The following is a 66,199-nucleotide window of genomic DNA, read 5'->3' on the forward strand; positions in this document are numbered from 1 at the left end:
GATGGAGAGAGAAGGGGGGAGATGGAGCGGTGGGAGGAGGAGATGGAGCAGTGGGAGGGGAGGGGGAGGTGGAGCGGGGAGGCGGAGATGGAGTGGGGGAGGGGCAGATGGAGCTGGGGGAAGATGGAGCAGTGGAAGGGAGGAAATGGAGAAGGGGAAGAGGGAGATGGAGCAGGAGAAGGGAGAGTTGGAGCAGAGTGAGGGGTGATAGAACGGGGGCGGGGCGAGATGCAGCAGGGGGAGGGGGGAGATGGAGCAGAAGGAGGTGGAGATGGAGCGGGGGGAAGGGTAGATGGAGCGGGGGGAGGGGGAGATGGAGCACACGGATGTGGAGATGGAGCAGGGGGAGGGGGAGATGGAGCAGAGGGAGTGGGGAGATGGAGCAGAAGTAGGTGGAGATGGATCGGGGAGAGGGGGAGATGGAGCAGGGGAGGTGGGAGATGAAGTGGGGACAGGGAGAAGGAGCTGGGGGAGGTGGAGATGGAGTGGGGGGAGGAGGAGGGGAGATTGAGCGGGGGAGGGGGAGATGGAGCGGAGGAGGTGGAAGATGGAGCAGGGGGAGGGGTAGATGGAGCAGAAGGAGGTGGAGATGGAGCAGGGGGTAGGGGAGATGGAACAACGGGAGGGGGAGATGGAGCAGGGGGAGGGGGGAGATGGAGCAGGGGGAGGGGGAGATGGAGCAGGGAAGGGGGGAGATGGAGCAGGGGAAGGGGGGGAATGGAGCGGGGGGAGGGGGAGATGGAGCGGGGGGGAAGATGGAGCGTGGAGAGATAGAGCAGAAGGAGGTGCAGATGGAGTGGGGGGAGGGGGGAGATAGAGCAGAAGGAGGTGGAGGTGGAGGTGGAGCGGTGGGGGAGGTGGAGATGGAACAGGGGAGGGAGGGGAGATGGAGCACATGGAGGTGGAGATGGAGCAGGGGGGTAGGGGGAGATGGACAGGCGGAGGTGGAGATGGAGGTAGGGGGAGGGGGGAGAGATGGAGCAGAAGGAGGTGGAGATGGAGTGGGGGGAGGGGAGAGATGGAGCAGGGGGAGGGGAAGATGGAGCAGGAGGAGGGGGAGTTGGAGCTGGAGGAGGGCCAGTTGGAGCAGGAGGAGGTGGAGATGGAGCGGGGGGGAGGTGGAGATGGGGGAGGGGGAGATGGAGCAGGGGGAGGGGGAGATGGTGCACGGGAGGGGGAGATGGAGCAGGTGGAGGGTGGAGATGGAGCAGGGGAGGGGGGAGATGGAGCAGAAAGAAGTGGAGATGGAGCGGGGGGAGGTGGAGCAGGGGAGGGGGAGATTGAGCGGAATGGGGGAGTTGGAGCAGGAGGTGGAGGAGTTAGAGCATAGGAGGGGAGAGATGGAGCAGGGGAGGGGGAGATGGAGCAGACGGTGGTGGAGATGGAGCAGGGAGGGGGGAGATGGAGCAGGGGGAGGTGGGAGATGGAGCAGAAGGAGGAGTTGGAGCAGGGGGAGTGGTGAGATGGAGCAGGGAAGGGGAGATTGAGCGGGATGGGGGAGTTGGAGCAGGATGTGGAGGAGTTAGAGTAGAGGAGGAGGCGTTGGAGCAGAGGAGGGGAAGATGGAGCATGGGTGGGTGGAAATGGATCAGGGGGAGTGTGGAGATGGGGAGAGGAGGGGGGAGATGAAACGGGGGAGAGGTGATGGAGGTGGGATGGGGAAGATGGTGCTGGGGGGAAGATGGAGCAGTGGGAGGGAGGAAATGGAGCTGGGGAAGAAGGAGATGGAGCAGGAGGAGGGGGAGTTGGAGCAGAGTGAGGGGTGATAGAGTGGGAGCGGGGCGAGATGCAGCAGGGGGAGGGGGGAGATGGAGCGGGGACGGAGATCTGGAACAGGGGAAGGGGGAGTTGGAGCATGGGGAGGGGGGAGACGGAGCAGAAGGAGGTGGAGATGGAACGGGGGGAGGGGGGAGATGGAGCAGAAGGAGATGGAGCGGGGGAGGTGGAGCAGAAGGAGGTGGAGATGGAGCAGGGGGAGGGGGGAGATGGAGCGGGGAGGGGGAGGGAGCAGGGGAGGGGGAAGATGGAACAGAAGGAGGTGGAGATGGAGCGGGGGGAGGGGGAGATGGAGAAGAAGGAGGGGGAGATGGAGCAGGTGGAGTGGGGAGATGGAGCAGAAGGAGGTGGAGATGGAGCGGGGGGAGATGGAGCAGAAGGAGGTGGCGATGGAGCAGAGGGAGGGGGGAGATGGAGCGGGGAGGGGGAGATGTAGCAGGGGAGGGGGAGATGGAGCAGGGGAGGGGGTTGATGGAATAGAAGGAGGTGGAGATGGTGTGGGGGTGGGGGGGAGATGGAACAGGGGGTGGGGGAGATGGAGCGGGGAGGAGGGAGATGGAACAAGGGGAGGGCGAGATGGAGCAGGGGGAGGGGGGAGATGGAGCAGCGGGAGGGGGGTGATGGAGCGGGGAGGGGGAGATGGAGCGGGGAGATGGAGCAAAAGGAGGTGGAGATGGAGCGGGGGGGGAGAGATGGAGTGGGGGGAGGGGGGAGATGGAGCAGAACGAGGTGGAGATGGAGTGGGGGGAGGGGGAGTTGGAACAGGCGGAGGGGGAGATGGAGCGGGGGAGGGGTGAGATGGAGCAGAAGGAGGTGGAGATGGAGCGGGGGGGAGGGGGAGATGGAGCAGAGGGAGGGGGTGATGGAGCGGGGGAGGGGGAGATGGAGCACGGGTCAGGGGAGATGTAGCAGGGGGACGGGGAAGTTGGAGCACGGATTGGGGGAGCTGAAGCGGGGGGAGGCGGGAGATGGGGAGCTGAGGAGTGATATGGAGCAGGGGAGGGGGAGATGTAGCAGGGGAGGGGGAGATGGAGCAGGGGAGGGGGAGATGGAGCAGGGGAGGGGGAGATGGAGGAGGGGGAGGGGGCAGCAGCGGTGTAACGCAGGAAAAGGCACGCTGAATGCATGAAGATTCTAGTTCAGTGATTCCACTGACATGAAACATATTAGGTAGATAAATATAAAAAATCACCTTAAGGTGACAAATTCATTTCAGTGGCTGACGGTTGAATGTCAACTCAAAAATTATAAAAACAGCTGAGAGCCAGCCATCTCTCCACCCAGTGCTTGCGGAGTCCTTCAAAGCCCCAAAGGAATCCCATTTGCAGAAAAATCCACTAACCTTGAGCCTTTTCCCGGCACTGTCAGCATCCGGTGGGGTTGCAGTGGACCCAACCAACAGGCAGACACTACGGCAACCACAGGGCCCAGAGTCCTGACTTACCTCCACAGTTTCATTTGTGTAGAAACATCACAAAGAAGTCAGGGCGACAGTACAACTCTCCCGGTACACACTTCCCTGTTTATGTGTTGCTATCTCAGCAACTTCACATTTTAAACACTTACCGTTTACTAAGTAATTGCATAATTAACAAGTTTGATTGAATTACAATAGCTAAAACATTCAAATCAGCAGGAGTGTCAGCATTTCTTGTATCAATCACAGATCTGTAAGGCCCATGTAGGATCCTAGTGATGAAGAAGTTGAAGTATTCTATGAGGAGCTGCAAAAAGCATTGGAGCATGTGAAATGCGGATTCATCTTGTTCGTCAAATGTAATTTAATGCAAAAGTTGGCAGTGAGAGTTGTGGAAATGTGGTAGGAGTTTATGGACTAGGAACAAAGAACAACCGAGGTAAACGCCTGTTACAGTTCTATGGGGAAAACAACTTGGTCATCTTCAAATAACAGCCAAGAAGACTGTGTACCTGGAGAAGTCCAGGAGATGGTCACAGAAATCAAATTGGTTTTCTGATGATCAATGAGAAGTACAAGGCATCAAAAGTGGCTTCATTTACCCAGATGTAGGCATCAATAAAGATCACTGCCTACTCATAATGAAGATGAAGGTCAAACCGAAAATTCCAAAAAGAAATCCCATGAAAGACCAAGCCAACCCAGACAACTGAGAGAGGAAGGTGTGAGGATGAAGAATGCTGTGAAGGTTATAACAAGCTTTACTTCAGAAAATGACAGATCAAGGTCTTAGTGAGGAAGAAACAACAAAAAGGCATTGAGAAAGGTTGAAACAGAGCATGAGACACAGTTAAGGGGTGCACAGACAGGAGACTATGCCTGAGTGAGGTGTAGACGAAGTATGGATTGGGAATTTGGTTCACATGGGAATTCAGTGCAAGGAGGAAAGAGGTGCTCCACCTTACACCTTTTTTTTTAGCAGTTTCCAGTGGTTGGTGAGTTTTTCTTTCCTTGTCCCTAAGCTAGGAAAGTGCAAGTTTCTACTATATTACCTTAGCTGTGTAAATTATTAACTAATTCACTAAATTAAATAAACAAAGTTAGAAGTGTGTACCGCTACTAGTAGGATGTATTAGTATTGGTAAGGTTTTTTTTTAGCAAGGTTAACTCATAAAGGAATGGCAGGGCTGCTCTAACTTTGAGAATGCACACCCTCTGCAATGTGGGAATGTCAAGACACTTCTCATGTCCTGGATAACCATTGTGCAAGAACTGTCATCAGTTGCGACAGCTTGAGCTCCGGGTTTCAGAACTTGAGCAACAGCTGGTGTCACTGTGGTGCATCCGTGAGGCTGAGAGCTATGTGGATACCACATTTATAGATATGGTCACTCCAGAGATTCAGAGTATGCAGGGACTGAGGGAATGGGTGATCACCAGGCAGTCAAAAAGGACCAGGCAGGTGGTACAGTAGTCCCCTGAGTGCTTCCCGCTCTCCAACCAGTATTCAGTTCTGAATACTGATGACAGTGATGGTTCATCTGGGGAGTGCAGCCAGAGCCTAATCCACAGCACCACGGGTGGTTCAGCTGCACAAGGAGGTACAAGGAAGACTGGAAGAACCATGGTGATATGTGATTTGATAGTTAGGAGAGCAGACAGGCGTTTCTGCAGCCGCAAACATAATTTCAAGATAGCATGTTGCCTCCCTGGTGCCAGGGTCAAGGGTGTCACTCAGCAGCTGTAGAGCAGTCTGAGGGAGGAGGGTGAACAGCCAGCAGTCATGGTCCACAGCACAACCAATGACATAGGTAGAAAGAGGGATGTGGTCCTGCATTCAGAATTTAAGGAGCTAGGTCAAAAATTAGCAAGCAGGACCTCAAAAGTAGTAATCTCCGGATTACTCCGTGCCATGTGCAAATGAATACAGGAATAGGTCCCATCTCGCCCAGAGCCGGGGCGAGATGGGACCTGTACAGGCTGGACAAGCTGCACCTGAACACAGCTGGGATTGAGTTCCTTGTTAGTGTTGTTGGGGAGGGTTTAATCCTGAGGGTAGATTTAGTTGGAAGGCAGAGAATTAGTGGATGAGTCTGGAAGGCAGAGGAAACAAAGGTTAGAAAATAAAAAAATAGAGTTTGGCAGTGCTCAAGGGTATATACTTCAATGCAAGGAGTGTAGCAAATAAAGCAGATGAGCTGAGGGCATAAATAGAAACGTGGCAGTATGATATCATAGCTATTACAGAAACATGGTTGAAAGAGGGACAGGAATAGCAACTCAACATTCCTGGTTACACACGTTTCAGACGACATAGCAAGGCAGTTAAAAAAGGAGGGGTGGCAATTTTGGTCAAAGAAACAATTATAGCTGTGAAGAGGGATGATATGTTAGAAGGATCATCAAATGAGGCCATATGGATTGATCTAAGGAACAAAAGAGGGGAAGTCACATTATTGGGAGTGTACTATAGACCCCCAAACAGTCAGAGAGAGATAGAAGAGCAAATATGTTGGCAAATCTCTCAAAATTACAAAAATAGGGCATAATAATTTTAACTACCCCAATATTAACTGGGATTGTTTTAGTGTGAGAAGAATAAAGAAAGCAGAATTCTTGAGATGCATTCAGTAGAACTTTTTGGCCAGTATGTAGCAAGTCCAACAAGAGAGTGTGTGATTCTGGACTTGGTATTAGGAAATGAAGTTGGGCAGGCGGAAGGAGTGACAGTGGGGGAGCATTTTGGTGGTAGTGATCATAATTCAGTTAGTTTAAGATAATTATTGAAAAGAACAAACATAAAACAGGAGTTAAAGTTCTAAATTGTGGCGAGGCCAATTTTACTAAGCTAAGGAGTAGAAGTGGACGGAAAACAGCTACTTAAAGGTAAAATCAGTGTCAGAGCAGTGGGAGGCTTTCAAAGGGGAGACTCAAGGGTTTCAGAGTAAACATGTCCCCAGAAAGAAAAAGTGTGAGATGGCCACATCAAGTGCCCCAAGGATGTCAAGGAGCCTACAGGGCAAAATGGGGCAGAAAAGGAAAGCTTATGTTAGACATACTACAAAAAGTCAAGCACAGTATAGAAAGAGGAGGGGTGAAATCAAAATGGAAATTAGGAAAGCAAAGAGAAGGCATGAAAGAATATTCACAAGAAAAATCAAGGAGAACCTAAAAATGTTATATCAATACATTAAGAGTAAGAGGGTAACTAAGGAAAAAGTAGGGCCCATAAAAGATCAAAAAGGTATAGAGGCAGAAGATGTGGGTATGGTTCTTAATGAATATTTAGTCATAGAATCATAGAGGTCTACAGCACAGAAAAAGGCCCTTCAGCCCATCGAGTCTGCGCCAGTCAAACAAGTACCTAACTATTCTAATCCTACTTTCCAGCTCTAGGCCCATAGCCATGTATGCCATGGCATCGCAAGTGCACATCCAAATACTTCATAAATGTTATGAGGGTTTCTGCCTTTACCTCTACCACTCTTTCAGGCAGTGAGTTCCAGATTCCCACCACCCTCTGGGTGAAAAAATTCTTCCTCACATCCCCTCTAAACCTCCTGCCCCTTACTTTAAATCTATGCCCCCTGGTTATTGATCCCTCCACCAAGGGGAAAAGTTCCTTCCTGTGTACCCTATCTATGCCCTTCATAATTTTATACACCTTAACCAAGTCCCCCCTCAATCTCCTCTGCTCCAGGGAAAATAACCCCAGTCTATCCAATCTCTCCTCATAACTAAAACTCTCCAGCCCAGGCAACATCCTGGTAAATCTCCTCTGCACTCTCTCTAGCGCAATCACATCCTTCCTATAATGCGGATTCCAGAACTGCACGCAATACTCTAGCTGTGGCCTAACCAGCGTTTTATACAGTTCCAGCATAACCTCCCTGCTCTTATATTCTACGTCTCGGCTAATAAAGGCAAGTATCCCATATGCCTTCTTAACCACCTGACCTGCCACCTTAAGGGACCGGTGGACATGCACACCAAGATCCCTCTGGTCCTAGGTACTTCCCAGGGTCCTCCCACTCATCGTGTATTCCCGTGCCTTGTTTGTCCTGCCCAAGTGCATCACCTCACACTTATTCGGACTAAATTCCATTTGCCACTGATCAGCCCATGCGACCAGCCCGTCTATATCCTCCTGTAATCTAAGGCTATTCTCCTCACTATTCACCACCCCGCCAATTTTCGTGCCATCCGCAATCTTACTGATCAACCCTCCTACATTCAAATCTAAATCGTTTATATATACCACAAACAGCAAGGGACCCAACACCAATCCCTGTGGAACCCCACTGGACACAGGCATCCAGTCATAAAAACACCCCTCGATCAGCATCCCTCAGCCAATTCTGGATCCAATTTGCCAAATTGCCTTGGATCTCATGAGCTCTTACCTTCGTTATCAGTCTCCCATGCGGGACCTTATCAAAAACTTTGCTGAAGTCCAAGTAGACTACGTCAAATGCATTGCCCTCATCTACACACCAAAAACTTCAATCAAATTGGTCAGACATGACCTCCCCTTAACAAAGCCATGCTGACTGTCCTTGATTAATCCCTGCCTCTCCAAGTGTAGATTAATTCTGTCCCTCAGAATTGCTTCCAAAGTTTCCCCACCACTGAAGTTAGACTGACTGGCCTGTAGTTCCCTGGTTTATCCCTTCCTCCCTTCTTGAATAACAGTACCACATTGGCTGTCCTCCAGTCCTCTGGCACCTCTCCTGTGGCCAGAGAGCTATTGAAAATTATTGCCAGCGCCCCTGCTATCTCCTCCCCTTGCCTCACCCAACAGCCTGGGATACATTTCCTCCGGGCCTGGAGATTTAGCTACTTTTAAGCCTGCCAGACCACTTAGAACCTCCTCCCTTTCTATGCTAATTTCTTTAATTATAACACAGTCCTTCTGCCTGATCTCCATACCCACGTCGTCCCTCTCACTTGTGAACACCGACACAAAGTATTCATTTAGAACCCTACCTACGTCTTCCGGTTCCACACACAAATTACCGCTATGGTCCTCAAGCTCTACTCTTTCCTTCGTTATCCTCTTACTCTTAATGTACTTATAAAATAACTTTGGATTTTCCTTTATTTTACCTGACAATGTTTTTTCATGCCCCCTTTTTGCTCTCCTAATTTCCTTTTTAAATTCCCCCCTACACATTCTATACTCTTCCAGGGCTTCCACTGTTTTGAGCCCTCGGTATCTGCCATAAGCCTCCCTTTTTCTCTTTATCCAATCCTGTATATCCCTCGACATCCAGGGTTCCCAGGGATTGTTGGTCCCACCCTTTATCTTTACTGGAATATGTTGGCCCTGTACTCTCCCTATTTCCTTCTTAAATGAGTCCCACTGCTCTGACACAGATTTACCTAAAAGTAGCTACTCCCAGTCCACTCCGGCCAAATCATATCTGATCTTATTAAAATCGGCCTTCCCCCAATTTAGAACTCTGATTTCTGGCCCATCCTTAACCTTTTCCATAACAACCTTGAATCTAATGGAGTTATGATCACTATCTGCAAAATGCTTGCCCACTGATACCTCTACCACTTGCCCAACTTCATTCCTTAAAATTAAGTCCAGGACCTTTCTTGTAGGAACTTCTACGTACTGGCTTAAAAGCTCTCCTGGATGCATTTTAAGAATTCTGTTCCCTCTCAGCCTATCACACTATGACTAACCCAGTTAATGTTGCGGAAGTTGAAATCCCCCACTATTACTACCCTATTATTTTTACACTTCTCTGAAATTTGCCTACATATCTGCTCTTCTATTTCTTTCTATTTGGGAGCCTATAGTACACAACCAGCAATGTGATTGCTCCTTTTTAGTTTTTAAGTTCTACCCACATGGCTTCATTTGAGGAGCCTTCTGAAATGTCATCCCTCCTTACCGTTGTAATTGATTCTTTGATCAATATTGCGATACCCCCTCCTCTTTTACCTCCTTCTCTATCTCGCCTGAACACCCCATATCCTGGAATATTGAGCTGCCAGTCCTGCCCCTCTCTCAACCATGTCTCTGAGACAGCAAGGACATCATACTTCCATGTGTTAATTTGTGCCCTCAACTCATCTGCCTTATTCATCAGACTCCTTGCATTAAAATAAATACCATCCAACCTTGCCAAACTCCCTTGTGCCTTAACCGGCCTATAATTCCTGTACCTTCCAGATTCACTTGCTCTCTCCTCTAATTTTGGCTGTGCATCTCCCCCTGCTGAACCTCCTTTCAATATCCCATTCCCCTGCCAAGTTCATTTAAACCCTCCCCAACAGCACTAGCAAACCTCCCTGCAAGGATGTTGGTCCCATTCCGGTTCAGATGCAACCCGTCCGCCTTGTACAGGTCCCACTGCCCCCAGAAACGGCCCTAATGTTCCAGAAATCTAAAACCGTCCCCACTGCACCACCTCTCCAGCCACGCATTCGTCTGGACTAACCTCCTATTTCTATGCACACTAGCGCGTGGCACCGGAAATAATCTAGATTACTACATTTGAGGTCCTGTTTTTTAATCTGTTTCCTAACTCCCTAAATTCTGCTTGCAGGACCTCATCCCTCTTTCTATCTATGTCGTTGGTACCAATATGTACCACGATCTCAGTCTGTTTGCCCTCCCCCTTTAGAATGCCCTGCAGCCGTTCAGTGAGATCCTTGACCCTGGCACCAGGGAGGCAACATACCATGCTGGAGTCATGTCTACGGCCGCAGAAACGCTTGTCTGTTCCCCTTACTATCGACTCTCCTACCACTATTGCTCTTCCCCTCTTTTTCCTTCCACCCCCTGAGCAGCTGAGCCACTCAGTGTCATGAGCATGGCCGCACTCTCCAGAGGAACCATCACTCTCACCACTTTCCAACACAGAAAAACGGTTCTCGAGCGAGATGCACCCTGGGGATTTCCTGACTACCTGCCTGACACCTTTCTTCTGACTGATGGTCACCCATTCCTTTTCTGTCTACACTTCCATAAGCTGTGGGGTGACCACGTCTAAAAACGTGCTATCCACGAAACTCTCAGCCTCGTGGATGCACGTCAGTCCCTCCAGTTGCCGCTCAAGCTCCAAAACTCAGAGCTCAAGTAGCTGCAGCTGGTGGCACTTTCTGCACATGTGGTTGGTCAAGGGCTTCCCATGTGTTGCAGTCGGTATATAACACGGGACTGAGCTGCCCTGCCATGCCTCTGGTTGAAAAAAAATCCTTACTTTTAAAGTTAAATACAGTAAACAAACATTAAATTATTTATGTACTTTAAATAAAAACAAGAACTCTTACCTTTTCTTAGCTTAATCCATTTTAAACTGGAGAAAAACACTTACCCACTACTCACCAATCAGCTCTCACCTTTGTGCTGACGTCACTTTTTGAAGCTTCCCCGCACTCGTGCTGGTTCTGATCTCTCCTTCGCTCTCTCGCGCTGTCTTATGATGTTACTCTTGTTATTTTCAACAAGAACTGACTGCAGGACACTCTTCCCAGACTGCTTCACCGCGATGCTGACTGCAGGACACTCTTCCCAGCAAATTTTGAGCCTGTCTTCATAAAAGAGGGGGACAGTGCAGATATTGTAGTTGAGGAGGAGGAGTCTGAAGTATTGGATGTGATAAACATAGGGAGAGTGGAAGTATTAATGAGATTAGCATCCTTGAAAGTAGATAAATAACCAGGGTCAGATGAAATGTACCTCAGGCTGTTAAAAGAAGCCAGGAAGGAAATAGTGGGTGGTCTGACCATCATTTTCCAATCTTCACTGGATACAGGTGTGGTGACAAAGGATTGGAGGACTGCTAGTGTTGTACCTTTGTTTAAAAAGGGAGCAAGGAATAGGCCAAATAATTACAGGCCAGACAGTCTGACCTCGGTACTGGGAAAATTATTGGAATCAATTCTGAGGGACAGGATAAACTGTCACTTAGAAAAGCACCGATTAATCAAGGATAGTCAGCATGGATTTGCTAAGGGAAGATTGTGTCCGACTAACTTGATTGAATTTTTTGAGGAAGTAGCAAGGAGGATTGATGGGGGTAGTGCAACTGATGTGGTCTACATGGATTTTAGAAAGGCTTTTGACAAGGTCCCACATGGCAGATTGGTTAAAAAATAAAAACCCATGGGATTCAGGGGAATGTAGTAAGTTGGATACAAATTGGCTCAGTAGCAGGAAACAAAGAGTAATTGCTGACAGGTGTTTCTGTGACTGGAAGGCTGTTTCCAGTGGGGTTCTGCAGGGTTCAGTACTATGTCCCTTGATTTTTGTGGTATATATTAATGATTTGGACGTAAATATAGAGGGAATGGTCAAGAAGTTGGCAGACGAAACAAAAATTGGCCACCTGGTAGATAGCGAGGATGATTGATGTAGACTGCAGGATGATATCAATGGACTGGTCTGATGGGCAGGAAAGTAGCAAATGGAAGTCAACCCAGAAAAGTTTGAGATGATACATTTAGGGAGGCCAAACAAGGCAAAGGAATACACAATAAATGGGAGAATACTGAGAAGTGTAGAGGAAGCAAGGGACCTTGGAATAATTGTCCACACATACTTGAAGGTAACAGGACAGGTTGATAAGGTGGTTAAGGCGGCAAATGGAGTCCTTTCATTTACTGGCCGAGGTATAGAATATAAGAGCAGGGAGATTATAGAGTCTATCAACAGAAAATAATGGAGTGCTTAAAAAAACAAATTGACAGAAAAGATAAAAGGATAATTCAAAATCAATACTGGAATCAATGAGCAGTGGTGAAAATCAAAAACTAGAAACTTGACATAAAATAAAATGAAACTTCACTTGAAAATATATAGAGATATGCTCATTGCTATTTCTAAAAATTTCAAATTTTACAAAGGCCTAAAATGGTTGAATCTATGTGTGTCTGTGACCCCAAACAAGCTATCTGGCAATATCTGGCAAACTCACACATTGTTATTCCTGGAGAGTCACTAACGACCCCTTACGGGCGACACAGATCAAATGCAAAGAGAGCTATACAAAGGCCATCTGCATTTCATAACTCAAGCTGGCCAATAAGAGTCTGCTCATCTGCTAAGACAAAGGGCCCCAGAACCTTCCTTTCAATTCTTAATCGTTGAGACATTTGACAAAATGTTTACAAAGTTTACAAAATTGTGAGGGGTATAGACAGAGTAAATGCGAGTAGGCTCTTTCCACTTAGATTAGGAGAAATAAACACGAGAGGACATGGCTTTAGGGTGAAAGGGGAAAGGTTTAGGGGGAACATTAGGGGGAACTTCTTCACTCAGAGAGTGGTGAGAGTGTGGAACGAGCTACCATCTGACGTGGTAAATGTGGACTCACTCTTAAGTTTTAAGAATAAATTAGATATATACATGGATGGGAAAGGTCTGGAGGGTTATAGACAGGTCAATGGGACTAGCGGAATAATATTTCGGCACAGACTAGAAGGGCCAAATGGCCTGTTTTCTGTGCTGTAGTGTTCTATGGTTCTATGACAATCTTGACAACCCGGATGAGGGATGCACGTACTTTGTCAAAGACGGTGTGGAGAGGTGGGGGTCATGTGACATGGGCCTCTGGCTTGTGGAATCAGCAATATTGTCTTGCTGAACTGCAAAGTCTCAAGCTGCTTTTTTTACCATCTAACTAGCAGCCTCACAGGCAAGGAATTCTGGCCCAGATTGGGCACCTGGCTCCATCTACACTGTTTCTGCTGGAAATTCTGCACCATCGTCTACATGACTGATTCATCTCTGTGTGCCTATCTCATCATGTGATGTTAACACTACTGGAAAAGTGAATTCTACAGCATCAGTTTATCAGCCCACCAACCTCTATGAAAGAATACCTCATTGGACTTTGATTCTGGACTCTTGAACCAATGTGGTCTTTGTACTGTAAATCCTTCTTTTCCCTATCCCTTCCTTTTACTGTATGAATGCAAAGGAGGTAACGTTGCAACCCTCCTCCCGCATTTTAAGTGTGTGCAAATAAACTAACCCTTTGAGTTCATCCCATCTTGAGTTTGCTGAGGGGTTATTAATAGAAAATTGGATCACACCAAAACCGGGTTGGGAATCACACTACCGCTTATAAAGAGGGAAACAAATCAAAACACCTGTTTATAGATAGTGAGAGGAGAAATTACTACTGTTTAAATTAATGCCTCTCCTGTCCATAACACTTAGGAAAAGAATAGTGAAGTGCTATATTTTGTCATCTATGTTATGTCTCAAAGTCAGGGACAAATAACAAAGAAACTATTGATAAGCTGAATGCATTCGAGAAGTGGATATATAGGATGTTCCACATATCCTACACGTACAGAAAGGCTAATGAGGAAGTACTGTGAATGGCTGTAGAAAAGGAAATTAGTGCATAACTTCAAAGAGAGAAAGAAACAACACTTCAATCACATCATTAAAGCAGATGGTACACAGAGACAGTTACTGGAGGGGAAGATCGACAGAAAACATAGGAGAGCGAAGCAAAGGAGAAAATGGATGACAGATGCACCAGGTCCATTTGACCTGTGGGAATTGTGTGAGGGCAGCAAAAGACAGACAGAGATGGAGATTCATGGCAGTCAACCTTCTAGGAAGGAGATGACACCCACGAACGAATAAGGCCAAGGAATCCATGTAGTTCTCTGTCTGTCTTTCTGGGGCCAATGGCACAGCGCAGATATTCTTGTCATCTGAGAGTTGTGCCTTCATTGGTGATGATGTGTCCGTTGCACTGTACTTTTGTCTGGAAAATTTGTCACTTCCCTGGCTTGACTTTCAAGCTGAGATTTGACAAGTGAGATAAGACAGTGCCCAGTCTTCCAAAAGTCTCTTCAAATATCAAATCGGGATGAATATATCGTCCAGATTGGGACTGGAAATTGAGGTTGCCAAAGGTCTTATCCATTGCACACATGAAGGTGGCAGAGACATTATAAAGTCCAAACAGTATTCTCATGTATTCATAAAGTCCTCTGGTTCCTATTCAGAATGCAGTCTTCTCAATGTTTCCCTCAGCAATGAGTAGCTGGTTAAAGCCCTGGACCAAATCAAGCCTGCAGAAATACTTTGCACCTTTGAGGATTTGTAACACCTCCTCAATTCTCGGTGGAAGTTAAGCATCCTCATGCGGTATTCATGCTGAGTGCCCAGTAGTCGACACACAAATCCTCAGCTTCCTATCTTTCTTCCTCACGAGGACTCTCAGCTGATACGTCGTTCCAAGGACTTCGGCAGATACTCCCTGACTTTATCCCAGTGATGTGGTGGGATCCTGCAGTGAGCAATCTTTATTGGGTGGTTATCTTCAGTCACAATCCTGTGGCTCACCAGGTCACAATAACCAATGTCATCATCTCCTTACTCAAAGTTGTTGTGTATTTGGTAAGAGTACAGATAAGTTGCTGCCTTTGCATTTCCTCCAACTTGTTGATGTCCATCTTTAAGATGAGGTTAGAGATGTCTTCTCCAGTAGGTCCATTCTCAACAACAGCTGCAGATTTAAGAATACCTATGAGGGATTTTGGTTGGATGTAAACATTTTTATCACTGAAATTTGTAATTTGCATGGGTATTCCCGCCTTCTCTCCCGCAGTGACTAGAACTGTGGGGAGGACACAGAGAGACTGCAACAAGATATAGACAGGTTAGATGAGCGGACAACAAGGTGACAGATGGAATATAATGTAGGGAAATGTGAAGTTATTCACTTTGTTCATAAGAATAAAAAAGCAAAATATTTTTAACTTAAGTGTTGATGTGCAGAGACTTGTGTGTACTGGCACAAGGAACGCAGAAAGTTAGCTTGCAGGTGCAGTAAACAATTAGGAAGACAAATGGCATGTTGGCCTTTGTTGCAAGGGGATTGGAGTACAAGAATAAAGAAGTCTTGCTACAATTGTACAGAGTTTTGGTGAGACCACACCTGGACATTTTGTGTACAGTTTGGTCTCCACATTTAAGAAAGGATATGCTTACATTGGAGACGGTGCAGTGTAGGTTCACTAAATTGGTCCCTGGGATGAGGGGGTTGTCCTATGATGAAGTTGAATAAGAAACTGAGTAAATTGTGTTTATATTCTCTGGAGTTTAGAAGAATGAGAGGCGATCTCATTGAAACCCACAAAATTCCTAAGGGGTTTGATAGGGTGGACACCAAGAGATTGTTTCCACTGGTCGGGGAGTCTAAAACATAGGGACACAGTCTCAGGATAAGGGGCCGATCATTTAGGACTGAGAAGAAATTTCTTCACTCAAAAGGTTGTGAATCTTTTGAATTCTCTACCCCAGAGGGTTGTGGGTGCTCCATTGTTGAATGTATTTAAGGTTGGGATAGACAAATTTTTGGTCTTCCATGAAATTAAGGGATATGGGGAGCAAGCAGGAAAGTGGAGTTGAAGCCCAAGATCAGCCATGATCTTATTGAATGGTGGAGCAGGCTCGATGGGCCATGTGACCTATTCCTGCTCCTATTTCTTGTGTTCTTAACTGCTCCAAGAATTACACCAGTTGGTAGCTCAGGAGAAGCGTGATGCTCTTACAGAGTATGATGTTAACCAATTAGTGACAGCTGGCACAATCCTTTAAGGATGGTGGTGGTGCAGGCGATTAAGGGAATAGATCAATTCCCTGCTACCCAGATGGTTCTAAGGTCAGGTATAGGCTGATACATCAAGCTCTTAAAATGTTGTACGTACTTGGCAACATGCATGCTTTCCAAGGGTGTCCGGATGTCTCTTAACACATTCAACCTTAATACCAGGAGTTTTCTCAACTTCCTTACTTCTGTTGGACTATCTATTGGGTCACAAACTGTCAGAAATCTAAGGTTGTGGAAGGGGTGATAGATAACAGATATGGAGAGCTCAACATAACCATGATAAGGGATGTCCGATCTTTGCAAAGTGGAGATTCGGATGAGTGAAGAAACATCCTCCAGCTCACATCCTTGAGCTGGGTGCCACCTGAAGAATTGGGTGGTCATGGTTGACAATTCTGCTCCTTATCAATTAGGCACAATGCTTCTACCCCATCAAATCTCACATCAACTGTGTCAATTAGGCATGCATCAACCCCAAATCTTGAACATATCAACCAGGAGCAGGAGTAGGCCACTTGGCCCTTCAAGTCTGCTATGCCATTCAGTTGCCTCTCTGATGGTAGTCTCCCTCCTTGTTTTAGTAATTTTATCTTTTCCCCTGATCTTGATAATGTGATCATGCAGATGATGATGATCATGAAGGACAGCTGGAGCTTGTCACTGATAAGTTTCCTCAGCTCCATCGGGACATTTTCATCCCTTACAGCTCCAGTTGGGCAATTTTTCAACTGGCTTTCCCTTGTTGGTTTGAAGGAGGGATCCAGGGGACAATTTGGTCAAAACGATTTACAAGCTCCAGGGAAACTGAGACTGAAACTACCTCCTTTCTTTCAAACTATTAGAATTTCTGCTACAACCAAACACCCTTGTCAGAACTTCAAAGATCAGTTGAGAGCTTTTTTGGACATCAAAATGTCTCCCTAGTATTTCTCTATAGGCTTTACCAAACAGATCCTCCATCAAGAATGCTGCCTGCTCACTCTCATTAAGCCACTTGGATGCCATGACTATCTACGCATCCTCAATCCAGTCTTCAGCCGAAGGATTACTTGGTGTTTCCAGTCTCCCTTCAAATCTATCCAGCTTCCTTCCAGTTGGTCGATAGAACATGTATGAAGGGACACTCCTTCCTTCCATTGCTGAGTCAAGCGAGGACAGATCGAGAGCCCCTTCTTTGACAATTCTGTGATTAGACACTAATTTCACCCTTCGAAGCCTGCGCCTCCACTAAGCTGAAGCTGCTTCACCCTCCTTCATTGACGTAGCTAGTTTCAGTTCCCTAACCATAGGTTCCATCTCTGCCAAGGGCTTTTCCATCTCTTTAGGCAGGATTAAAAATACTGAGAGTTACACAAGATGTTTAGCTAGGATGACACCACCTGTGATGTTCACTGTATAGAAGCAGCTGACCTGGACCTTGTCAGTGTTGTGGAATCCTGCCAACTATGGGAAGGGGTGAGGGGGAGGCGGATGGGGAAGGGGAGGAGAATAGAAGGTGCATGGCGGATGGGAAGGGGATGGGGTGGTGAAGGTGGATAGGAATAGGGAGGGGAATGAGACAAGAGAGGAGCAGGAGCTGGAGAAGTGGAGAGGAAGGAAAATGGTGTGGGGAGGGGGGGGGGGGGAGGGGGGAAGAAGTCTCTCAGTCTCTGAGGATCATGGGACTGGTCAGTCGTAGCTCCGCCCCTTCCAGCGCAGCCAATCAGAGCCGCGGAGGGTGTGTGTGTGTGTGTGTGTGTGTGTGTGTGTGGGGTCAGGGCGGTGAAGCGTTTCCGGGTTATGGCAGGGACGTTGCGGAGCTGGAGCCTGATGTCTCGGCAATTGCTCAAGGTCAGGGCGGCCGGGGGTAATCGCTGCCCACCCCACCCCACCCCACCCATGGCGAGGCCCGGGCGCCGCTGGGCCTGGCTTCAGGAATCGGCGGCCGGTTCTGCGCTCATTCCCGGCCCCGGAGCCTGCCTCGTTCCCCCCCCCCCACCCCTGGAGCCTGCCTCGTTCCCCCCCCCCACCCCTGGAGCCTGCCTCGTCCCCCCCCCCCCCCCCGGAGCCTGCCTCGTTCCCCCCGGCCCCCGCCTCGCTCCCCCGCCCCCCCCCCCCGGACTCGGAGCCTGCGTCGCCCCCCGGAGCCTGCCTTGTTCCCCCCCCCGGACCCGGAGCCTGCCTCGCCCCCCCGGCCCTAACCCTCGGGACACTCCAACCCCTGTAATGTGTTGATATACTGATTTACTGTGGTCAGTGTATGCAGCTGTAAATACGTTAGGTATTTGTAAAGTTGTGTATAAATTTGAATCATATAATTAAAAATTTTCAGCGTTTATACCTAAACCCACAGACCTAATCAATGCTGATCCTGATTGATGCTGATTTAAAATTCGAGCTGCACCATCTGTAGTAAAAGATTTTTGACAATGAAAATAATTGTGACCTGAGTTTGGCCTCATTTGTTCAAGTGCAGCAGTTGACCAGGTTTATCAACAGTGTCATTAAAAGAGAAATGGAAATCTTAATCTACCAATTGTGTTGAGGGCGAGCTCTGAAAATGGACTGACTTATTCAGTTTGTTTCTAGAGCTGATTCAAACTTTACTAAAATTGAGGTGTTTTTCTTTTCCAGTAATTCTGTTTTTGTTTTTCTTAATGCAGACTGGACATGCTTGTCGCAGACTCCAAGGCCTTACAGCAGTCACACTACGGACCTATGCCGATGTTGCACCAGGTATGGTATGTGCACTCAGACCCTGTTAGGTGTGAATTTCTCACCTTCCAATAATGACTGAGCTGCTGGTGTGTGCTAAATTTCCTGTGTTTTTTAACCTTTGTAACCTCAGGTGTTGATAGTTCACCAAGACTGAATGAAAATTTGACTCAGAAGGAAAATTGATTATGGTTTGCAAAAGTGTGCAGGAAAATAATGTGCACGTTTAAGGGAGGGGGCACATGTACTGGGAATTAACTGCCACCCTACCCCCTCAGCCACGTGCCTGCCACCCTACCCCCTCAGCCATGTGCCTGCCACCTCGCCGTAGATACTCAAAGTAGCTTTGGGACCTTTAAACCCTCTACTTACCAGAATACAGCTAGTGTCATAAAAAGAGGGCGCGGTTTGGCTTCTCCCAAAGGTCCTGCATTACAAAAGAAGTCTCACAGAACACGTACACTCCACATTTCTGAAGAAGCCCAGTGCGGAAATTGGGCCAGAAATGCGGAGCTTTATCTTGGGGTAAAAAAACATAGGAGCGAAGTGGCAAGCCAACGATTGCCACTGCTCGGAAGATTCAGCCCTTTGTTTCTTAAAGATGTTCCTGTGAATCTACTCCTATTTTGCTTAATCCTCAAAATGGCGTTGGGCAGGTAATTGAGTAGCTCAGCTCCCTGCTGCTTGGACAGTTCTAAGGTCAGGTACAAACTGACACATCGAGTGCATGAAGTAAAGTTAAGAGCATGCGTGAAGGGGCCGAGAGCTCTTAACATGTTGCACGTACTTGTCACCACATGCTCAGGGATGAGGCCAGATCTGATTCGGGTCTATAGTTGCTGGAACCAGTTTAATAGAAAAAAATCATAGACTTAAGGCAGATGTGCTTTATGTGCAGTATCCATTTTTACTTCTCTGTCAGGTCACTTGGCTGTCTTTCTACAAGTGTGTATGCCTTTGAAATTAACCTGCTGCCTGTTTGCTGTGCAATCCCTGTGTGAGGATGTGTTTGGAATTGGGTAACATTTGAAGTCTGAGGTGAAGCCCAAAGTTATTTCAAAGCAGTTATTTATTGAATGGTCAGTGCTTGTTTGGGGGGGGCAGCAATCAGTGGGATTTTGTCAATCCCACTATAACAGCCGATTGTTCCATTTTTGGAGAAAAGTGATTTTTATCTTATTAAATTTACATTTTAATACAACAACTTTAAGGTCAGTTTACACTGATTAGCTGTATTTTGTTTGCGTGTAGATTATTAAGCAGATGTTTATTGTACTTAATGCCATGCATTTCTGTAGATTAGTGTTAAATAGCTTTCTGTTCATTTTGCTGTGCTTCAGTTTTCGTCATGTTCCTACTTCCTGAGGACTAGATTCCACCATCCCATACCCCATGGCCTCGTTCTTGCTTTATCTGCTTCCAATATGTCAGACAACCTGTATGAAGATTTATGGTCTCTGTTGCAGTGTATTAGGGTAGTATTGGTGTATTGTTTCGATGATGAAAGCTCATGCTGAAGACATTCTGTTTCTCATTCCAGTTGATGCAGATGTCACAGTGGTGGGCTCAGGGCCAGGAGGATATGTTGCTGCCATTAAGGCTGCACAGTTGGGATTTAAGGTAAGTCAAAGAATAGTTAGCTAAATATGAATTGGCATTATGTTTAGAGGAAAGCCACATATCCAAATTTACCAATGATACAAAGGTGGTTTTACAAGCAGTATAGATGGAAACAAAATTACAAAGAGATATTGATAGATCAAGTGAATGGACAAAACTATGGAAGTGAATTTCAGTGTAAGCAAACATGACGTCATCCACTTTCAACATAAAAAGGATAAATGGTGAAAAGCTAGAAATAGAGGGGCCTGGAAAGATGTGGGGGAGGGTGGGGTCCAACTATACAATCATTAAAACGTCATGAACAGATACAGAAAATAATCAAAAAGGTTAATGGAATGCTGGCCTTGTATCTAGTGGTCTAAAATAAAAGAGGATGAAGTTATGTTTCAGCTATACAAATCCCTGGTTGGACTACACCTGGAGTATTGTGAGCAGCAGTTCTGGGTACCACACATTAGGCCTTGAAGGGAGTGCTGCATAGATTTACCAAACTGATACCTGGACTCCAGGGGCTATACAGGTCTAGTATCCTTTATCTGTAAATTTGAAAGCTGAACACATCCAAAAACCGCACTTTTTTTGAACCTAATCGACCTTTAGCGCGGGAAGTCTAGTTGTTTGCACTGTTTATCTTGAGATTTTTGTGATGAACATGTCAGAAAGAAACTCAGGTACTCTATTATTCAGTGATACATCTTACTTTTCTAGCCATTTTATTTACTTTAGACTATACCGAGCCTAGTTTTAGGCAATTGTAATGTAAGTTTAAGTGCAGTATCCCCAAACTGAAATTATCTGAAATGCAGTCGCCCCGAGTGTTTCGGATAAAAGATTGAGAAGAGTTTACACTAATTACAACTGTATTTCCTGGAATTTAGATTAAAGAATGGCTTGATCAAAGTTTTCAAGATATTATGGGGAACAGATAGAGAAACAATTCCTGCTGGTTGGGGAATTCAGGATAAGGCGACATGGTTTAAACCGAGCCAGGCCTTTGAGGAATGAAGTTAGGAAATAGGTAAAGGCTGATAGAGGTTTAGAGTTCTGTTCTGCAAATGATGACTTATACTAGATGAATTATTGATTTTAAGTTTTTTTTTAATGGGATGGGGCAAAAGCACCCCAATATGAAGTTAGGCCGCAGACCATGATTTCATTGAATGACAGAACTGGCTCACACAGAACCACAGTGCAGAAGAGGCTCTTCAGCCCATCGAGTCTGCACCGACACATGAGAAACACCTGACCTACCTACCTAATCCCATTTACCAGCACTTGGCCCATAGTCTTGAATGTTATGACATGCCAAGTGCTCATCCAGGTACTTTTTAAACGATGTGAGGCAACCCGCCTCCACCACCCTCCCAGGCAGTGCATTCCAGACCGTCACCACCCTCTGGGTAAAAAAGTTTTTCCTCACATCCCCCCGAAACCTCCTGCCCCTCACCTTAAACTTATGCCCCCTTACGACTGACCCTTCAACTAAGGGGAACAGCTGCTGTCCACCCTGTCCATGCCCCTCATAATCTTGTACACCTCGATCAGGTCGCCCTTCAGTCTTCTCTGCTCCAACGAAAACAACCCAAGTCTATCCAACCTCTCTTCATAACTTAAATGTTTCATCCCAGGCAACATCCTGGTGAATCTCCTCTGCACCCCCTCCAGTGCAATCACATCCTACCTATATTATGGTGACCAGAACTGCACACAGTACTCCAGCTGTGACCTCACCAAGGTTCTATACAACTCCAACATGACCTCCCTACTTTTGTAATCTATGCCTCGATTGATAAAGGCAAGTGTCCCATATGCCTTTTTCGCCACCCCACTAACATGCCCATCTGCCTTCAGAGATCTATGGACACACACGCCAAGGTCCCTTTGTTCCTCAGAACTTCCTAGTTCCATGCCGTTCATTGAATACTTCCTTGTCAAATTACTCCTTCCAAAGTGTATCACCTCACACATTTCAAGGTTAAATTCCATCTGCCACTTATCTGCCCATTTGAGCATCCCGTCTATATCTTTCTGTAGCCCAAGACATTCAAACTCACTGTTAACCACCCGGTCAATCTTTGTGTCATCCACAAACTTACTAATCCTACCCCCACATAGTCAACTATGTCATTTATATAGCTCGAAGGGCTAAATGGTCTCTTCCTGTTTCAGTGCACAATAGGAATTAAACGTTCACAGTATTATGGAAACACCAGCTTTTGCTGCTTTTGCCACTCAGCTTAAATCTGTACCCTGTAGAAGCATAGTGATATTGTCACTGGGCTAGTAATCCAGAGACCCAGGGTGATGCTCTGGGTTCGAATCTCATCTCATCAAATTTGAATTCAATAAAAATCTGGAATTAAAAGTCTAGTGATATGAAACCATTGTCGATTGTTGTAAAAATCCATCTGGTTCACTAATGCCCTTTAGGGAAGGAAATCTGCCCAAAAATCCTTACCTGGTATGGCTTACATGTGACTTCAGACCCACAGCAATGTGGTTGGCTCTTAAAAAATGCCCTCTGAAATAGCCTAGCAAGCCACTCAGTTGTCACCACCACCTTTTCGAGGGCAACTAGAGATGGGCAAAAAATGCTGGCCCAGCCAGTGAAGCCCACATCCCGTGAATAAATAATAAAAAAGTTCCCAATCCTTCCAGCAATGGGAACAGTTCCTCCCTAAACACCCTGCTGGGAACCTCATGGTTTTGAACACCTCTATCAAATCTCCTTTTCTCCAAGGAGAGCAACCCCAGCTTCTACAATCTATCCTCCTAACTAAAGTCCCTCATCCACTTTTGCAGTAAGAATAGAATAGTATGTTAAATGGAGAGAGATTGAAGAATTTGGTGGTACAGAGGGATCTGGCTGTCCTGGTACATGAATCACAAAAAGTTAATAAGCAAGTACAGCAGGTGATTAGGAAGGCAAATGGAGTATTGGCATTTTTTTATTCATTCATGGAATGTGGATAATGCTGGTGAGACCAGCATTTATTGCCCTTGAGAAGGGGGTTGTGAGCTGCTTTCTTGAACTTCTGCAGTCCATGTGGTGTAGGTACACCCACAGTGTTGTTAGGGAGGGAGTTCCAGGATTTTGACCCAGTGACAGTGAAGGAACGGTGATATATTTCCAAGTCAAGAAGGTGAGTGGCTTGGAGGGGAACTTCCAGGTGGTGGTATTCCCATTTGGAAGATGTTGTCTAAGGAGCCTTGGTGAGTCCCTGCAGTGCATCTTGTAGATGGTACACATTGTTGCTACTGTTTGTTGGTGGTGAAGAGAGTGAATGTTTGTGGATGGGCTGCTTTGTCCTGGATGGTGTCAAGCTTCGAGTGTTGTTGGAGCTGCACTCATCCAGGCAAGCGGAGAGTAGGCTGAATGGCGTACTCCTGCATTCTATGGTCCCCAAACCATTCATGTAAATGTTTTTTGCACCCTTTTCAGTGCCTTCACATCCTTCCATGGGGCCCAGAATTTGACACAATACTGCATTTGAGCCCAAACCAGTGTTTTATAAAATTTCACCATAACTTCCTTGCTTTTGCACTCTGCCTCTATAAAGGATCCCAGGTGCCTTATTAACAACTCTCTCAACCTGCTCTGCCACATTCAATGAATGCCCATTTACCCCCCAGGTCCCCTTGCTCCTGCATTCCTTTAGCATCATACCCTTTATAGGTGCAATGTTCAAAATGCAGCTATCCAAAAAGTGGGCATTTTTGAAAATGGAAATGAGTGTCTGTGGTTGGACACCACTTTCTCTGGTATTACACATCCGATTAATGCCGGAGATGGCTCGTTCAAAAGGGCCGACCTTCCTGTGTACTCTTAGTGCACTGACCCCGCACAAAGGAAATTTGAGAGACCCCCAACACGCACACGTGGCACCAGGCACCCTTCAGTCACCCATCTGTAACTCCGGGATAGAAGATCAGATCAGTTCATGGTCAATGCCATGTGAAAGCACTCTACAAGCTGCAGAGGGCAATAGCAGTGCTCCCCGGGTAGCCCTGGCCTGGCTGAGAGAGAACTGAAAAACCAAAAACCGACTGGCTTAATTCTGCCGTTCCGTGAGCAATCTGTTCTGTGCAACTGTTGGATGTAGCAGATGTTGAAGGGCATCAGATGGTGCCTGAAGCAACTTGGCCTGACACTGGGGAGCAATTTGGGAGCTGTCTGAATCCACCACATCAAACATGTAAAACCTACAGAAAATAAGATCACATTTTGCTGATACAAATGGTGCCTTGTCTGGTTTTATTGATTACACATATGAAATCGATCATGGTCCTGCCAGTGCTGGATTTTGGACATTGTTTCTGTATTATATATATAGCCTCATTCTTCCTACTAAAATGTGCCACTTGAAACTTCTCTGCTTTAACTTTCATCTGCCATATGTCCTGAGGTAATGGGTCAAAAACCACAGAGCTTAAGATCTACAAGAGGATAGTTGTAACGTTGAAAGGTCATGAAAACTTGATGGTGCCACAAGGCCTGGGATACCCAGGTCCTCAACAGAGCAAATAGGCCAATTGTAGAGGTAGCTATTGTAAAAGGGCTGCATGGTGGCTGGTCACAGGCTCAGCTAAACACTCTTGTGGTGCACGGTTCAAAGAATCTAAGAATTGCCTGAAGACCAATCTAGAAAAATGTAGCATCTCAGCTGACACATGAAAGAGAGCATGATGTTTATGGCAGGTGAAGTGACAAAAGACTATTCCCAATGGCACAACAAAGCCTATCCACCTAGCTGAAGAAAAGAGAACCCAAAGGAAACCGAGGAAAGGTCAACCCTTGGGTCAGCCTGACATCCCATGTGCTGTGTGGAAAAACATTCCTTGCAAAAACTAGGCTTGTACTCCATACATGGCCATGGGTGTGCACATTATTTGCAGAGCGCTCACTCCAACATCCATCAACTCCTATTCATCCAGAACACACTGATTTCCTATCCATCAGAACTTGGATTTCAAGCTCCTCATCTTTGTCGACCTTTCTGTGGTCCCACTCCTATCGACCTTGGTGTCACCCTTCCCAGCCCTGCATTTCTACTATTTTATCCCAGCTCTTCTGTACTGTCCATTCCCCTTGCTCCTGTCCTATCACTGCTATCATCAGCCATCTTTGCCTCATGCTCAACCTATCCTCATCTTTAAAAGCCTCCTTTAAACCCCTCTCCCTGACAGTGCTTTGGCCTGCTTTCCCTAATTCCTCTCCTACTCCTGTTCAGCTCTCAACCCAACTGAGGCATCTTGGGATTTGTCCCTGCTTTAATGTCCCTGCATCAGTGGATATTATTCTTCCTCCTAAATTGTTCAGTTACTATTCATAGTGATAATTTAAGTATGTAATGATGTGTGGGTGATATTGGTAAGATAAATAGTAGTAGTGCGAGACCTGAAGTCACAACTTCCCATCCCAGTCAAAGGAGCTATAGCAAATTAATCTGACAACACTTTTAAATTATAGGACATTTTGGGGAATTGAGTGAAACCATCTTAAAAGCCTAAAATAAAAACAAAAAATGCTGGAACTGAATAAACAGTAAATACACAGCAGGTCTGGTAATATCTGTGGAGAGACACAGTTAACATTTCAGGCCTGTGACCTTTCATCAGAACCTGACCTGAAACATTAATTCTGTTTCTTTCTCCACAGATGCTACCTGACCTGCTGAGTAGTTCCAGCATTTCTGTTTTTATTTCTGATTTCCATCTTTCCAGTATTTTTGCTTTTGTATAGATTTTAAGAGTCTACATATTTCCACAGGTACTGGTACTCCGTCCATAATTAAAACCAAATTCTAATTTAACAAAGGGGAATGGAAGTTGGCATAGGGATAGAAGGAAGGTGAAATGAAGTAGATCAGCCATGAGCTTATTGAATGACATAGCAGGCTTGACGGGCTGTATTGCTAACTCCTGGTCATATTTCTTATGTCCTTATAACACTTTTCACAGGTCAGACTAAGGGCTGTTAATCCAGCTGAGATTTCTAAAATAATTTCATTGTTAACTTTCGTTTTTAAACCTTGTAGACTGTCTGTGTGGAAAAGAACAATACATTGGGTGGGACGTGTTTGAACGTGGGATGTATCCCCTCCAAAGTAAGTACTTGTTCAATGTGTGCTGCACTGCATTTTTAATCAATGCCATTTTACACTGTTGTATAGGTTGCTGTCTTAATGCTTTACATGTCAATTGTAAGATTTAGCTGGTTAATCAAAGTTGTGATTGTTCTAAGGCTTTGCTGAATAACTCCTACCTCTATCACTTGGCCCATGGGAAAGACTTTGCCAGCAGAGGGATTGAAAGTAAGTATATCTTTCATTTATAATAAAAACACAAATGCTGGCAATACTCCATATCTGGCAGTATCTGTGGAGAGAGAAGCAGTGTTAACGTACAGGTCTGTAACCTTTCATTAGAACTGGGAAAAGTTAGAAATATAATAAGCTTTGAGCAAGGGATGGGGGAGGGTGGAAAAAGAACAAAAGGGAAAGATCTGTGATAGGATACAGGGCAGGACAGATCAAATAACAAAAGGTTTCATGCTTCAAGACCAAAGGACATGTTAATGGAAGAAGATTAGAAACAAAAAATGTCTAGAAGAGCTGTGAATGGAAGGATCCTGAATAGCTGCCATCCGAAAGTAAAGAAAATAAAGAAACTAGAGGAAAAAACCAGACCAGCAAAGGAGAAGGAAACAAAATGAGGGCAGAGGTTACGATCTAAAATTGTTGAAATTTGTTACAGGAATACAAGGTCATGAGGGTCTGGACAGAGTGTATAGGGAAAAGCTGTTCCCATTTCTCATTGGTAGAAGGATCGAGAACAAGAGGGGACATATTTAAGTTAATTGGCAAAAGAAGTAATGGAAACGTGAGGGAAAACTTTCACGCAGCAGGTGATTGGGATCTGGAATGCACTGCCGGAGTGTGTAGTGGAGGCAGGTTTAATCAAGGTATTTAAGAGAGGATTGGATTATTATCTGAAAAGGGAGAATGTTCAGGACTACGGGGAGAAGGCCGGGGAGTGGCACTCGGTAAATTGTTCCTTCAGAGAGCCAGCACAGATACGTTCCTGTGAGCTCAGTGCTGAGTTCAAAAAGCTGTTACATGCCTAGTTGACAGGTGAGGTGCTGTTCTTCAGGCTTAAATTGAGCTTAATTGGAATGCTGGCAGGCCGAGGACAGAGTGGGAGCAAGGTGAAGAATTAAAATGCCAGGTGACCAAAAGCTCAGGGTCACATTGGAGAGTGAACGGAGGTGTTTCACAAAGCAGCTATGAGTCTGCATTCGGCCTCCCTGATGTAGAAGAGACTACATTGAGTAGCAAATACAGTATACTAAGTAAAAATACATGTAAATCATTTCACTTGGAAAGGAGTGTTTGGGACCTTGGATGATAAGGGTGGAGATAAAAAGCAGGTGTTGTATCTCCTGTGCTTGCATGGAAAGGTGCTATATGAAGGGGAGGATGTGTTGGGGATGATTGAGGTGTAGACCAAGGTACTGCAAAGGGAACCTTTCCTCTGGCATGGTGAATGGGGAGGGGAAGATGTGTTTGAAGGTGCCGTCACACTGAAGGTGGCCAAAATGGCACAGGATGAACTGTTGAGGCTGGTGGGTTGGAAGGTGGGGAGTCAGGGAAGGGAAGAGTCAGAGATCGATCATGTGAAGATGAGAGAAGGATGGAAATTGGAACTAAATTCAATTACATTTTCAAGTTCAGGTCAAGATCCAATCATTGATGTACTGGAAATAGAGGTGTGGGTGCCCCAAGTGGGACTGGAGCAGAGAAAGACTAGAAGACATAGATTTAAGGTTTTGGGTAAGAAATTCAGGGTGATGTGAGAAAGAACCTTTTTCCTGCAATGAATGGTAATGAGCTTGCTGCCTGAAATCAACAATTTCAGAAGGAAGTTGTTGGGTATTTGAGGGAAGTAAACCTGCAGGACTACGGGAATAGAGAAGGGAATGGGACCGATTGGATTGCTCTTCAGCTGGCATGGACTTGATGGGCCAAAAGGCCTCTTGTGCCAAAATGAGTCAGATATTTTCTACAGAAAGGTACCATAGCAACACCTTTTATTTAGAGGAAGTGAGTGGAATTAAAAGTAGTAAGTGAGAACAAGCTCAGCCAGGCAGAGGAAGGATGGTGGTGGGATGGGGGACTGTTGGGTCCTGTTCAAGGAAGAATTGGAGGGTACGCGGACTGTCCTGATTGGGTTGGAGGTGTTGAGGGTTTGGATGCCCATGGTAGAAATGAGACATTTAGGGCCAGGAAACTGGAAACTGTTTAAGTAACACACAGTGCATCGGAAGGGTCGCAGATGTAGGTAGTAAGAGATTAGACAAGGGGAGTGAGATGGGAAGAAATCTGTTCAGTGAGACAGGAACTGGGGTTGGTCATTGCTTGCACCATCACTTACTGAATTTTTAAAATTATTTTTGCTATGCTACCTCCATGATTTTTAAAATTTAAATAAAAGAAATGAAGCTGGGCATCTAGGTTACGTAATATCGCTATTTCCTGACTTTAGCAGTGGTGAGAGAAAGCTGATTTTACACAGGAGCTGTTTCAGTCACATCTGGTTTATTCTGTTGAGACAGATCTGCTTTGACAATATTGCAGACATTGGGCAAATAATTGCCGTGGAAAATGTATCAAATCCCCTTCAGATACAAACATCCTCCTCCCCTGCAAGTTAGGATCTGTAAGTGGGAGTGCGATATTTTCAATCCTAATGTTTTGTTAATAGTGCAGAACACTTAATTATTTGATTCCTTACAATTTGTTTCATATTTAATATTTGATAATGTAACTTAATGCAGATGTTGAAGGATCAAAAAGTGTTATTTTAATCATTACTTCATTTTGTTCTAAAGTCACAGGAATGAATCTTAACCTGGAGAAGATGATGGAACAAAAGAATAATGCAGTGAGGTCATTGACTGGTGGAATTGCCCATTTATTTAAACAAAATAAGGTTAGTTCCTGATAAATGCAGCATATTGAACTTGAGGCCATTTGCAGATGGTATTGGGATCGCTGCATGCTTTTCCAGCACCAGTCAGATAATACAGAATCCAGGCATTTCCTTCCAAAGAGCTGTGACAGAATATGTCTAAGTTTGATTAACTAGTTTTATATTTTTAATACCGGCTCCCTTGGCCTTTATCACTTGAGCATAGACAGAACTCGAGTTTAGTCTTTGACGTTTTGAGATATATTTTAAAAATTCGTATCCCTACAATTGGAGGAAATTCTGTTTTTAAATTAGGCTATATTTGCAAATTTTACATTTAGCATAAATGTTTTGCAAATTAAATGTCGGGGTTGGGCGTTTTTGTACTAATATTCCCTGATCTGCAGTGTGTCTTTTTTGTTGCGGTGGGGTTGTGTGAGATCTCAAGCAAATCTTATTTTTTCTTTATTGCACAATCAAATTGTTTACTACTCCTCATCTGCATGTTGACCATTCTTTATTCTCCTAATCTAAGTGGAAAGAGCCTACTCGCATTTACTCTGTCTATACCCCTCACAATTTTGTAAACTTCTATCAAATCTCCCCTCATTCTTCTACGCTCCAAGGAATAAAGTCCTGACCTGTTTAATCTTTCCCTGTAACTCAACTCCTTAAGACCCGGCAACATCCTAGTAAATCTTCTCTGCACACACTCAATCTTACTGATATCCTTCCTGTAGTTAGGCGACCAGAACTGCACACAGGCCAGGAACTCCCAGTTTCGAAAGTCAGTCCACTCAGCCTGAATCTCCAAGATCTGACTTCTATCAGCACGGAGTTAACGTTTCGAGTCCATATGACTCTTCTTCAGAGCTAAAGAGAAGTAAAAATGATGAAATTTATACTGTTTAAGGGAGGTGAAGCTGGATAGAAAACCAGTGATAGATAGAGGCAAAGGAGAGATTGCCAAAGATGTCATAAACAAAAGGTCAAAGGGATGTTAATGGTGGTGGTACTGGCTAAATGAGGTGCTGATGGTGGCATTAAGGGTAGAAAGCAGAGTGTAATAATAGCCGGACAAGGATAAGTACTCTGGAAAGAACAACATGAACAAGTGACAGATGGCCCTAGTGGGGGTGGGATGGGGGGAAGGGGTGATAGTGGGAAAAAAGATTGAAAATAGGATAAACGGTGGGGTCAAAACAATAAATAAAAATATGGGTAAAAAATAAAAATGAATATTGAAAAAAGGGGATAAAAAAAGAGGTGAGGATGGAGGAGAGAGTTCATGGTCTGAAGTTGTTGAGGTCAATGTTAAGTCCGGAAGGCTGTAAAGTGCCTGATTGGAAGATGAGGTGTTGTTCCTCTAGCTTGCATTGGGCTTCACTGGAACGTTTCAGCAGGCCAAGGACGGACATGTGGGCATGAGAGCAGGTTGGTGTTGAAATGGCAAGCGACAGGAAGGTCCGGGTCATGTTTGCAGACAGACCGAAGGTGTTCCGCAAAGCGCACACCCAGTTTGCGATTGGCCTCTCCAATGTAGAGGAGACCGCATTTAGAGCAGCTCCTGCAGTGCATCTTGTCGATGGTACACACTGCTGCTAATGTGCATTGAACGTGGAGGGAGTGAATGTTTGTAGATGGGGTGCCAATCAAGTGGACTGCTTTGTCCTGGATGGTGTCAAGCTTCTTGAGTGTTGTTGGAGCTGCACTCATCCAGGCCAGTGGAGAGTATTCCATCACACTCCAGACTTGTGCTTTGTAGATGGTGGAAAGGCTTTGGGGAGTCAGGAGATGAGTTCCTCGCTGCAGGATTCCCAGCTTCTGACCTGCTCTTGTAGCCACAGTATTTACATGGCTAATCAATGGTCAATTTCTGGTCAATGGTAACCCCCAGGATGTTGATAGTGGTGGATTCAGCAGTGGTAATGCCATTGAATGTCAGGGGGCAATGGTTAGATTTTCTCATTGCCTGGCACTTCTGTGGTGCGAATGTTTGTTGCCACTTGTCAGCCCAAGCCTGGATATTGTCCAGGTCTTGCTACATTTGGACATGGATTGCTTCAGTTTCTGAGGAGTTGCAAAAGGTGCTAAACATTGTGCAATCATCAGCAAACATCCCCACTTCTGACGTTATGCTGGAAGGAAGGTCATTGATGAAGCAGCTGAACATGGTTGGGCCTCGGACACTACCCTGAGGAACTCTGCCAACGGCCACAACCATCTTCCTTTGTACCAAGTTTAACTCCAGCCAGCGGAGAGCTTTCTCCCTGATTCCCATTGACTTCAGTTTTGCTAGGACTCCTTGATCCCACACTCAGTCAAAAGCTGCCTTGATGTCAAGGGCAGTCATTCTCACCTCATTGTGTCTTTGTATCTGAAAAGCAGCTGTCCCTCTTCTATGTCACGGTGTAAGGTTCAGTTGTTTAAGTTTCAGTACGAGTATGTTGTCACAAGCTTCACTGAATTTGACAACTCAACCTTCATAATCCTGAACTTAATTCAAATCAATAAAATATCACATGCTTTTAAAAGACAGAAAACAAGGACATAAATTACTTCAGTAGCCTTGATTCTTCTTTCTTCATTTGCCTTTCGAACGACTATAATTAAAAACCAAAGAAGCGAATTCTCACAAAATCTTCAACATTCTTACTCCAAACAAAAATTACGCAGCAGCCTTTCACAGTCACTGCAGGCTCTAAAAGAAACAGTATTGCAATCAAAAAAAACAGAATTCTCCATTCTCCTTCACTTCAACACAACTTATCTTTCTGCTCATTTAAACCAACCTTCAATTCCTTCAGAATGTTGGACTTGAAACATTAACTCCGTTTCTCTCTCCACAGATGCTCCCTGACCTGAGTTTTTCCAGCTTTTTGGTTTTTATTTAAAATCTCCAGCATCTGCAGTTTTTTGCTTTTATTCCATTTCCTGATGTTATCTGCATTACCCATTTTGCACTGATTCAAAATCTCAAACTCATTCTTACTTAAAAACATTAATTCTTGCAAATTTTTCCTTTTTATCACTCTTATCTCAGAGAGATGTTACAACATAAAATCCCAACAATGATTCCACATCCCTTTAGACCATGCTTATAATTCTCACATTTAACACAGTTCCTGCAAGTACACAATTAAACATTACATAATACTAAATTATGTAATTACTAATTACATAATTACTAAATTATTCTTAAATTATAGTGTTATGACCGATACAGTTGGTAAAGCAGAGCTATTTAAAAATCAGAGGCAACTATCATAACCTATAAGTTTAAGTGTTATGTTTGAGATCTAAATTCAGAAATCAGACCACCAGTTCTTGAGGCTTTACATTAAACTAAATGAGACATTTTATTAATTTACACAGGTTAAAATATATATACACATGGCTTCAATTTACTACTATCATAACTGTTAACAAATTCCCAAACTAATCTCCATTAGGGCAACAGCAACCCATAGACTTAACCAAACACCAGGCAAAGCTTTTTCACCTTACAAATTCAAAATTATGTTCTTTTCACTTTGGTTCCTGTGGAGACACTTGGAGGCTTGCAGCTGCCTTTTGATCTTACATTGCCCCTGCTTTACACACCCGAAAAGTGCTAAAGTTATATCTACCACCACTGATACAATGAGAATTTACATTCAATCACCAGCCTCTTTGAACTCCACCTTTTAACAATGAAACCCCTTTCATTGTACCAATATTATTAGTAATATAAACATATTACTTGGTAGCTGCTAGATAGACGTCAGTTTTCACCCCACTTCTTGAGTGCTGTATTCAAAAAATGCAAATGCACGCTATCTCTCTTATATATCAAAACTAGTATACATCAAAGCACCCAGACTAAACCTCTATTTTAAAAGAAAAATATTTTCCAATAATATTATATGCATCGATAGCTTCATGACACATAGGCACACTCACTAATCACATTCATGTTTTAATATTTCAATGCCCCCTAGAAATATAAACTCCTGTAAAGAGTTATAAACTCTGCCAAATTCATCTCCAGATCACGAGCTCTGGGATGGGGGGAAGGGATGAAAAAAAACAAATTAAAGTTTAAACTGGCTTAAAATCTCAACCACAATACAAATGTATACACACCAAACAACCATGAGAAACTGAAAACAATGTGCAAGATCAGACCAAAGAGGGTTAATAACCTTTAGTTCAGTGATACAGACACAGCGCTTACAGATACACGAGGAAATTGCATTCAAACGGAAAAGATTCACGCTACAGTAAAATACACAAACAGAAACGTACTTACTCAAACGCAGGTTTTTTTCTTTCATACAGCATTTTAACCTTGCTGTGAGTCTAACCCCAAATTTTCTTAGATGGCTCGACCTTACTGGACGCTTGGTGGGAGTGAGAGGAACAGGTTTTTCTTCTTTATTCAGACACATGAACAGCTGGAGTGAGGTCTTGCTGAAAGAGGAACATGCCCCCTCTCATCTCGGCAGCAACTTAGTACCTGCTGCCTGCCTAGTCTCCTTTTTAATTCCTGAATTCTCTTGCATATCCTGCATCTTAAATTTTCTGACTCCTGAAAAACCTTGTCACATTTATCAGCACAGTAAAATGCTCTGACCAAAAGGTATCTTACCTTTTCAGCTCCCAAGTTTTTCCTCATCCATCTGTCCTTGGGTGAACGGAACTGCTTCTACATCCCCCCCACCTGCCTCAAAGTCCTGGATCCTTAGCTCAGACTAGCTACAGATGTGCTGGGTATGGGTATGTTGTCACAAGCTTCACAGAATTTATTAACTTAATCACAATAAATACAAAATGCAATGCTTAACAAAGACAGTGGAAGCAGTCAGTCCACTTTGGAACACTGGCTCACAACCTTCCAAATGAGTGTCACTGTCTCTGCTGTTGACCGTAGTCTCATCATCTTGCTCGTCTTCCTTGAGCTGAACACCGTGCTGTTAAAAGCTGGTGCTTATTAACTCGTTCTAGACGCAGCCTCTGTGCATGATCACTGGTGTGCTGACCTTTGGTTCGGGCATTGTGTGATTAGTCTCTGGTTTAGGTGGTGCGTGATCAGTTTCTGACTGGTTTCTTAAGGGTGATAGAACAAAGAACAAAGAAAAGTACAGCACAGGAACAGGCCCTTCGGCCCTCCAAGCCTGCGGCGATCAAATTGCCTGTCAAACTAAACCATTTTGCACTTCCGGGGTCCGTATCCCTCTATTCCCATCCTATCCATGTATTTGTCAAGCTGCCTCTTAAACACCACTATCATACCTGCTTCCACCACCACCTCTGGCAGCGAATTCCAGACACTCACTACCCTCTGCGTAAAAAAACTTGCCCCGCACATCTCCTCTAAAGTTTTCTCCTCTCACCTTAAATCTATGTCCCCTAGTAATTGACTCTTCCACCCTGCGAAAAAGCTTCTGACTATCTACTCTGTCCATGCTACTTATAATTTTGTAAACTTCTGTCAAGTCGCCTCTCAATCTCCGTCGCTCTAGTGAGAACAATCCGAGTTTCTCCAACCTCCTCATAGTTAATAACCTCCAGACCAGGCAGCATCTTGGTAAACCTCCTCTGCACCCTCTCCAACGCCTCCATATCCTTCTGGTAATGTGGCGACCAGAATTTCACAGAATATTCCAAGTGTGGCCTAACCAAGGTTCTATACAGCTGCAGCATGACTTCCCAGCTTTTATACTCAATACCCCTGCTGATGAAGGCAAGCATGTCATATGCCTTCCTGACTACCTTATCCACCTGCGTTGCCACTTTCAGTGACCTGTGGACCTGTACACCCAGATCCCTCCACCCATCGATGCACTTAAGGGTTCTGCCATTTACTGTATAATTCCTACCTGTATTAGACCTTCCAAAATGCATTACCTCGCATTTGTCCAGATTAAACTCTATCTGACATTTCTTCACCCAAGTCTCCAACCGATCTATATCCCATTGTATCCTTTGACAATCCTCTTCTCTATCTGCAACTCCTCCAACCTTAGTGTCGTCTGCAAACTTACTAATTAGCCCAGTTACATTTTCCTCCAAATAGATAGTCATCTATTGATGTCAATTCCTGCTATTTTGTGATTGACCCTCTAATATGTCAGTTACTTGTGGGACTGTCCCCCTCACTATCGCTTTTCCTGTTATTTCATTAAATTTTGTGGCTTTTTACGGAGATAATGGGGTGCCTTAAGATGTTTTCTTTGTCTGCTTATTTGCACGTGATGTCAAGTCCTAATGATTAACATTAGGGCTCATTGTCCCAAATGCTGAATTGATGTACAGATCTCCTGTAGGGTTCTCATTAGAGCAGGCGCCTATCAATATGCTTTGGCAAGCAATTTCTTTAACCAATGTATATTGCCTGCCAGTGCTTGGAACAGAGTTAATTAAGAGTACAAAATGACACATGGCCTTAAACTATTAACAAAAATTACAAGTTACTTAAGATCACCACCTGCAAGCTCCTCTCCAAGTTACTTACCATCCTGACTTTGAAATATATCGCCGTTCCTTCACTGTCACTAGGTCAAAATCCTGGAACTCCCTCCTTAACAGCACTGTGGGTGTACCTACACCACATGGACTGCAGCAGTTCAAGAAGGCAGCTCACCACCACCTCGAGGTTAATTAGGGATGGGCAATAAATGCTCGCTCGCCTAGCCAGCGATGCCCACATCCCATGAAATGAATTAAAACCTAAAATCTAGTGTGTATGAAAAATCAGTGCATAAAGATGATCAGTGTGTAAATGTTGAGGTAGCAGGATACGCTTATAGAATACAGCATGGTACATTCAATCGATACAATAAGTAATAAAAGTCAAAAGACCTACATATCTAAGAAAATTAATTACAGAACTTAATTCTCTAATCTTCCAAAACCAAAGATGGTGTTATATTGTGAAGGAAAGTGACTGCTTTTAAAACATTACCAGTAAAAAGACTAATTCCTAGGACATAAAACCAAAGGTTTTGAAACCTCGCAGCAGTTTTTCTTCATAAAATGGAATTTTGAGTCTTAGGCGAATATGAATTGACAAGTGTTAAGTCCAGATCCCAGAGCTTAGCTCATTCAACTTGACGGGCTTCGCAGCATCTGCTCTGTGATAAAACCAGAAAAGTGTAGTTTTGCATCAGCCTAAGGCCATGTGGTCTATCTCGCTTGTCAAGTAAGGATACAACTACAACAGCCAGTCACGTGATACTAGTGGCCTACATTGATCACATTTAAGCAGAATATCATATTAGGTTATTTGATTAATATGCTTTGATTATTTGATCATTTCACACAACTAAACTACAAACTGATCATTAAACATGACCTTTTGTATAAAGGTATGAAAGCTCTCACTTGATTTGCAATAGGTTTTGGTTTGAGTTTCTTTCTCCATGAAAACCATATTCTGTCTCTGTGCACCGGTTTAGTATAACCACCATCTCCAACCCCCCACCCCACACCCCTCCTTATCCAGAACCTTCTGTTTCACTTTAAGTTAAAGGAGACATTTTAAAACCTAACCATCTTGTAAAGCCCCACATTTGTAACACCCCTGTATTTTCTTTTTAAAATGCCATTTTAAGACTTGCTTATTTGAAAAGTTTTGACATGCATTTGGATAAAAGAATAAAGCTTCATATCTAATTCATATCTTTCCATTTCTCTACCAAGGTGACACATGTTCAAGGACACGGGAAGATTACAGGAAAAAGCCAGGTTACAGCTCACTGCAATGATGGCAGCACACAAATCATCAACTCCAAGAACATCCTTATTGCCACAGGGTCAGAGGTTACACCTTTCCCTGGGATTCAGGTACATCTGCTACTCAAAGTTTTTTTCCTCTTTATTCTTTATGAGATGTGCATCACTGACGAGGCCAGCATTTGTTGCCCATTGCTAATAGCCCTTGAGAAGGTGGTGGTGAGCCATCTTCTTGAATACAGCTGAGTGTCCTGCTAGGCCATTTCAGAGCCAGTTAAGAGTCAACCACATTGCTATGAGTCTGGAGTCACGTGCAGGCCAGACCAGGTAAGGATGGCAGATTTCCTTCCCTAAAGGGCATTAGTGAACCAGATGGATTTTTACAACAATCAATAATAGTTTCATAGTCACCATTACTGAGAGAAGCTGGGATTTGAACCCTTGTCTCCAGAGCATTCGTCTGGACCTCTGGATTGCTAGCACTGTTACGCTACCCCTATGCTACTGTCTCCCCCTATTCTCATTTGCTAAGTAGCCATGTCATTACAATAACTATCTAGTTAACCCATTATCCTGTTTAAAACTGTTTTGTGGAAATTGCAGTACAAAAGATAACATTCAGCCCCTCAATGCTGTGCTGGTGCAGGCTCGAATTGGCATTATCAACATCTATTCCAATTCTCTGTTCATTCTCCATGTTTCCAGCATCCTGGCAATGGTGCTTTGTATGTAAGGAATCTGTTCATGTTCTTTATCTGAAGGTCAGTTTTCTAAGAGTCTACATTAACAATATTAATGTAACATACCCACAGATTGATGAAGAGACAATTGTGTCTTCAACGGGAGCCTTATCATTGAAGCAAGTTCCTGAGAAGTTGGTGGTTATTGGTGCTGGTGTCATTGGTGTCGAATTGGTAAGAAACAAAACTGAATAGAAGATAAGTATTTAATTGCTGTTGGAAAATGCAGAAATGGAACCCCACTTCGATTCATCATAGAATCATCCAGCCCCAAAGGAGAACCATTCAACCCGTCATACCTTTGGTAGAGCTATCCAACTAGTCCCAATCCCCCGATCTTTCCAAATTGACCTGTCATTTCTTTCCCCCTTCAATTATTTATCCAATTTCCTTTTGAGTGTTGCTATTGAATCTGGTTCTACTATCCACAAGTGCATTCCCCAGATCACAGCAACTCGCTGTGTAAAATAAAAAAAATTCTATCCATCTCTGCTCGGTCTTTTTGTCAATTACCTGAAATCTGTCTTCTGGTTACTGACCCTTCTGCCACTAGAAACCGTTTTTCCCTGTCTGCATATCAAAAGCCCTCTAACTTAAATACCTCTTTTAAACCTCCTGTTAGCTTCCTCTGCACCACGGAGAGCAAAACCAGCTTTCCTAAACCATTCTAGTAAATCTCTTTGCAGCCCCTCCAGGGCCTTAACATCATTCCTAAAAGTGTGGTGCCCAGAATTGGAAACTATAAGTCATGCTTTATAAACCATTGGTTAGTCCTCAACCAGATTACTGTTTCGTAATCATTATGGCACAAAAGGAGGCCATTTCAGCTCATCAAATCCATGCTGGAACTTACTTGTTTTTATAATTGTCCATTAACAAAACCATTTATGAATGGAGTTAGTGTGGCAAAATGATAACCAAGATATCAATGTTAAAACTACAGGTTATCACCTGGTCACATTTCAATAACGGTGCATGTCAGCATGTTGTGATTTCCAGCACCTGTCGGAGAATGTAAGTCAAAACAACTTCTGGAATCTCAAATTTGAGTCTGGAATCCCATTCCCCTTGAAACAAATATCAAGGCAAATCATGGATTCCATCTCCAATAAGAGTGGAAGTCATAAGAAAAATGAATCATGAAGTTTATTAAAAACTGTTTAATGTAGTATGTTAGGAAAACACTTCCTTTTAGAGTGAGTTTTGGCAGACTGACTCCAGAGTGTCACAGCCAGCCCTGATCTGATTCCCAGTAAACAAGCAATACTGATGTCCTTTCCAGCCTGGTTGATGAATGTCTCACCAGGAGCTGGACCTGGTTATTTCTTCTCCTACACAGTTGTCTAGCTACGATCCATTGACTATGGAGACTGGAAGCCACATGATGCCTTCTAATCTGTGTGGTGTACTGCCTCTGGCCACCAGGCCATTGAAGGATCAATTCAGTCATGCACTCAGCTGTGCTATGATGATGGGCCATTTGAACTACCAAGATCTTCGTAGTGATCCCAAGCAGAACTCCTATAGATGACCCAATGTGACTGGCCTCTATCTTCCAAATCCTTGGACCTCATACTTCCTATCCCATTTGTTTGCCCTGCCTCTTGAGAGAGAATGATGCCCCAGGCAGTGTTCCCTCTGAGCTGCGTGGGTGTGCAGCCAAGCAGCCATCTAGAATGTACTGTACATGGAGCAAAGAGTGCAGTCTCTTCAGATGCGATATGCACAACTACACAGCAATCTTAAAGTCCAGTGCAACAGATGGGCCACATACACCAAAGGGAAATTGGAAAGAACTTTGGTCCTGAGCTTGTGAGGCAGCCCCACGGGTCAGAAATAGTCTGCAGCATCTGCCCCTCTCCCTGGCAATGCGATTCCTCAAGTGTACATAATGTCTGCAACCACCTGCCTTTTCCAGAGAGGGAGAAATGAAACCAGTGTTCTTTGCTTTACTCAGCCCTGCTGCAGCATTGAATGGGTCAGTGCATGTTTTGCTGCAGTGGGTGTTTGGAAACTGAAATGTTCATCTGTCTCTAGGGCTCCGTGTGGCAGCGCCTTGGCTCTGAAGTGACAGCTATTGAATTCTTGGGACATGTTGGAGGAATTGGCATTGACATGGAGATCGCAAAGAATTTTCAGCGCATTCTTCAGAAGCAGGGTCTGAAGTTTAAACTCAACACAAAAGTTACTTCAGCAACTAAGAGACCTGATGGAAAGATTGATGTTTCGTGAGTATGAAATGAGAATGGATTGATTGGGGTGCATTGCAAGAAGTGCTGTAAACAGCACATATATTTAAGTACAGAAAAGTGTATTGACCTCTACCAGACACACTTTGAAGTGTTTTTCTGCTTTCTGTAGTTTTGAAGCTGCAACTGGTGGAAAGGCAGATGTGATCACTTGTGATGTGTTGCTGGTGAGCATTGGGCGTCGCCCCTTCACTGACAATCTGGGTCTACAGGAGATGGGAATTGAAGTCGACAAAAGGGGTCGAATACCAGTCAACAATCGCTTCCAGACAAAAATTCCAAAGTAAGTGACCCTTTTGCATGGCTATAGAACTATTGAATCTCCTCCCTACTGCATGATTATTCTGGAAATAGTAAGATACCTATGGACCATTCAGTGTGCACGTGTGTGTCAATCTATGGACAGTTAGGAGTCTAGGAACAGGAATTGGTCATTTAACCAATTGTGAGCCTGCTCACCCAATCAATTACTACTTGGCTGACTTGTGACCTAACCCCATATACCCACCAAAGTAAGTAGCATAGTGCCCAACTTGACAGAGTTTTGCTTCGACAAAGTACTTAATGTGAGGAATTTAGTGAGTGAGGGAATTCAGCGCAGTGAGGAGAGAGGTGCTGTTCTGGACTTTTAACAAAACGAGGAGGGGTGTGAGTGATGCAGTGGGAGACAGCAAGACCTGGTGAGTAGCAGGTAAGTGTGTCAAGTTAATAGTCTAGAAAGTAAAGGCATGGCAGGGAACTTTAGCCCTGTGGAATATACATCCTGGATGCTTCTAATGTCCTGGATAACCACATGGACAGGAAGTGTCACCAGCCCGAGCAGCTCAAGCTCTGGGTTTGGAACTTGGGTAGTATCTGGAGTCACTACAGTGAATTCAGAAAATTGAGAGCTTCGTGGATAGCATGTTTCTGGAGGTTGTCACACTGAGACGTAAAAATATATAAGCAGAGGGGAATAGGTGACCATCAGAAGATGAGGACCGCCAAGCAGGCAGGGCAGGGGCCTGAGTGCATCTTGCTCTCCAACTGGGATGGGAACCTGAGCATGGATTCAGAAGGGAGTGGAAAAAAGCTGGAAATGGGAAACAGAAACTTGGTAAGCAAGTATGGAAGGTCAAGGAAACAAAGGCCAGAAAATAAGCAACAGAGGAGTTATTCAGTGATTCATCACATGTACTTCAATGCAAAGAATCTAGTGAATAAGACAGATGAGCTGATGGCATAGACATTTGGAAGTATGAATAGCTACTATTGAAACAAGGGCAGGATTGGCAGTTCAAGGTTTTCAGGGCAGGAATGAAAATGGGGGAGGGGTCACAATATTGGCTAAAGAAACAATTAGAGCTTTGAGGAGGGATGATGATATGCTAGAAGGAAATCAAATGAGGCCATATGAGTTGAAGGCACAGTCAGGCTGCCTGAAGTGTACTGCAGGCCCCCAGAGATAAAGGAACAAATGTGTAGGCAAATTTCTGGAAAGCACAAAAGCAATAGGGTGATGATAGGGGATCCCAGCTAACCGAATACTGACGGATAGAAGCAGTATAAAAAGTGTGGAATACTTTGTGCATTTAGGAGAACTTTTTTAGCTAGTACAAAGCAAACCCAACAGATGTTCTGGGCTTAGTTTTAGGGAATGAGGCTGGGCAGGTGAAATTGATGGGAGAACATTTTAGTAGTAGTGATTATAATTCAGCTGGACTGAGCGCGGATATGGAAAAGGATAAAGTAAAAATTCTCAATTGGCGAAAAGCCAGTTTTACCAAGCTGAGTAGTAATTTAGCAAGAACAGAATGTAAACAGCTACTTGAAGGTGACTCAGTGTTAGATCAGTGGGGGGGAGCATTCAAGAAGGAGATGGTGAGAGTTCAGAACAAATACAAAGAAAATAAGAACTAAGGTAGTAGGAGCCGGAGTGGGCCAGAGTTTTCAAAAAAGGAATGCTCTGTTTAACTGAGTGCTGAAGTCTCAAATTGTTGCAAGTGGAATATCTCTAGTGAGTATTTCTTATGCTGAAATTTGGGTTAACATTTAGAATTTGAATCAGAACTTGTGAAGCAACTGCAGACATAACATAAGAAATAGGAACAGGAGTAGACCGTTCAGCCCTTTGAGTCTGCTCCACCATTCAATAAGATCATGGCTAATCATCTTGTGTTTTGATTTCCACATTCCTGATAACTTTAGACACACAGAAACTAGGAGCAGGAGTAGGCCATTCGGCCCTTCGAACCTGCTCCGCCATTCAGTATGATCATGGCTGATCCTCCATCGCAACGCTATATTCCTGCTTTCTCTCCATACCCCTTGATGCCCCTAATATTCAAAAATTTATCAATTTCTTTCTTGAATATACTCAGTGACTCGGCCTCCACAACCTTCTGTGGTAGAGAATTCCACAGGTTGACCACTCTGAGTGAAGAAATCTTTCCTCACCTCAGTCCTAAATGGCCTGCCCCATATCCTGAGACTGCAGACTCCCCAACCAGGGGAAACATCCTCCCTGCACTCAGTCTGTCTAGCCCTGTTAGAATTTTATACGTTGCAATCAGATCTCCTCTCATTCTTCTAAACTCTAGTGAATACAGGCCCAGTCGAACCAACCTCTCATACGACAGTCTTGCCATCCCCGGTATCAGCCTAGTGAACCTTCGCTGCACTCCCTCTATGACAAGTATATCCTTTCTTAGGTGGGGAGAACAAAACTGCACACAATACTCCAGCTGTGGGCTCACCAAGGCCCTGTATAACTGAAGTAAGACATCCCTACTTCTGAACTCAAATCCTCTTGCACTGAAGGCCATCATACCATTTTTCTTCCTAATTGCTTGTTGCACCTGCCTATTTACTTTCATTGACTGGTGTACAAGGACTCCCAGATCCCTTTGTACATCCGCATTTCCCAATATATCACCATTTAAATAATGCTCTGCCTTTCTGTTTTTAACACCGAAGCTTGTAACTTCACATTTATCCATGTTATACTGCATCTGCCATGTGTTTGCCCACACACATACACACACACACACACAACTTATCTAAATCACCCTGAAGCCTCCTTGCATCCTCCTCACAACCCACAACCCCATCCGGTTTTGTCGTCAGCAAACTTGGAAATATTGCATTTGGTTCCTTCATCCAAATCATTTATATATACCATGAATAGCTGGGGCCCAAGCACTGATCCCTGCGGTGCACCACTAGTCACCGCCTGCCACCTGGAAAAAGACCCATTTATTCCCACTCTGTGCTTCCGGTCTGTCAACCAATTCTCAATCCATGCCAGTATATTACCCCCAATCCCATGTGCTTTAATTTTGCCCACTAGCCTCTTATGGGGGACCTTATCAAAAGCCTTCTTGAAATCCAAATACACCACATCCACTGGTTCTCTCTAATCTATTCTTCTAGTTACATCCTCAAAAGACTCCAGTAGATCAGTTAAGTATGATTTCCCTTTCATAAACCCATGCTGACTTTGTTTAATCCCGTTAATGCTTTCCAAGTGCTCTGTTACCACGTCTTTTATAACAGACTGTAGCATTTTCCCCACTACTGATGTTAGGCTAACTGGTCTGCAATTTTTTTTTTCTCTCTCTCCTTTTTTGAAAAGTGGGGTTACGTTTGTCACCCTCTAACCTGTACGAACTGCTCCAGAGTCTATAGAATTTTTGAAGATGACCACCAATGCATCCAGTATTTCCAGGGCCACTTCCTTTAGTACTCTGGGATGTAGATTATCAAGCCCTGGGGATTTTTCAGCCTTTAACCCCATTAATTTCTCTAGCACCATTTTTTACTAATACTGATTTTCTTCAATTCTTCCCTCTCACTAGACCCTTGATTCCCTAACATTTCTGGGAAATTATTTGTGTCCTCTTTTGTGAAGACTGAACCAAAATATGTGTTCAATTCTTCTGACAATTCAATTCTTCTGCAAATTCTATTTGCACTGTTAATTCCTCTACCTTATTGCGAATGTTCCACACATTAAGATACAATGCCTTTAGACTTGTTAGTCATCTTAGCTTTATTTTGCACTGACCCCATTTGTTTTTTGCCCTTGTCTTTTCTGCCTTCACTTTTGCTTCTTACTTTTCTGTCTTTTGTTTCTATCCTTGTTTTCCTCCTCCTCTGTCTCCCTGCTCAGGTTCCCATCCCCCTGCCATTCTAGTTTAAACCCTCCCTGACTAGCAAACGCCACTCCACTCCACCCCACCCCCCCACCAAGAGGACATTGGTCCCAGCCCTGCCCAGATGCAACCCATCCTGTTTGTACTGGCCCCACCTTCCGCAGAACTGATCCCATTGACCTAGGAATCTGAATCCCTCCCCCCTACACCATTTCTTCAGCCATATATTAGTTTTATATATCCTGTTGTTTCTACTCTCGCTAGCACGTGGCACTGGTAGTAATCCTGAGATTACTATCTTTGAGGTTCTACTTTTTAATTTACGTCCTAACTCCCTATATTCAGCTTGTAGGTCGTCATCCCTTTTTACCTATGTCATTGTAGGACCTTAACCCTTTTTTTGACCTATGTCGTTGGTACCAATATGTACCACGATAATTGGCTGTTCACCTTTCGCCTTCACAGAGCACTCCTGTACTACCTGCCTTCCTCTACTCTGCCTGGTGGCCGCCCATCCCCTTTCTGCCTGTTCAGTCTTTAGCTGCGGAGTGACCACCTCACTGAACGTGCTGTCCACGATAATCTGAGCATCAGAGATGCTCCACAGTGACTCCACCCACAGCTCCAGCTCTGAAATGCAGTTAGCCAGTAGCTGCAGCTGGACACACTTCCTGCACACATGGTCGCCAGGGACACTGGAAGCATCAATGACTTCCCACATAGCGCAGGAGGAGCATATCACGGGTGCAAGCTCTGCTGCCATGACTTCCCTTTAGATTAAACTCGTTAGTTACTCCTTGTTAGGCAAGGGAATCAGTCTGTCCAACCTTTCCTCTTAAGACACCCCACTCATTCCAGGTATCAACCTAGTAAACCTCCTTTGAACCGCCTCCAATACATTTACATCTTTCCTTAAATAAGGAGACCAAAACTGCGCACAGTATTCGAGGTGCGGTCTCACCAATGCTCTGTATAACTGAAACGCGACATCTTTGCTTTTATGTTCAATCCCTCTCGTAATAAAGGATAGAGTTCCATTAGCCGCCTTAATTACTTGCTGTACCTGCATACTAACTTTTTGTGACTCGTATACACCTCGATCCTTCTGCACCTCTGAATTATGCAGCCGTTCTCCATTTAAGTAATACACTGCTTTTTTGTCCTTCCTGCCGAAGTGAACAACTCTGTTTTCCCACATTAAGCTCCATTTGCCAGACCTTTGCCCACTCATTCAACCTATCTATATCCATCTGCAACCTCCTCATGTCCTCTTCACAACACACTTTCCTACTTACCTTGTCGTCTGCAAATTTAGCTACCATGTCTTCATTCTCCTCATCTAAGTCATTGATGTAAATTGTGAAAAGTTGAGGCCCCAATACAGACTCCTGTGGGACTCCACTCGTCACGTCCTGCCAATCCGAGAAAGACCCTTTTACGCATACTCTCTGCTTTCTGCCAGCCAGCCAATCTTCTATCCATACTAATATGTTACTCCAACACCGTGTGCTTTCATTTTCCGTAATGATCTTTGATGTGGCACCTTATCAAATGCCTGCTGAAAGTCCTACAGGCTCCCCTTGATCCGCTGCGCATGTTACTAGACTAGTTAAGATAAGTAGTTTACATAAACTGCCTGTCTGTGGCAGTTAACTGTCAGTCAGCTAAAAGTGGGCTAAAGGAATATGTTCGAAATTTGGTGCCTGTGGGAATTTTTTGCAGAGGGGAGGAAGTGCTTTTTAAAAAAAAATTTACCTCTAGGAGCTGGTGAGCGTTCCTTCCTCAGAGGCTGTAACTAACTTTACTAAATTAGTAATTAATCAAATAAAATAAGGTTGAACAGACACGGCAGGTATAGTGATGTGCCATAACTGCAACATTGCATTGCAGTTCCAGACAACCATATTTATGGTCAGTGTCTGCAGCTTGAGCAACATTAACTTCGCATCTGAGAGCCGGAGTCTGAGTTGCAGACATTGCAGGACAACCAGGCGGAGGAGAGTTACCCAGACATTTTGTTCTAAGGCAGTGACACCCCTCTAGATTAATTAGAACTTTAGATTTGGTCACTGGTCAGGGACAGGAGGGCGTGACGGCGAGTCAGGCAGGTATGGGGATCCACTATGTAGGGATGAAAGAGCCTCAGTCCTTGACTTTGACCAATAGGCATGAGGCACTTGCTATCTGTGTGGATGAGAACAAGGACTGCAGGATGGTTGGGCAAACTGACCATAGTGCAGGATGACATTCAATTGGGGAGTCATGAAAAGGAATGTGGCAGTGATAGGAGAGACAATATAGTTAGGGGGATAGATACTGTTCTTTGCAGCCATGACCGGGAGTTCCGAAAGCTGTCACCTGCCTGGTGCTAGGGTTAAGGACATCTCCTTGCAGCTGAAGAAAAACTTGAAGTGAGGTGAGGGGATCCAGTTGTTGTGCAGAACCAATGTAAGAACCAAAAAAATAGATAGAACTAGGAAAAGTGGTTTGGGAAGAAGTGATTTTGATTCATGGACACTAGTGCCAGAACTGACGAAAGTGGGAGCTGTTCTGTTGGGCTCCACCTAAAGCGGGCTGGATCAGAATCCCAGTGAATTATATAACTGGCGCTGTGGATAGGGCTTTAAATTAAAAGGGGAGGTGGGGTCAGGTAAAAGAAGATTCAGAAATCTAAAGACATACGAACATACCAATTAGGAGCAGGAGTAGGTCACTCAGCCCCTCAAGCCATTCAATGTGGTATCACCAATGCCCTGTACAACTGAAGCATAACCTCCCTACTTGTAACCAATTCCCCTCGCAATAAATGATTACATTCTATTAGCTTTCCTAATTGCCTGCTGTACCTGCATACTAACCTTTTTGTGATTCATGCACTAGGACACCCAGGTCCCTCTGAATCTCAGAGCTCTGCAATCTCTCACCATTTAGATAATCTTCTTTATTCTTCCTGCTAAAATGAACAATTTCACATTTGTCCAAACTATATACTCCATTTGCCAGATCTTTGCCCACTCACTTAACCTATCTATCACTTTGTAGCTTCCTTACATCCTCTTCACAATTTGTTTTCCTACCTATCTTAGTGTCATCAATAAATTTAGCCACCATTCCTTCAGTCCCTTCATCCAAGTCATTTATATAATTTGTAAAAGTTGAGGACCCAGCACTGATCCCTATGGCACACCACTTGTTACATCCTACCAACCAGAAAAAGACCCGTTTATGGCAACTCTGTCTCCTTTTAGCTAGCCAATCTTCTATCCATGGGTTGTGGTAATAGAGCAGTCTAGTGAGTTGGGTAAAGAGTGGAACAGGAAGGGGAAGAGCTTAATTGTGCATCAGTGAATGAGGTTCCTGCAAATAATGGTGCTTTAAAAAAATGAAAAGCTCTTCATGAATGCTTTGTGCATTTAGATAACAAGATAGACAAACTGGCACAGAGATAAACAGGTGTGATCTAATCAACATTAAAGACACAGTTACAAGGTGACCAACATTAGGAAATCAATATTCCGGAGGAGACAACGTTTTGAAAAGACAGACAGATTGGAAAAGGAGGAGGAGTAGCCCTGATAATGGGGCAATCATGATCTTGACACACAAGATTATTATGGGTTGGACAGGCTGGGCCTGTATCCATTGGAGTTTAGAAGGTTGTGAGGTGATCCGATTGAAACATGCAAGACCCTGCGGGGACTTGACAGGGTGGATGCTGACTTTTGGGAGAGACTAGAACTAGGGGACACAGTTTAAAAATAAGGACTCTTCCATTTAATACAGCAGAATAGAAGAAATTATTTCTCAGGATTGAGTGTCTTTGGAACTCTAATCCCCAGAGAGCAGTGGAGTCAGGGCCAATAAATACTTTAAAACACTGGTGGGAGTAGCCTTTCGGCTGCAACAGTAGCTATACTTTGGGCAGAGCATTAAAGAAATTGCTTGTAACAAAGGTAATGTGATAATTGGAGTCTTCAATCTTCATATAGACTGGTCCAATCAAATGGGCAAAGGCATTCTGGGAGATGAGTTTTTGGAATGCTTTTGTGACAGCTTCAACAATAACTTAATTTATGTAGTGCCTTTAACATAATGAAACATTCCAAGGCGCTTCACAGCATTATAAAACAACATGTGACAGCCACAAGGACCAAAAGCTTGGTCAAAGATGTGAATTTTAAGGAGTGTCTTAAAAAAGGAAAACGAGGTAGAGAGACAGATGTATGGAGGTATTCCCAAGCTAAGGTCTTGGTAGCTGAAGGCATGGCCACCAATTGTAGAACAATTAAAATCAGAGATGCTCCTAGAACAAAGGTTGTTAAACCAACTAGGGATAAATCTATTTTGGATCTAGTATTGTGCAATGAGGCAGGATTAATTAGTAATCTCATAGTAAAAGATCCTTGAGGAAAAGGTGATCATAATACAATTGAATTCCATTTAAGTTTGTGTTCAAATCTGAAACATAAATCTTAGATCTAAACAAAGCTAATTACATATGTATGAGGGGAGAGTTGGCTAAGGTTGACTGGGTAAATTAACCAGAAGTATGGTGGTAAGTAAATAGTGAAAACAGTTAAAGAAATTATTCAAAATGTTCAGCTAAATATGTTCCATTTTTAAAAAAAACAAACTCAGCAAGAAAGGGGTTACAGCCAAGGTTCACTAGATTGGTTCCTGGGATGAAAGGGTGCATGATGACAGGTCGAATATATTGAGCCTCTACTCACTACAGTTTAGAAGAATGAGAGGTGATCTCAGTGAAACATATAAGATTGTGAAGGGGCTTAACACCAAGAGGTTGTTTCTCCTGGCTGGGGAATCCAGAACATGGACAGACCCAGGGAAGGAATCCATCGTTTATGACTGAGGGGAGAAATTTCTGCTGTCAGGGGGTTCTGAATCTTTGGAATTCTGTTATCCTAGAAGGGTGCGGATGCACCATTATTGAATATATTTTAAGACTAATTTAGGCTTTTCATCTCTCAGAATCAAGGGGGGGATATGGGGAGTAGGTGGGAAAGTGGAGTTTGGGCAGAAGATCAGCCATAATTGTATTGAATGGTCGAGCAAGCTCAAGGGATCATATGGTCTAGTCCTCCTATTTTCTGTTTTTATTTGGTTCTTTGAGCCTGCTCCACTATTAAACAAAATCATGGTTAATCTCTATCCCAATTTCACCTTCCTGTACAATCTCCTTATCCCTTACACTATTGCCTGCTGCTAACTGGAAAGGCATCTGGAACAGTTGCATGTGCACGTCAGCCACCAACACATGCAACTGATCTGGACGCCTTTTGGGTTGGTGACAGGAGCATCAGTGTTGTGACAAATCACATTTCTTACATAATCTGGTTAGCTCATTTGATAGATGATGGGGCTTTTAATCCCTAAGTCATTTGTCTCGAGCTCCATATTGGGTGAGCGTTATTTAATTTTTTAAAATTCAAAACACTGAACAATTGGGTTGAATGGACCCTTTTCGTTGGTACAGGAATTATCAAGAGTGAACAGGGGCTTCCTGGAAGAGCCCAGCTACCAAAGAATATGCTATATTGTAGAAAATAGCAAAGGTTAATAAATAATGCAGGATTCTTCTCAAAGTCTATTTGATAGCATCTACAAAAATTCTATTGAACAATACCCTGATATATTTCTGATGAGAATTTTAATAATAATGACTGACAAATGAACAGAACATTTTGATTCGGTTTTAACATACTAATAGGTTTCAGTTTGCATTTCCAAACTTAATTGAGGCTTTCTGTCTAGTTGCAGAAGATTAAATGAGTTAAGACACCAGTTGCACTCAAAGCATCTCTCACTCGCTGCCACAGGCACTGCTTCTGTGCATGTGCAGGAAGCGTTCCCCCTAATGTTGAGGCACAAATAGAAACATAGAAAATAGGAGCAGGAGTAGGCCATTTGGCCCTTCGAGACTGCTTCGCCATTCATCATGATCATGGCTGATCATCCAACTCGCTAGCCTGCTCCTGCTTTCTCCCCATATCCTTTGATCCCTTTCGCCCCAAGAGCTATATCTAACTCCTTCTTGAAAACATACAATGTTTTGGCCTCACTACTTTCTGTGGTAGCGAATTCTACAGGCTGACCACTCTCTGGGTGAAGAAATTTCTCCTCACCACACTATAAGTAAACACAGCCTATCCTTTCATTCTCTGCGTACCCAAAATAATCTGTCAACCATTGTTCTAAATATACTCAACATCTGAGCATCACAGCTCTGGGGGGGTAGAGAATTCCAAATATTCACAAACCTTTGAGAAGAAATTTCTTATCTCAGTCTAAATGGCCAACCCCTTATTCTGAGACTGTGACCCTGTGTTCTAGACTCCCCAGCCAGGGGAAACATTGATCTACACGTTAAGCCCCTTAACAATTCTTTGTTTTGATTAGATCACCCCTCTTCTAAGCTCCAGGAAATATCGGCCTATTCTACTCAATCTCTCTTCAGAGGACAATTCCCTTGTCCTGGGGATCAGTCTGGTGAAATAAAAACACAAAATGCTGGAAATACTCAGCAAGTCAGGCAGCATCTGTGGTGAGAAAGAGTTAACCTTTCAGATCGATTACCGAAAACAACACCTTAGCGAGGTCAGTAACTGGAGGTCATAGATTTCATATAATTGGTAGAGGATTGGAAAGAATCTCAGAATTGTTATGGTGCAGAAGGAGGCCATTTGGCCCATCATGTCTGCACTGAATCTTTGAATGAGCAACTCACCCAGTGCCATTCCCCCGCCTTCTCCCTGTAACCCTTGAATTGAACCTGCCTCCTCATTCTCAGACAGTACATTCCAAACCCTAAGCATTTGCGGCATAACATAAATAGAACTTTCCCTTAAGTCTATGCTGGCTTTCCTTAATTAGCCTGCATTTGTGCAGGTGACCATTAATTTTTCCCGAATTATTATTTCTGGATGTTTCCCCACTACCAATGTTAAACTGACTGGCTTGTAGATGCTGGGCTTATTTTCACACCCTTGTTCAAAAAAGGGTGTAAAGTTTGTAATTCTCCAGTTCTCCCGGGATCATCCCTGAACCTGAGGAAACCTCAAAAAATTATTGTTAGTGCCTCTGGCCCCCGCCTTCTCCCTGTAACCCTTGAATTGAACCTGCCTCCTCATTCTCAGACAGTACATTCCAAACCCTAAGCATTTGCGGCATAATATAAATAGAACTTTCCCTTAAGTCTATGCTGGCTTTCCTTAATTAGCCTGCATTTGTGCATGTGACCATTAATTTTTCCCGAATTATTATTTCTGGATGTTTCCCCACTACCAATGTTAAACTGACTGGCTTGTAGATGCTGGGCTTATTTTCACACCCTTGTTCAAAAAAGGGTGTAAAGTTTGTAATTCTCCAGTTCTCCCGGGATCATCCCTGAACCTGAGGAAACCTCAAAAAATTATTGTTAGTGCCTCTGCAATTTCCCTCCACTCATTTCCCTCCATATCCTTGGATGCACCTTATCCGGTCCCGATGCCTTAAGTACAGATAACCTATCCAATGGATGCTTATCCATTTTAAACCCATCTAGTGTCTAAGTTACCTCATCTTTCACCATGGCCTGGGTAGCAGCATCTTCCTTGGTAAAAACAGATGTAAAGTATTAATTTAATACCTCAGCTATGCCCTCTGCGCCCCCCCCCCCTGTGTAAATCCCCTTTTTGGTCCCTGATTGACCCTACTCTGCCACCTTTTTAACTATTTATATGCCTACAGAGACTTTGAGATTCCTTTTTATATTAGCTGCCAGTCTCTCTTCATACTCCCTCTTTGCTTCTCTTATTCCCTCCTTCACTTCCCCTCTGAGCTTGGTATTCAGCTTGGTTTTAAATTGTATTTTCTACCTGATACCTGTCATAAGCACACATTTTCTTCTTTAACTTAATTTCTATCTCCTTTGTCATCCAGGGACCTCTGGATTTGTTTGCCCTACCTTTCCCTTTCGAAGGAATATACCTTTACTGTGCCCGAATTACCACCTCTTTGAAGGCAGCCCATTGTTCAGCTATCGTTTTTCCTGCCAACCTTTAACTCCAAGTTATTTAGCCCAGATCTGTTCTGAAGTTGGGTTTCCCCCAGTTAATTTTTCTTGCTCTCGTCTGTTCTTTGTCCTTTTCCATCGTCAACCTAAAACGTATGATACAATGATCACTGTCCCCTAAATGTTCGACTGACACTTGATCTACTTGGGCCATATCATTCCCCAGAATCAGGTCTAGCTGTGCCTCCTTCCTCGTTAAACTGCAAACATACTGAAGAAAATTGTCCTGTACGCACTCTAGGAACTTTTGCCCCCCCCACCCCCCCCCCCCTCTGCCCTTTACACTACTATCCCAGCCTATATTTGAATAATTAAAGACCCCCATTATACACTAATTTTTGTACCTCTCTGTAATTACTCTGCAAATTTGTCCCTCTATTTCCTTTCCACTAGTTGATGGTCTGTAGACTACAAGCAATGTAATTGCACTTTTTTTGCTCCTGAGCTTGAGCCAAATAGATTCTGTCCTTGATCCCTTTGGGACAAAATCTTTCTCCAGCACTGCAATGTTCTCCTTAATCAATACCACCTCTCCTCCCCCTTTTCTTTCCTATCTTTCCTGAACACTTTGTATCCAGGGATATTTAATACCAATTATTGTTTGAGCCAAACCTCCAGCTGTTTCTCCAACAAGGAAGAGTTAGAAATCATTTCACCCAGAGGATGGTGGAACCCAGTGCCTGACACTAATGGAAGTTGATGTTGTCAGTTCTATTGAGTGGCATTTGCCCAGCAATAACCTCAGCAATAACCTCATGTACTGCTAGGCTCTTAACCAAATCTAGCTCATTAGTAAATTAGTTCTGTTGAAGGGTCGTGAGGACTCGAAACGTCGACTCTTTTCTTCTCCACCAATGCTGCCAGACCTGCTGAGTTTTTCCAGGTAATTCTGTTTTTTTGTTAATAAAGCCCTTGTTGGTTCTAGGACATATCAGTGCAGAAAACACCAGGACACATTCAAGAAATTTGCTACTTTCTGATGTGCTAGCCTACTTGTCCAAATGTATTTGAAAATTAAAATTCCCCATTAAAACCCTTCCTTCCGTCTTTGGGTACACACTTGTATAAACTATGCATTTATGCAATCTATTATGCTCAAATCCTTTAAAAAGTACCTGGATGAGCACTTGGCACATCATAACATTCAAGGCTAATGGCCAAATGCTGGTAAATAGGATTAGGTAGGTAGATCAGGTGTTTCTCATGTGTCGGTGCAGACTCGATGGGCCGAAGGGCCTCTTCTGCACTGAGAGATTCTGTGATTACTTCACAGTTTATACCAAGAACTGATACACAACTTGCATCACAGACTTAAATCCTTTTCTATTTGTTAATTCCAGCCATGAAGTCTCTACTGCTTGTTTACTTCTCATTATACCCTCTCTTAGTAATGAAATAATTTTATCCTTAATTGCTAATGTTACTCCACCCCTTTTACTATTTTCCTATCCTCCCTGTAGGCTTGGTAACCTGTTATATTTAGTTCCCAGTCGTGACCATCGTGCAGCCATGCCTCAGTAATGGCCGCCATGTCATAGCTTCCAAGTTGAATTTCACCTGCAACCCCTTCACTTTGTTCCTTCTATTCTGTGCATATATTACCCAATTTGAACATATCATTGATTGTGAACGAGCTATGAATCGTGGACAGTTCAGTATGTGTAAACAAGTTATGTGAGGGGGCAAATTTATGGATTGGCATGTCCAGAACTCCAATCACATCCCAGAGGAAAGTACAGGCTCAGGAAGGGAGGGGTGTGATTCTGAAGGAGCTGGGTAGCAGGAGCTTAGGAGAAATTGTGAAGGAGATCCCACAGACACTATCTAACAGGATGTACTCACTACCTCGGAGGTCAAGAAGAAAGACTGGAGGGAGGAGAGCCAAAATGCAGATCCAGGCACCGTGGCTTAGAAGGTTGTCAAAAGTAGGAAGAACATCATAAAATGTGAGCATGATGGGGATTCTATTAGTAGGGGGATAGATAGTGTCTCTGGCAGCCACAATCAAAAATCCCGAAAGATGTTTTGACCACAATGCCACAGTAAAGATATATCTCAAGGTGGCGGAGAGGGAATTTAGAAAGGGAGTTGGGAAATCCTGTTTTTGTGGTCCATAGGTACAGGGAGGAGATCCCGCTGATGGAGCATCAGACATTACGAGATAAATTTAAAAAAACAAGACCACTGATAATCTTTTGTTCTATTGGCTAGTCTTAGTCTCTTCCCCATATCCCTGCAGTTTTTCCTTCCAAGTATTTATCCAATCCTCTTTTTGAGGTTGAATCTGTGTCCACCACCGTACCATGAAGTACATTCCAAATCCTAATCTTGTGTAAAAAGATTTTTCCTCATGTTCCCCTTTGGTTCTTTTGCCACTCTTTAAATTTGTGGCCCCTCATTAACAACCCGTCAACTATCGGAAATAGTTTCTCAATATTTGTTCCATCTAACTTCACAATTTTAAGCATCTCAATCATATTTCTGCTCTGCTGTAAGGAGAACAACTGCAACTTCTCTAGTTTTATCCACATTATCATGATCTCTCATCCCTGGATTCTGGTAAATCTCTTCTGTATCCATTCCAAAGTCTTCACATCTTCCTAAAGCGTGATGCCCAGAATTAGACGCAGTACTCGTGTTTTATATGGTTTAGCATAACTTCCTGGCTTTTGTACTCTATATCTGTATTCATAAAACCCAGGATCCCATATGCTTTATTAGCTGCTTTATTATCCTGTGCTACTACCTTTAAAGATTTGTACACAAAACACCTCCAGATCTCTGCTCCTGCACCCCCTTTAATATTGTACCATTTTAGCATGTATGATCTCTCTTCATTCTTCCTACCAAAATGTATTCCCCCCTCACTTTATTGTATTGTATTTTATAATGCTTGGTAGTTAACAGTCAGTCACCATCACTGGTGCATTCTCTATGCAACGCCACTTGCCAACCAATCAGCATTCTCTTCACATACAGTATAAATTGTTGTTTTCCCCTCACATTGATATTCTTGAGTGTCCTGATGAGTGCAAGATGAAAAATTTAGACATGTCACTTTTTTCAGCAATACTGAAGTTTTTGTACTGAACTTTATTTGCCATGTGTCCATCCATTATGCCAATTTATCTATGTCCTCTGGAGGCCTGTTGACATCTTCCTCTTTGTTTTCTATACTTCCAAGTTTCATGTGATCTGCAAAATGGTCCCCTGTTACCCCTTTTCTTTCCCCGCCAGTCCAAAATCAGCAATGTCCCTAGTACTAAACCTTGGGGAACTCACCCGTATACCTCCCTAGCATATGTTAACATTTAATAGCATATAAATGGGCTCTTTATTACATGAAACTGCAATCACATTGAAAATGCCTCTTCGTTTCCACAGTATCTTTGCCATTGGGGATGTGATAGCTGGCCCCATGCTGGCTCACAAGGCTGAAGATGAGGGGATAATCTGTGTGGAGGGAATGGCTGGAGGAGCTGTACACATTGACTATAACTGTATCCCATCTGTTGTATACACTCATCCAGAGGTTGCTTGGGTTGGCAAATCTGAAGAACAGTTGAAGGAAGAGGTAACGTTACCGCTAATTCTAAATATTACCACTTTTGACTTCAGAACAAAGCATTGAACCCTAGCTCACAGTATGTTACCAAAAATGGATATTTTAGAATCTACATTTACCCACTTCCCCAAAACCACTAAAGTGATTGCTGATTAGTTTTTGTAAAAATTGAAGTGTGTGTGAGAGTCAATGATTACTCATACAGATGCCTAAACCCCTGTGAGAGGTGTAGTTAGTAATGCACTTAGAACATGTACATGATGGTTTAAAGTAACCCTTGTCCTTGCATTATCTCTTCCTTTAGGGAAATTGGTTAAGAAAGAGGGAATTTGCATTTATATAGCACCTTTCATGACCTTAGGATGTCCCAAAATGCTTTATGGCAATTTGCAGCACAGAATTAGCCCGTTTGGCCCATCAAGTCCATGCCAACTCTCCACAGAGCAATCACTTAATCCCGTAACCCTGCCAGTTTATTTCTTACAAGTGCCCATCCAATTTTGTTTTAAAATCATTGACTGTTTCCGTTTCCACCACCCTGGTGGGCCGTGAGTTCCAGGTCATTATCACTCACTGTAAAACCATTCTTCCTCACATTCCTCCTGCATCTCTTGCCCAAAACCTTAAATCTGTGTCCCCTAGTCCTTGTCCCATCAACTAATGGGAACCGTTTTTCCTTGTCTACCTTATTCAAACCTGTCATCATCTTGTCCATCTCTATCAAATCTCCCCTCAATCTCCTTTGCTCCAAGTAGAACAATCCCAGCATCTCCAAACTAACCTTGTAGCTGAGATACCTCATCCCCAGAATCATTCTAGTAAATCCACTCTACACTCTCTCAAGGACCCTTGTATCCTTTCTCTAGTATGGTGACCAGAACTGGATGCAATACTCCAAGTTGGGGCCTAACCAGAGTTTTATAGATAAAAGCAAAAAACTGCAGATGCTGGAAATCCAAAACAAAAATACCTAGAAAAACTCAGCAGGTCTGGCAGCATCTGTGGAGAGCAGCACAGTTAATGTTTCGAGTCCGCATGGCTCTTCAACAGAACTAAGGAAAAATAGAAAAGGGGTGAAGTATAAGCTGGTTTGGTGGGGGGGGTGGGACAAGAAGAGCTGGATAGAGAGCCAGTGATAGGTGGAGATAACCAAAAGATGTCACAGACAAAAGGACAAAGGTGTTGAAGGTGGTGATATTATCTAAAGCTTTGTGCTAATTAAGGGTTTTCTACCCTTAATTAGCACATTCCTTTAGATAATATCACCACCTTCAACACCTCTTTGTCCTTTTGTCTGTGACATCTTTTGGTTATCTCCACCTATCACTGGCCCTCTCTCCAGCTCTTCTTGTCCCACCACCCCCCACCCCCGCTTAAACCAGCTTATATTTCACCCCTTTTCTATCTTTCCTTAGTTCTGTTGAAGAGTCATGCAGACTCGAAACGTTAACTGTGCTCCTCTCCACAGATGCTGCCAGACCTGCTGAGTTTTTCCAGAGCTTTATAGATGTTCAGCATAACTTGCCTGCTTTTGTACTCTGTCTCTGTTTATGAAACCCAAGATCCCATGCGCTTTGCTAATCACACACTCAATATATCCTGCCACGATCGAAGATCAATGCACATGAACTCCCAAGCCCCTCTGCCCTGCACATTCTTTAGAGCTCTGCCATTAAGCCTATATTGCCTTCCCAGCCCTACAGCCAAAATGCATCACCTCACACTTTTCTGTATTAAATTCTATTTGCCGCTTGTCTCCATACCGTTAGCCTATCTGTCATGTTGCAGGCGATTTATATCATCCATTTGCCATTCCACCTAGTTTGGAATCATCGGCAAATTTTGAAATTCTTCTCTATATTCCAAGATCCAAGTCATTTATATATAACAAGAGAAGCAATGTAGCTGTAGCACTGACCTTTGGGGAACACCACTGTGTACCACCCTCCAGTCTGAAATATCTTTGAAGGCTGATCACTGTTGCAGCAGCTAATTTGTGCACAGCAAGATCCCACAAATAACAATGAAAGACCATATAATATGTTTGTGATGTTGGTTGAGCAACGATGAGCTGGACGTTGAGGAGAATTCCTCTGCTCTCCTTCAACAATGGCTGTGGGACTTTGTACATACATTCGAGGGGGCAGGTGGATTCTTTTTAATAGCTCATCCAAAGGACAGTGCCTCCCTCAGTACAGTGATGAGAGTATCAGCCTGGAATATGTCCTGAAGATGCTGGAATGCAACCCATTGAGTGCAAATGTTCACTTCCTAAAAACACAGGTCAACCTTACATTTGAAGTGTAAGTGAGCCAGTTGTGATGTGTACTTCATTCATTTTCTCCTCTCTCAGGGTATTCCATACAAAATCGGCAAGTTTCCATTTGCTGCCAACAGCAGAGCTAAGACTAACAATGATACTGACGGTCTGGTAAAGATTCTCAGCCATAAAGAAACAGACAGAATGCTTGGAGCACATATCCTTGGGTCTGTAAGTAGAAAAACCTTTGGTGTATCAAGATAGGATATAATATATGGATCCTATAGTTGATATTGCTTTCTTTATATCAAGGGCGCTGGTGAAATGATCAATGAAGCAACCCTCGCTATGGAGTATGGAGCATCATGTGAAGATGTTGCCCGAGTTTGTCATGCCCATCCAGTAAGTGATAGTGGGAAAGTATGGAGAACTGGACAGTGATTGTAATGTGCAGATCATAGAAAACCTAAATCATTCAAACTCTACAGCGCACAGCCATCATTGCCTGTTCTGGCTCTTGAAAGAGCAGTTGTGCTTAGTTCCCTATCCCGATGGTGACGGGTGGAGCTATTACATGCAGATATCCCAAATTTATTGCCATTGTGCTTATAACAGATTGTGCTTGATATGCCTTCTCGATCCTAACCTTTAAATTCGGGCTCCTGGTATTCACATGCTTCATCATAATCACTTTGTCCCAATGAGTCTCCTCAATCTCCTTCGTAACATGTCTGTCTGTTGAAGAAAAGATCCAAATTTGTTCACCACTTCTCATCACTAAAGATTCCAGATCAGGGAACCATCTTCATTACAAGATCTTGAAAACATTTTCAAACACCATAATGTCCTTCCAAAGATTTATTTACACAGGTCAGAGTAAACTGCACATAGCATTCAGCGTGGATGCTTGAGCATTGGTGGGGCACTGATAACTCTCTGGATTAGTACTGCATCCCTAAATTGTTTTCACTGTTTCATTTAATATACATCCACTTTTAAACAAATTATTTTGCACTTTCTAAACAACTGAAACTACTAACTCCCAAGGTTCCATTCCACTGCTCCCTCCATTATTTCCATGATAATCTGCCAGTGTTAAATTTGAGAAATTCAGAATAGAGAAGCTTGGAAATTGAGAGCAAAGTCCTGATTTTGGTCACGAAAGCAAACAGTGTATAAAGGTTATTCTAACTGCAGACCTTTGCCAGGACTGTGAAGCTAGCTATTAAACTGGTCGATCTGACTCATTGTCTTCCTTTCTCTTACAGACTGTTTCAGAAGCTTTCAGAGAAGCAAACATAGCAGCGTCATTTGGCAAAGCCATTAACTTCTAAAAGATTTGTGATTTGTACATAAACTGTAACTGGGTGTTTGAACTATTGGTAACTTGACATTGTGATGAAGAATGAAGTTAACTGCCTTTAAGCAAAAGTGTAATAAACAATTTGTTCGTCTAATGATGGCACATCACTTGTATTTTAACAGTAATAAAACTGAGGGAATGATGTACAGATTTCTTTGAATTACTGCTAATGTTTCAATAATCCAGAAGTGACTTTTACTCTGTTCAAATTCACCAGTCACAGTGAGAGGGACCGAGACGGAGTGAGGATTGGGAGTGGGGCAGGGGGAAATGGGAGAGGAGGATGGGATGGATGGGGCAGGGGGAATGGGAGAGAAGGGATGGATGGGGTGGGGAAATGGGAGAGGAGGAAGGGATGGATGGGGCAGGGGGAATGGGAGAGGAGGGATGGATGGATGGCACAGGGGGAATGGGAGAGGATGGATGGATGGGGCAGGGGGAATGGGAGGAGGGATGGCTGAGGCAGGGGAGGAATGTAGGATGGGGCAGGGGAGGAATGTAGGATGGGGCAGGGGAGGAATGTAGGATGGGGCAGGGGAGGAATGCAGGAGAGGGGATGGGGCAGGGGAGGGGGTGGGGTGGGGCAAAGGGGGAGGGAGAATGGGGAAGATGGGTGAAGGGAATAGGGGTTGAGGGAGGGGCAAGAGGAAGTGGGAATCTGTTGAGAGTGCAGGGGGTGGGGCAGGAAGTGGAGAAGGGGGATGGGTGCACTGTTGGAATTGGGACCAAGGTTGTAGGAAGAACCAGAATTGGGACCCTAGGAAGGTGAGAGTTGTTTGATTCTCCTGCTGACACACTCTGCCAGGCCTCCCACATTTAGCTTGTATTTGGTGAGTTAGTTTGGGACCTGCTGCAGAAAGAGCTTTTTTATTCATTCATGGGTTGTGGGCTTCGCTGGCTAGGCCAGCATTTATTGCCCGTCCCTCGTTTCACCTGAGAAGGTGGTGGTGAGCTGCCTTCTTGAACCGCTGCGGTCCATGTCGTGTAGGTACACCCACAGTGTTAGGGAGGGAGTCCCAGGATTTTGACCCAGCGACAGTGACAGAACGGTGATATATTTCCAATTCAGGGTGGTGAGTGACTTGGAGGGGAACTTCCAAGTGGTGGTGTTTCCATCTATCTGCTGCCCTTGTCCTAGGTGGTGGTGGTCGTGGGTTTGGAAGGTGTTGTCTAAGGAACCTTGGTGAATTCCTGCAGTCCATCTTGTAGATGGTACACACTGCTGCTACTGTGCATCAGTGGTAGAGGGAGTGAACGTTTGTGGATGTGATGCCAATCAAGCGGGCTGCTTTGTTCTGGATGGTGGTCCAGCTTCAGTGTTGTAGGAGCTGCACTCATCCAGGCAAGTGGGGAGTATTCCATCACACTCCTGACTTGTGCCTTGTAGGTGGTGGGAGTCAGGAGGTGAGTTACTTGTCGCATGATTCCTAGCCTCTGACCTGCTCTTGTAGCCACAGTATTTATACGGCTAGTCCAGTTCAGTTTCTGGTTAATGTTAACCCCCAGGATGTTGATAGTGGGGGATTCAGTGATGGTAATGCCATTGAATATCAAGGGGTGATGGTTAGATTCTCTCTTGTTGGAGATGCTCATTGCCTGACACTTCTGAGGTGCGAATGTTACTTGCCACTTATCAGCCCAAGCCTGGATATTGTCCAGGTCTTGTTACATTTGGACATAGACTGCTTCAGTATCTGAGGAGTTGTGAATGGTGCTGAACATTGTGCAATCATCAGCGAACATCCCCACTTCTGACCTTATGATGGTCATTGTCCTGATTTTTAGAACTGCAGTTTGTAGAAAACTACTGGATGAGCATGTTGAAGTGCCCTGGATGGCTTTTAAGATGCAAACCCTCAGCTGTGAGAAGGTAAGAGACTTCCTTGCAAACACACTGCCCTGGGGGAGTGCAGTGGCTGACATCACAACATTTGGTTGCAACACCACTTGGAACTTAACTACAGAAATATTTACATGCTTACCTTGCTTTAAAAAACAGCAAATAGGGTCAAAGGGGGAAAGATGGTAAAAAGGCAAAATTAATGGCTCTTTACTTAAATGTATGTAGTATTCGGAACAAAATAAATGAATTAACGGCACAAATAGAGGTTAATGACTATGATCTTAAAGCCATTAAGGAGACTTGGTTACAAGGAGATCAAAGCTGGGAACTAAATATTTAAGGGTATGTGACTCTCCAAAAGGACAGGCAGGAAGGAAAGGGTGGTGGGGTAACTTTGTTAGTATGAGATAGAATAAGTACGATAGCAAGAAATGATCTTGGATCGGAATATGTAGAATCCATATGGGTGGAGGTAAGAAACAACAAGGGGAAGAAAACACTGGGAGGAGTAGTCGATAGGCCTACTAATAGTTGCTATACTGTAGGACAGAATAAATCAGGAGATAATGAACGCATGTAAAAAAAAGGCAGTACATTAATCATGGATGACTTTAATCCTCATGTAGATTGGGAAAATCAAATTGGCAGCAAGAATTGGCAGAAGCACGAGCAAGAATTCAGTGTATTCGGGACAGTTTCCTAGAACAATATGTTGAGGATCCAACCAGGGATCAGGCTACTTTGGATCTGGTAATGTGTAATGAGGCAGGTTTAATAGATGATCTCAGAGTAAAAGATCCCCTAGGAATCAATGACCACAACATGGTAGAATTTAGCATTCAGTTTGAGAGTGAGAAACGTGGGTTGGAAAAAACTGCTAAACTTAAATAAGGGTAAATTACAAAGGAATGAGAGCAGAATTAGCTAGAGTGGACTTGGAAAGGAGTTTAGCAGAAAAGATGGTTGATGAACAATGGCAGACATTTAAGAAAATAGTTCATGACTCACAACAAAGATATATCCCAGTGAGAAAGGATTCTAGGAAGGGGATAAACCAACCATGGTTAACCAAGGAAGTTAAGGATAGTGTCAAATTGAAAGAAAAAACATACAATGTGGCAAAGATTAGTGGTAAGTCAGGATTGGGAAAGTTTTAAAAACCAACAAAAGATCACCAAAACATAATGAGGGAGAAAATAAACTTTGGGGGTAAACTAGCAAATAATATAAAAATGGACAGTAAGAGCTTCTTTAAAAAGGAAAAGGGAGGCCAAAGTGAACATAGGCCCCTTAGAGAATGAAGTTGTAGAAATAATGATGGGGAACCAGGAAATGACAGGAGTTGAATAAATACTTTTTTGTCAGTCTTCATGGTGGATCACACTAACAGCATTCCAAAAATACTAAATCAAGAGGCAAAAGGGGAGAGGAAATAAATACAATAACTATCACTAGAGAAAAAGTACTAGGGAAACTAATGGGGCTAAAGGTCAATAAGTCCCCTGGATCTGATGGGTTGTATCCTAGGATATTAAAGGAAGTAGCTATAGAGATAGTGGATTCACTGGTAGTAATCTTCCAAGAATCCTTCAATTCTGGAAAGGTCTCAGAGGATTGGAAAACTGCCAATGTAACACCCTTATTCAAAAAGGGAGGGAGACAAAAAAAAACAGGTAAGTGTAGGCCAGTTACCTTAACATCTATCATTGGGAAAATGTTAGAGCATTATAAAGGATGTAATAGAGCATTTAGAAATACATAATATAATCAAGCAGAGTCAGCATAGCTTCATAAAGGGAAAATCATGCCTGACAAATTTATTAGAATTCTTTGCAGTAACAAGCAGGATAGATAAGGGGAAAACAGATGTAATATATTTGGATTTCCAAAAGGTGTTCGATAAGGTACTGCACATAAGGCTACTTAAGATAAGAGCCCATGGTGTTGGGAGTAGTATATTAGCTTGGATAAAGGATTGGCTAACTAATAGAAGACAGAGAGTTGGGATAAGGGGGGCATTTTCAGGATGGCAACCTTTAACTAGTGGAGGGCTACATGGATTAGTGCTGGGGCCTCAATTATTTACACTATATATTAATGACTTGGATGAGGGAAGTGAATGTACCATCGCAAAGTTTGCGGATGACAAATAGGTGGGAAGACAAGTGATGAGGATGTCACAAAGAGTCTACACAGGGATATAGACAGGTTAAGCGAGTGGGCAAAAATTTGGCAGAAGGAACATGATGTGGGAAAATGTGAGGTTATGCACTTTGGCAGGAAGAATAGAGGAGCTGAATATTATTTAAATGGAGAAAGGCTGCAGTACAGAGAGATTTGGAGGTCCTCTTGCATGAGTCCCAAAAAGCTAGTATACGAGTTCAACAGGTAATAGAGAAGGCAAATGGAATGTTGGCCTTTATTTCAAAGGGAATGGAGTATAAAAATAGGGAAGTCTTATTAAAACTATACAAGGCACTAGTTTGACCATACCTAAAATACTGTGAACAGTTTTGGTCCCCTTAACTAAGGAAATAAATACTAGCATTGGAGTCAGCCCAGAGAAGGTTCATTAAGTTGATCCCAGGTATGGAGGGATTTTCTTATGAGGAGAGGTTGAGTATGATGAGCCTGTACACAGTATGATGGGGGGTATCCTCAATGTGAAGGTGGAAACATAAAAGATTCTTAGGGGGCTTGACAGGGTAGATGCTGAGAGGTTATTTCCCCTTCTGGGAGACTCTAGGACCAGAGGACATAATCTCAGAGTAAGGGATCACCCATTTAAAACAGAGATGAGGAGGAATTTCTTCTCTCAGAGGGTAGTGTATTTTTACCGCAGAGGGCTGTAAAGGCTGGGTCATTAAGTATATTCAAGACAGATTTTTATTCATTAAGGGTTATGGGAAAAGACAGGAAAGTGGAGTTGAGGATTATCAGATCAGCCGTGATCTCATTGAATGGCAGAGCAGACTCGATGGGCCAAGTGGTCTACTTCTGCTCTTGGCAGGTGATGAGGGAACCAACAAGAGGGAAAAACATACTTAACCTCATTCTCACCAACCTCCCTGCCGCAGATTTTTCTGTCCATGACAGTATCGGTAGCAGTGACCATCACACAGCCATTGTGGAGACGAAGTCCTGCATTCACATTGAGGATACCCTCCATCGTATTGTGTGGCACTACCACCGTGCTAAATGGAATAGATTTCAAACAGATCTAGCAACTCGAGACTGGGCATCCATGAGGTACTGTGGGCCATCAGCAGCAGCAGCAGAATTGTACCCAGACGCAATCTGTAACCTCATGGCCCGGCATATCCCCCACTCTAGCATTACCACCAGGCCAGGGGATCAACCCTGGTTCAATGAAGAGTGCAAGAGGGCATGGAAAAAAAAAGAAAAGAAACGAAAAGTACAGCACAGGAACAGGCCCTTCAGCCCTCCAGGCCTGCGCCGATCATATTGCCCGTCAACTAAAACATTTTGCACTTCCGGGGTCCGTATCCCTATATTCCCATCCTATTCATGTATTTGTCAAGCTGCCTCTTAAACACCACTATCGTACCTGCTTCCACCACTTCCTCTGGCAGCGAATTCCAGACACTCACTACCCTCCGCGTAAAAAACTTGCCCCGCACATCACCTCTAAAGTTTTCTCCTCTCACCTTAAATCTATGTCCCCTAGTAATTGATTCTTCCACCCTGGGAAAAAGCTTCTGACTATCTACTCTGTCCATGCCACTCATAATTTTGTAAACTTCTATCAAGTTGCCCCTCAATATCCGTCGCTCTAGTGAGAACAATCCGAGTTTCTCCAACCTCTCCTCATAGCTAATAACCACCAGACCAGGCAGTCTCCTGGTAAACCTCCTCTGCACCCTCTCCAATGCCTCCATATCCTTCTGGTAATGTGGTGACCAGAATTGCACGCAATATTCCAAGTGTGGCCTAACCAAGGTTCTATACAGCTGCAGCATGACTTCCCAGCTTTTATACTCAATATAATGAAGGCAAGCATGCCATATGCCTTCCTGACTACCTTATCCACCTGCGTTGCCACTTTCAGTGACCTGTAGACCTGTACACCCAGATCCCTCTGCCCGTCGATGCACTTAAGGGTTCTGCAATTTACTGTGTAATTCCTGCCTGTATTAGGCCTTCCAAAATGCATTACCTCGCATTTGTCCGGATTAAACTCCATCTGCCATTTCTCCGCCCAAGTCTCCCACTGTTCTATATCCCGTTGTACCCTTTGACAATCCTCTTCACTGTCTGCAACTCCTCCAACCTTAGTGTCATCTGCAAACTTGCTAATTAGCCCAGTTACATTTTCCTCCAAATCATTTATGTATACTACAAACAGCACAGGTCCCAGCACTGATCCCTGGGGAACTCCACTCGTCACAGCTCTCCATCAGAAAAGCACCTTTCCACTACTATCCTCTGCCTCCTATGACCAAGCCAATTCTGTATCCATCTTGCCAGCTCACCTCTGATCCCGTGCAACTTTACCTTCTGTACCAGTCTGCCATGAGGGACCTTGTCAAAGGCCTCACTGAAACCCATGTAGATAACATCCACTGGCCTTCCATCGTCGATCACCTTTGTCACTTCCTCGAAAAACTCGATCAAGTTAGTGAGACACGACCTCCCCTTCACAAAACCATGCTGACTCTCACTAATACGCCTATTTGCTTCCAAATGGTAGTAAATCCTGTCACGAAGAATCTTCTCCAATAATTTCCCTACCACTGACGTAAGGCTCACCGGCCTGTAATTTCCTGGATTATCCCTGCTACCCTTCTTAAACAATGGAACAACATTGGCCATTCTCCAGTCCTCTGGGACCTCACCCGTAGCCAGTGAGGATACAAAGATTTCTGTCAAGGCCCCAGCAATCTCCTCCCTTGCCTCCCTCAGTACTCTGGGGTAGATCCCATCTGGCCCTGGGGACTTATCCACCTTAATATTCTTCAAGACGCCTAACACCTCTTTTTTGATCTCAACATGATCCAGGCTATCTACACACTCTTCCCTAGACAAATCCAGTCCTGGTTTCCCTGCTTCAGTCCTAGTTTTGCTGCTCCAGTCCGGGTCTCGTTGCTACAGTCCGAGGTTCCCTGATCCAGGCCGGGTTGAATTGCTCCAGTCCGGGGATTGCTGCTCGGGCCCAGGTG

At 43.9% G+C, this 66,199-nt stretch overlaps 1 protein-coding gene and 1 long non-coding RNA gene across 2 annotated transcripts; one reads left to right on the forward strand and one right to left on the reverse strand.

The window, feature by feature from the left end:
- Positions 1 to 12,686: 12,686 nt before the first annotated feature.
- Positions 12,687 to 17,253, reverse strand: LOC144676568 (uncharacterized). Its single transcript, XR_013575366.1, has 3 exons — positions 15,890 to 17,253; positions 14,261 to 14,685; positions 12,687 to 13,408 (listed from the first exon to the last, which is right to left on the reverse strand). It is a non-coding gene; the product is annotated as an uncharacterized LOC144676568 (long non-coding RNA).
- Positions 17,254 to 17,508: 255 nt separating this feature from the next.
- dld (deltaD) lies at positions 17,509 to 59,324 on the forward strand. Its single transcript, XM_078536963.1, has 14 exons — positions 17,509 to 17,622; positions 18,435 to 18,507; positions 20,027 to 20,106; positions 26,148 to 26,216; positions 26,354 to 26,423; positions 29,000 to 29,100; positions 36,763 to 36,906; positions 37,608 to 37,709; positions 39,573 to 39,763; positions 39,897 to 40,067; positions 55,373 to 55,562; positions 57,907 to 58,044; positions 58,126 to 58,215; positions 59,082 to 59,324. Exons 1-14 carry the CDS (start codon positions 17,572 to 17,574, stop codon positions 59,145 to 59,147), a joined length of 1,536 nt encoding a protein of 511 aa, XP_078393089.1. The 5' UTR covers positions 17,509 to 17,571; the 3' UTR covers positions 59,148 to 59,324.
- Positions 59,325 to 66,199: the final 6,875 nt, after the last annotated feature.

This window comes from Cetorhinus maximus, unplaced genomic scaffold, assembly GCF_964194155.1.
Source record: "Cetorhinus maximus unplaced genomic scaffold, sCetMax3.hap1.1 HAP1_SCAFFOLD_1705, whole genome shotgun sequence".
NCBI lineage: Eukaryota > Metazoa > Chordata > Chondrichthyes > Lamniformes > Cetorhinidae > Cetorhinus > Cetorhinus maximus.

Bases quoted from the DNA above. Each gene is read 5' to 3' on its own strand.
- dld (XM_078536963.1), top strand. From the start codon at position 17,572: ATGGCAGGGACGTTGCGGAGCTGGAGCCTGATGTCTCGGCAATTGCTC. The intron at 40,068-55,372 runs GTAAGTGACCCT...TCGTTTCCACAG, and splicing joins TTCCAGACAAAAATTCCAAA to TATCTTTGCCATTGGGGATG. The intron at 55,563-57,906 runs GTAACGTTACCG...CTCCTCTCTCAG, and splicing joins AAGAACAGTTGAAGGAAGAG to GGTATTCCATACAAAATCGG.